This window comes from Zonotrichia leucophrys, chromosome 20 (assembly GCF_028769735.1).
Source record: "Zonotrichia leucophrys gambelii isolate GWCS_2022_RI chromosome 20, RI_Zleu_2.0, whole genome shotgun sequence".
In the NCBI taxonomy this organism is placed as follows: domain Eukaryota; kingdom Metazoa; phylum Chordata; class Aves; order Passeriformes; family Passerellidae; genus Zonotrichia; species Zonotrichia leucophrys.
This window is the reverse complement of record NC_088189.1, coordinates 2,771,619-2,837,405: the sequence shown is the minus strand read 5'-3', so window position 1 is coordinate 2,837,405 and position 65,787 is coordinate 2,771,619. Positions and strand designations below refer to the sequence as shown.

At 45.1% G+C, this 65,787-nt stretch overlaps 2 protein-coding genes and 1 long non-coding RNA gene across 6 annotated transcripts; 2 read left to right on the top strand and 1 right to left on the bottom strand.

The window, feature by feature from the left end:
- The first annotated feature begins 5,370 nt into the window (after positions 1–5,370).
- LOC135456265 (uncharacterized) lies at positions 5,371–18,925 on the top strand. Of its 4 annotated transcripts, XR_010442488.1 has the most exons (5): positions 5,371–5,681; positions 7,499–7,595; positions 7,678–7,821; positions 11,497–11,545; positions 12,229–12,544. It is a non-coding gene; the product is annotated as an uncharacterized LOC135456265 (long non-coding RNA). The 4 variants fall into 4 exon arrangements; XR_010442487.1 differs by lacking the exons at positions 7,499–7,595; positions 7,678–7,821 and adding an exon at positions 17,407–18,925 and having other exon boundaries at positions 12,229–12,334; XR_010442486.1 differs by lacking the exons at positions 7,499–7,595; positions 7,678–7,821 and adding an exon at positions 12,784–12,875 and having other exon boundaries at positions 12,229–12,334.
- A 17,216-nt stretch (positions 18,926–36,141) lies between these two features.
- On the bottom strand, positions 36,142–43,674 carry PCK1 (phosphoenolpyruvate carboxykinase 1). The gene is made up of 10 exons (XM_064730164.1): positions 43,586–43,674; positions 43,075–43,338; positions 41,519–41,700; positions 40,701–40,904; positions 40,162–40,349; positions 39,172–39,334; positions 38,828–39,052; positions 38,602–38,733; positions 37,795–37,890; positions 36,142–37,225 (listed from the first exon to the last, which is right to left on the bottom strand). Exons 2-10 carry the CDS (start codon positions 43,296–43,298, stop codon positions 36,771–36,773), a joined length of 1,869 nt encoding a protein of 622 aa, XP_064586234.1. The 5' UTR covers positions 43,299–43,338; positions 43,586–43,674; the 3' UTR covers positions 36,142–36,770.
- A 9,678-nt stretch (positions 43,675–53,352) lies between these two features.
- CTCFL (CCCTC-binding factor like) lies at positions 53,353–64,869 on the top strand. Its single transcript, XM_064730311.1, is given in 11 exon segments — positions 53,353–53,450; positions 56,421–56,618; positions 58,257–58,377; positions 58,380–58,409; positions 58,412–58,426; positions 59,109–59,242; positions 60,889–61,009; positions 62,251–62,400; positions 62,537–62,544; positions 63,253–63,373; positions 64,486–64,869. Coding segments are annotated over 11 exon segments (1,056 nt in total). The 5' UTR covers positions 53,353–53,420; the 3' UTR covers positions 64,614–64,869.
- The last annotated feature ends 918 nt before the right edge of the window (positions 64,870–65,787 follow it).

Below are 65,787 nucleotides of genomic sequence, written 5' to 3'. Positions count from 1 at the left end.
TTCCTTTATGTAACATGTCTATTTAGTGCCTTATTAAACAAACAGTAACCCTCCCTTATTAGAGAGGGGACACAGAATCATCGTTAGCAGTACAAGTAACCAGCGTCTGGTCTCTTGCTCCTTTGGACCTTGCATTCACTTTTCCAGTCCCTTTTTTGCGGAGCAGCTCCCTGTGCCTGGCCACACCTGCTGCTCCCTTGGCCGCTGCTCTGCTCCGACTGTTCTTAGGGAACTTGAACACGTTTTATGCACATTATCCTACCCGGGGAGGTAGGAATCTGTGGTGGATATTGTAACTGAGATACCAACCAAAAGAGAAAGCGAAATATAATATCTACTGCCCTCTTGAGCCAAAATGCGTGAATAGTGTTGTTGGGGTTGGGTGTGTTTGTTTTTTTGTTTTGTTTTTTTGGGGGAGGGAGGGGGGTGTTGTTCAGTGATCTGAACTAGTTTTGTTTGCTATTAAAAAAATACGGTTACCTCAGCAGATTTTGGGTGGAATATGCATCACATGTTTAAAACTGAGCAGTGAGTAAAGAGGTGGTGTGGGGACCAGAGGTTGTTAAGAAATGAGATTGTCTTGTCACAGGGTGTCACCTGGCCACCAAACCCCGTGGAAGAGTCAGGGAAGTGGGCAGGGGCTGGATAGGCACAGAGGGGTAGTGGGAGAGGGTCTGAAGATGCAGTGCAATTGAACCCAGCTCTCATGCTTGAAAGTCCTCAAAATTTCAACCAATTCTCTTTTCCTCCTATTTTTTTCCCCTCCCTCCCCAGTCCTCTCCCAGTGTGAGCTTTTATTTGTCTAGTGTCACCCCAAGCTCTGCGCTTGAGTGATCAGTTTGTTGAGTTCCTGGATCCAGTTTCACTTACCTCTTTCTCTAGTTTGGGGAGCTTAATGAGTGTGAAATGGGGTGGCTCATCGACACCAAATTTCTGTTGCAAATGATGCCTTTCAGCCCATGCATGCACAAACCCCAAGCTGCCACCTTTCCCTGTCTGCTGCAGCTCCAGTGGGGAGAGCCCCAGGTCCCAGGCAGTGGGTGCTGCTCCTCAGCAGGGCTCAGCTGTTATCTTTTCTTTCTTCTGTCCATCCCTCTCTTTGCAGTCCTGAGAATTGTGTATTTCAAGTGCAGATACCAGATCTGGGGCCCAGATCGACTCCAAGTTCTGAATGGGTGTTTAGAAATAATGGTCTGTTCTTTTTTTTTATTATTATTATTGTTGTTGTTATTGTTGTTATTATTATTATTACTACTATTTAATGTTACTTTTTGCCTCGGGGTCCATTTCTTCCCCATTCCCATGTCCTGAATTGCCACCAAGGCAGGGAGTTTGCTTTGCACACCCTTGCTGATGTTCCTCTGGCCTTGGTGCAGCTCAGTGGAGAGCGGTGCTAGAGTGTCCTGCAGCTGCCAGCACAGAGATTCAGGCCCCTTAAAAGTGATTTATTTTTAAAGAAATGCAGAAGAATCAAAGCATTGCTAATGCTTAGCAACCTCATGTCCTAGCCTGCCTTTTTGCTCGGAGTTTTAAGTCGCGTTAGCTTTAAAAGGGGTTGTTGATCTTACAGAGTTTCTTAGCTTACAGTACAGCAAACAGCATCCCTAAAGTGCCCCCAAACCTCACTGGCCTGGAGTGGGAACGTGGCTTTGTGGATTCTGGTGGGGTGGAAGGATGGGTTTCACTTGGGGCTGACTCTGGTCAAACACGAGTTCCCTTCACAACCCTTGGTTACACCGGTTTGAAGACTCAGCTTTACTAATCCAGCGTGTTGTTTCCATAAGTGTTACAAAATTCATTCTGTCTTAAGTGGGGTCTAAGGAAATCCAATTGCTTTCTGGAGAATCACCCTTTTATATATGTATTGAATTATAAAATTGCACTAACTGCTATATTAAAAAATAAAGAAATCAAAGCCCAATGTTTTTCCTAAGGATTGGGAAAAGACTGAATCAGATGTGTAGCATTAACAGTGCTAGGCCAGAACAGAATGAATTTTAATCTCTTCTGTCTCTGAACTGCTCAGAGATATTCTGTGTACAACACAAAGCTACAAATAAAAACAAAAAGAAGTTTTCCAGAAACTGCGCTTCAAATTTTTGCTGTACTATAGAAGCTCATGAAGGACAACATTAAAGTCCTAATTTGCCTGCCTTATAGACACATTTCATTGTATTAATATTTTCTTAAACTTCCAGTTGCATTGTGTTGGCTTTGGAGTTTGTTATAGGCAGTCCTGTATCCTGAGTTCTGTTCAATTTAAACTTATGTAAACTATTGACAGCACATGCAATGCAGTACTTATCTATATTTTGCTGTTTTAGTATGAATATGTACTCTGATGCCAATTTACAAAAATCTGTTGTAAACGCTTCTTGTGTACCAGTAACCAATAGTGGCAATTATATGTCATTCTAAAAGCTGCAATACTTATACAATAAATTTTACAATACTTTGGAAAATTTGCCTTCACCTTTTGCTTTGTTACCCAAAAAAAAAAAAAGAAAAAAAAAGAAAAAAAAATCAGGGTTTGTCAACACAATGTAATTTCAGTTTTCCTATTATCTTCTGGAATGTTGGAAAATGAATGTGCTCAGTTTTGGATATTTGTGTGGGTTCCCCTGGTTCTGAAGCACGGCCCCAGCTCTGCATTGCCACCCCTGGAGCTGGAGCTGGTTCCTGGTGCATTTGCATGCTCCCTGTGTGTGTGTGTGCACGTACAGCTCTTCCCTTTGGAGCAGAGCAGGTGCATGGAAAGCTGTTTCCCTTGGAGCAGGGCAGGTGGCACAGCTCCAAGCCCAGAAGAAGCATTCCTGCTTTGCACACTCTGTCCAACCCTCCTGGTCCTGCCTTCCAGCCGAGAGCGTCACTGATGGTCAGAAGGTCTTAACTTGAATAACGTCAGTCAACGAGAGCTGCACAGATTGACTCAAATCCTAAGCACAGAGAATTTGTGTGACTTCTTTTTTTTTTTTTTTTCTTTCTGAAACTGTGGTCAGATTGCAGTGATCACATTAAAGCGATTGAAAACTTGACTGTTTGCAGGGGGTTTTCTTTTGTGTGTCTGAAGGATGGATGGATGTCCTGTAGATTCACCCAGACCTGGGGCTAAGGGATGTGTAGTCATTAATCCCCGGGGTTTGCTGCCAGCTCTGCCCAAGCCCTTGGTCTCCCCAGCTCTCCTCTCTGGCTGGTCACAAACCTTTATTTCAGCTGGCAGCAGCGTTAAAAGTGGTTAAAAAGTAAAAAGTGGCCCCTGGCTTTGACAAGCATCTCCTCCAGCTGCTTTGGATGGGCAAGTGGTGAACACTTGGCTTTGCTTTGGGCACGAGGAGCTCCTGTGGCTTTCAGCGGGATGCTGGATGCTCTGCCTGTGCAGTTATTTGCAACACAGCCCCAGGCTGATGGTCAGCTGGGAGAATGTCCCTGGTAAGGAATGAAAGCAGCTTGGTTGCAGCCCAGGGAGGAGAACCCCAAACCCACCCCTGTGGCTCCGATTCTGGAACCGAGCCGCTCACCTCCTGGCTGGGGTTGGTTTGTGGGATTCCTGTGTCCCCTGTGCATTGCTGCTGGAGGGACAGCCCGGGCTGACACAGTGCTGGAAAGCAGCTGGCCTTGGCTGCAACACTTTCCCTGTGGTAGGAAGTCAGATGATTTTAAGGCTGTGCCAATGCTGTGACCCCAGCGCTGGCTTGAGCAGCTCCAAACCCTCCTTCCCATCTCATGCCCAAAGAAACAGCAAAACACAAAATTGCTGAGAGCAGGCAATGCCCCTGCCCCAACCCCAGGATCACAAATATCCAAGTGGAATACATCCACCTTGCCCCAGGCATGGTGAGGCAGGGACAGGGCAGGGTTTGGTTTGAATTGCTGTTTCGAAATTACATTTTTGGAGTCACAGCTGAAACCAACATCTTCCCACAGAAAAAGAGAACTCAGCTGAAACCACATTTTCCAAAAGGGATTTTTTTTTAAATGACAAAAAAATCAAGTTCAACCAGTGCAGTGCGTGGGAATGGGCAGAGGTAGCTGTTACTTAGCTACCTTTCCATGTCTGCTGAGGAGATCTGGGGACACTGCAGCACCACTGATTGGCAAAAGAGTATTTTTAAATTTTTGGGTTTTGGTCGGACTTTTTTTTCAGCTCAATGGAAGAAACAATTTTGTGACTTTTGGAAACCGCAGGTGGCAAACCTTTGATTTTAAACAGATTTCTGTGCTGCAAGTGGAATGGGAGTTAAGGAATCAGGTTCAGATTTTCTCCCTGCTTCCAGCATCAAAGCCCTTCTTGCAGCTCTTGTGGGCTCCATGGTGCACTGGCTGGAAGGTGCAAATTCCAACTGCAGAGAATTTAAACCTCATAGAATCACTTTTCTTTTTTTTTTTTTTCTCTTTTGTCTCTATATTTTTCTGTTTGTCCAGATCCAGCCCTGCCTCTCTGCCATCCTCGGGAATCTGTCCATCCTGCTCCTGCTCTCCTGGCAGATGATTCATTGCTCAGGCTCTTGCCTGTGTTTAATCAGGTTTGTGCCTTCAGGGCACCAAGCAAAACCCCTCTGGGGCTTGTCCTGGTGCTCAGGGATGCTCCCACCAGTGATTCCCTCCCAGGCAGGACAGGGATGGCTTGGGGTGCTTTGGGATGGGGAAAGTGTGAAACCTGGCATCAGCCTCTTGCATTTCCCTGGGTTGATTTATTGGAGGTTTTTCCTCCATGCTGTGCAGGCAGAGCCCTGTGTCACCACGGAGGGAGGGGAAGCCTTGAGCAGGGATAGAAACCCTGGGTAAAGTGGCTGGAAAGAGATTTTCCCTGCAGTGATGCTTTCACTGAGATTTGCTAAGACAGCAACGTGCTCTCACAGGGATCCTGCTGCTGACTCTCCCAGCTGTAATGGGAATTTACTCCAAACACTTGCTGCTATCCCTTAAAAAATAAAATAAAATAAAAGTGAAGAAATTCCCACTGCTTTGGCATAAAACAGGTCTGTGTAGCAAAAGCAAAAGAGCAGACAGGAGAGAAGAGGAAATAATTCCTGCCCTACTGCCCAAGGGTCCCTTCATTTAAGGTCTGATGGCATCAAAACTGATTCCCCCTCCCTCTTTCCCCTCTCAGGAGCCCTGCAGACAGCTCTGCCCTCTCCTTGGAACATGGTGCAGGAAGACTCTGGGGCTTTGCAGGGACAGGCAGGAATGGCAGGAATGGGCAGCTGGCCCAGCTGGGGGATGTGGCCCAGGTGGGCACAGTTTTGCCAAGGCCCAGGTGGGCACAATTTTGCCATGGCCCAGGTGGGCACAGTTTTGCCAAGGTCCAGGAGCCAAATTTAAGCAGCTCCAGGGAAGGGGGGGGTTTGCTCTGGGGTTTCTCTGCTCTTCTGCTGAGTCAGAGCCACAGGAGGTTTAGCAGAGAATCTTTCCTGACCAGGTTTCTGAAGCTGCTTGGACGATGGGAAGAAAAGATAAACCCTCTGAAACAGCAGCCACTTTTTTCTGAGTTGAGATTGGGATTTCAGGCATTTTAAGGGTGCACAGAAATGGGTTTCAGGCTGTCCTGGAGCCACACACTGCCAGAGCTTGCTGTCTGCTGGAGGTTCTCCCCATGATTGTCCCCATGTACCCAGCAGCTCAGGCTGGTGGCTGCACCACTTTGGAGCTTTCTCTTCTGCCTGTGGAGAGCCTGATGCCAGGTAAGGCTGAAAGGTGCATAAATGAAATTTAGAGCTTTGGCTGAGCAGACTGATGGAGAGGGAGAGGTGCCATGAAGCTTCCATGCAGTGAGCTTGGCTGGGGTTTGCAATGCAGAAATGGGGGGGAGCATCCATTGCAGGGTTCATCAGTTGTGTGGGTTCATTCCCCCCTTGCTCATTCCTGAATCACTTCAAATGCACGTGGTTGCCTTAGGATTGATTGTTATCAGCAGCAATAAATCACAACCACAGCAGCCAGGGGTGAGTTTTGGATGCCAGTCAAAATGCAGCTCCTCAGAGCATTTATCTCTGCAAAGGCAGGGAACCTGGACACTGAACAATTGGATCAGCCTGTGTGAAGCTGCATTTGATTAAGAGAGTAACTGCAGCACAAAGTTATTGCTGGGTGTTGCTGTGCATTGCTAATGAGCAGCCTGCCTTTAGAAACAGAGGCTGGAGATGGGAGCATCAAACACCAAAACCCCTCTGTGCATCCCTGTCCAAGGGAGATCCCCCCTGTCCCTCCTGCTCAGGCACAGAGGGGACACAGGAGTGGCCTTTGCTGAGCTGGAATTGTGCCACAGGTGTCCTGCCCTGCTTCAAGGCTTCAGGATGGGAACACCTGAGCCTGAGTCTGGCTGTGTGTCCCAGGCAGCCCCTGCAGTGCCACAGTGCAAATCCCAACTGCAGAGAATTTAAACCTCATAGAAGCACTTTTTGGGGTTTTTTTTGCTTTTTTGTCTCTATATTTTCCCTGTTTGTCCTGATCCAGCTCGTCCCAGTTTCCACTGGAAACCCAGGAATTCCCAGTTTGCCACTCTGTGCTCCCAGCAAGGGATGGGCTTGGCCACAGCTGCCGCTCCAAGGCAGCACCACTGAGCTGAACCCACATCTCCAGGAGCAGAGCTGCCTTTCTGCACGAGGTCTTCACTGATTTCTGCTATCTGGCCTCATTAGGGTGGGAATTCAGCATCCAAAACACTCCAGCTCTAAGATGTTCATGCAAGCACCCAGTCCTGCTAGACCAACCCCTCCTGGGTGTTTTGGGGAGGGTCCCTGCAGGTCTGGGGTGACCAGCAGGGCTGGTGTGAGTGTGAGGAGCATCTGGGCTGGGTTTAACCTGGGGTCAGTGCACACCAGGGGCTTTCCCAGGGGAGATGATGGGCTTCACTCACAGCTTTGTTCCACACAATTTATTAATGTGCACACACTGATTTTAGTTTTTTTCCTTGAATCTCAAACCCAGGCTCTGCAAGGTTCAGATGAGCAGAACCAGGTTAACAAACAAATGTTGGGTGACCCTGGTGGGCCCCACTGCCCATCTCATCTCTGTTTTCCTCTTGGGAGCTGCAGTTTCTCTCTGCTCTGCTGAGCAGGCCTGTGGATTTTCCTTTCTGAGGAGGAAAGCCTGAGGTTCTCCAGGAGCCTGGCCCTGGTGCTCTCCCTCCCTGCTCCCAGGGCAGCCCTTCCGTGGGCATGGAGGAGCCTGAGCTAAATATAAGCTGTGGAGGGGAAAATAAGGGGGAGTTGGAGGAGGTTGAGCGAGAGGATCTGTTTATTTTCCCTCTGATCTCTGAGCCCTGTTATGTTTTATTGCTTTACAAACAGGAGGTCTGGAACGCTTCCTTCCCTCCTGTGCCAGTGCAAGGTCAGCTGGGTGCACAATTCCTGCACTTGAAGGAAAAAACACCAACTATTTACAGTAATGCTGTACGAGTGGCATGAAACTGGAACTCTGTTCACTCTCTCCAGGCCAGGTTTTACTGTAAATGCCCAAATAAGCTATTTATATAAACAATTTCTGTGTATTTGCTCAGTGCCTGGATGCACTCCCACCCTGCTGCTGAGAATTCAGATCTGATGAGCGACCTGCGTCAGAGGAGCAGCTTTGACTGCAGAAAACCCCTCTGGAAGGTGATGCAGGCAGGTGCTTTATGTGCAGTGGATCTCAGGGAAGGTGAGGCAGCTCCAGCACGTTTGTTCCTTCGCTCTGCAGGAGGATGTGGTGCCCCCAGCCTGGCAGTGCTTCAAAAGAAACCCATTTTGGGGTGCATGGTGTTTGAGCTGTGTCAGAGAGCAAAGGGGAAGGACCAAGGAATGTAACTGAGATTCCTCACGCTGTAGAAAAGGCTGGAATGAGGTAAAGCTTTAAGGAAGCAGACTAACTCAAAAAAATGTGTTCAGGTTTATTCAGCTCTCCCCATTCATCAGAACATGCCCAAGCCCTCAGTGAGGTTTCGGCTCAGATCCGAGATGTGGGACTGAGTCATGAGCAAATGTAACTTGTGAGTAATTGCTGGAACCAAATGTCAGCTTGGAAAATGGGCTTGGTGTCTTCTCTGAAGGTTCTGGTTTATGGGAAAAGGCAGTGGTTCTCCTTTTGTGCCCTGGCTTTCAGTTCCCTGTGTGGGTAAAGCACAGCCAGAGTCGCTGTTTCTGTGTGTGGGAGTTTGGCACCCAGGACTCTGCTCCTGCTGTTTCTGCCCTGGTCCTCAGCTCCTGCACTGCCTTCAGGCCTTGGGCAAGTGGGACAAATGGGACAAATGTCATCCAGCACAGGCATGTGTTGCTTTTAAAGAAATGCTGCATTATCAGCCTCACACAGAAAAATTCCTGCCTGAACCTGGGGCACTGCATCCTGCTGCTCTCCATCCCCACCTGGGTCCCTGTTAGCCCAGGATTGCCCATGGCCTGAGCTGCACAAACAGCCCAGTGCATCCCAAGGTTTCCATGGCAAACCCACTTCCACCACTATGATCCCCAACCTGCCTTTCCTGGATATTGCAATTTCTTCTCCAGATCTGGCTGAGACACAGGGTGACAGGCTACAGCTCGAGTGGAATCAAAATTGCATTTTAATTGTAAACATTTGTCCAGAAATTAATGTTTCTGAACTAATGTTTCTCTCTGACCAGTGTGTTCAGAAACAAATGACTCTCACTAATTGATTTTCCCCTCTATAACTGGAATTGTACATGTACAAATTCAACCATGCATAATTGAAAATCCCCCTCTTTCAGCAGGTATCCACATAATCACTCAACTGATGTGTTTGCTTGTCCTCTGGCAGATATCACCTAGGGCTCACATGGCTGGCTGGAGGGGGATAATTTCTCCAATTTTTGTTCCTTGTGCTGGATTAAACATTGAAAATCACTATAAACAGGCTTCCATGTCTAGTAAGTTTCCTCATAATCCCAAACATGTATGATGAGGGAATGTTACTGATTCCTTCCTGCTTTGGAAAGGTGTATTTTATACATTCACACCTCTGAGACCATGTCCCAATGTATAAAATGGTTTTGAGCACTTGCAGGAGCCTTTGAGCTGCTGATGGACCCTGCAGTGCAGGCAGGAGGGATTTGGCTCTGCTGTGCCCATCCAGGTGCCCCAAAGCCCAGGAGCCTCCCAGGGAGCTGACAGCCCGAGGGAATGGGAGCAGGGCAGGGAAATGGGTGTAAAATCAGCTGTGAAACCCAAGGCTGTGATTCACTGCCTCGTGTCGCAGGCAGGTGAGGTCCTGCCCTGCTGCCAACCAGCTCCTGGGGGTGATGCAGATTTCAGGCACTCCAGGAGGGTGAGGAGCAAGTCCTGCTGTGTCAATGGGGTGTTTTAGGGGAGCTGTGGGGTCAGTGGGGTGGCATTAATCAATTGTGCCTGCTCCAGTAACACCCACATTGGGTCCCAGCACAGCTTTACAGGAGTTTCCCTGGGGTGCTTTGACCTCTGGTACCATCAGCCCTAACAGGCAAAACTAATCAAGGTCTGCTCAAAAGTAATTTGGCATCACAGCGTCTGTTGAGGAGCAGATAATCAGGTTTTATTTATTTATTTGTTTGTTAATAAAGCTGTATAACAAAGGATTTCATCATTCCAGTGATATTGAATGTAATGTGCTTGCAATAATTAATGCCACCGCTAATGGAGGATTGGAATTTTGCCTTAATTATATCATTAAGACACATTTCATGCATTTAATTGTTTTTGTAAAATGACAGCCAACCTCTCCTGCCTCATATTTCCCATTTCCAGATTCAATTACTTCCCATGCAAGGGCAGCCTGCTAGTAATGGCCTCTCACAGTTTTTGCTTTCCAGGGGAAATCAAGTGGGTTTTTGGTTAGATATGCCAATACTTTTCAGGTTAGCAAAGCTTTTGCGTGTTGTTTGTCAATGTTAGTGATGAACAGATGCACTGAACTCTCCCTCCCTCCTTGCTGGCCTGGATTTAATGAAAAATAGGGGTGGGGGGAAGGGGGAAATGTGTCAAGACAGAACAAGAAGGTTAAAAATCAGTCACAGGCTTTATCACGTGCCCTGCTGCACCTGTGGGAGGTGAAGTTTGGGTAAAACACTCCATGTCTGATCCAAAATCAGGAGCCTTGGAATCAGCAACTGCAGCCTCACAGGGGAGGATGCTGTGATCGTTCTCATGGGACACCTCCAGCCAGGAGGCTCAGGGCTCTCTGCAAAGCTTCCTGCTGGTTCTTTGGAGCTAAATTTGTGTCTGTAAGGCAGAATCAGCAAGCCCAGGCTCCTGGGGAGGCATCTCAGAGGTGTGTGAATCAGTGAGGTCCATTGTGCTCCAAACCAGCAGCCAGAGCCCTCGGCATGGGGATGCACACGGGTTTGTTTGGGATGAGTAAATGCAGTTTTCACTGGACAGGAATTTACAGTCCTGTCTGCAGCTCCCAGCTGCTCAGGGGGGTGGGAGTGGTGTGTTCCTCCAGTCTGTGCCTTCTCTGGCTGCAGCTCTTTCCCAAATCTGTAATCACTGCTGCACAACTACCTAAAGGCAAAATTCAGGGTGAGGATGGTAGGAAATGGGAATCTCTGCTGCAATATAGAAAATATTAAGTTGCCTTGAAGGTAACCACTGCTGGATTTTGGACCACCTGAGATAAGCCAAAACCTCCCCAAATGCCATCCAGGTGGCAAAGCCAACAGCCCACAGCTGGAATGTAACAAAAAGCAGGTAAAGCAATAGGGGAATGGAGTGGATTGTGCAGACAACAGAGTGGGAACTCCCATGCCAGGAGCAGACTCAGCTACTGGTGAATGCTCTGAAAACCTTTCCAAGCAGTTCCTGCAGCACTGGCTGTGGGAAGCATTTGGGAGCAGCTTTTGTTCCCAGACTGTGACCATGCTGCCCACTCCAGGAGTCCTCAGCCTCAATGAGCTCAGTTTGTTGTTTGGAGCCCAGGGGGAATGAAGTCACCTGTGCTTCCCTTCTCTTCTTCCTTCCCATGGTGTATGAAAGAGCTGATGCCTGGCCAGGGCACAAATCCCATCCAGCCCTTGCTGGGATCTGCAGGAGAGGTGCAGGAACCCTTGGGCTGTGCAGACAGAGAGGGATCCCCCACAATAAATGTCCTGCTGGAAACCTGGAGCAAGAGGCTTCACCTTGTCTCAAAAGTGATGAGGAACATTCAGGCACCATGTCCTGGATGCATGAAGCACACTGGGGAAAATAACTGAGACACCAGATACAAAAAATCTAAATAAGATGTGTGAGAAGCACTGATTTCCACTGTACAAAGCAGTGCAATACCATCCCACATCTTTCTACAAGGAAACTGAATTACCAGGCCAATTTTGCTCCTAGATTCTGTGTCTGGAGTGTTTCATCAATAAATACCTTCCCTCTCCAGCCCTCTCCTTACTGTGATTGTTAGTAACAAATTTATGTTGTGTTTCATTTCAGGTTGTCCAACAAATTTGGGAACAAAACTGAGCACCATTAATTGTCATTCTTGGAATAAACCAACAACATAATTTATCAATGTGGCAATAACAGTAATGTTTGTATTTTCCAGTCTTGAAACACTTGGATTGGAGATGACAGCATTATAATTGAAAATAATGGTAATTATCTGTCTGCAAACCTGTTTTGTTGCTATGCTCAATATCTTCTTTGAAACCAGTCATGAACAGAAGTCACCAAAAGCAGCAATAAAGTAAAAAGTCATTTTCCTGGAGATCGGTGCACTGCATCTGTTGTGTGGGAAATAACTCTCCTCTTTCTTTTGTTTGGGATTCCAAAATGGTCTGTGGATGGAGAATTTCAAATCAATACCATCAGGAACAATCAACTGCTTCTATTTAGCTGAATTTGAAATGTTATATGATAATATGAGTGTTTTTAATATATGGATATATATGTATGCACACCTTGAGATCATTCATATGGAAACAAGACACCTGCTGTATCAAGACTAGAAGGGAACATGAACACAATTCTTCATGCTCTCCTAGTGAAAATTGCCAAATGTATGTTGTCAAATGTGGGCAGCATATTGAGCTGGGTGTGAGCTGAGCACTGCCTGAGCCCAAGGAACAGCATTTCCCCCTGGACCAGGGGCTCAGGCAGGGCTCACCCAGCCCCAGCAAATTTTGGTTGGAGCAGGTTAAACTTGAATACTGAAATACATTCAGAGTCCTTCCCTGGGAAATGCTGTACCAGGGCAGGGATGCTTTAGGTTGTGTTTTGTGCACATTCCCTTTTTTATTGCTGGTTTCAGGTAACGTTCCCCATTTTTCATTGCCAGGTAGGACACCAACCCCAGCTCAGCTGGATGGGGGAACCAGGGGCAGCATCTCTGCTGCAAGCAAGAACCAAGTGAGGATCCTGGACCCTTCCCGCCTGGATTTGGGGTAGGAGGAGGCAGACAATGCTCTGAGGGTGGCAGCTGCACTCAGGGAGGGACTCTGGGTGCCAGGGTGGGCCCAGCACCAGCTCCCCTCAGCCATTCCCCACCTTCCCCTTGGATCCTCATTTCACTGCAAGCTATTGAATCATTCCCTTATGAACCAGTTTCTGTTGTCCTTATTAACCAAGGATTAATTAATTATTAATTAAGCAACCCAGGCTACTTATTAATTCAACTTGTTAATTAAGTATAGTATACTAATGAGGCAGCTTGTTAATTGAGTTGTCAGGGGGGAGTGAGGATGGAGGGGAGGATTTTTTCCTGCTCAGTTCCTGTAGCAGAGCCAGAACTGTGGCTCCATGTGGGGACATTGGTCCTGGGAGCTTCCTGAGTGGGGCCAGGCAGTCACAGCCTGGGAAAGCTTTATTTACATTTATTTCTTTTTATTATCAGCCCAAAACAACCTTTCCAGAAGAGACTCCAGGACTTGCAGCCCAATATTTCAGTGCAGGGATAAGCATGGGGACAGGACCAGGGTACCCAGGGGACAGAGGCCTGGGGATGGCCTGGAGCTGTGGGGGATAATGGATGGCAGTGGCCTCCTGCTTTCCTCAGCCTTGATGAGATGCATACATGGGAATTTTGCTCCTTGAAATGCCTTTAGCCTAAGACAAGAAAGCTCTGCAAATTACAGACAAGAGAAAGAGATGAGAAGCTCTCTGCTTTGCCAGAGCCTTTGCAGGGAGTGAGAGCCACGTTGGGTCTGCCCCAGCTCTGCTCTTTTGTTGCAGGATCAGGTCAGGATCTCTGAGGATGGAGCTGCTGTGAGCACAAACTCCCCCAGCACTGGGGCTTTGTGGGCCAGCCCCACAGAGTATCTTGCTGTGTGTTAGTGGTCAGGCCTGGGATGGCAATTTCAGGATGTTTTCTCTGGAAAGTTTGCTGATGGGCCATTTCTTGTTGCCAGCAAGGCTCCAGCATCCATGGTTTGTTCCACTGCAAATGCCATTCCCCAGGCGAGCTGAAAATAAAACCATTTCTAATCACTTCTGAAAGTTTCTGAAAAGAACTGGGGGAGGGGGAGAGCTAATGAGGAAAACACACAGCTTTAGAAACAGGAGAGCATTCCCTGAAGTCAACAGAATAAAAAAAAATTCTTTTTGAATATTCATTTCTACTGAGATTTTCTATCGCTATAATTAATTTGTCACAAATACCCTGACAAAGCATTTCTGGTGGAGTGATGAAGGCTACAGGCAGAGGTTTACTCAGTCTCTTTTGAAGGAAAATAACTAGCTATCAAATAACTTTAAACTCCTAAAGCTTTTCTGGCTTGATCCTGCTTTCATTAAAGAATGCTGCCTGGCTTTGAAGACATTTAAAGCTTTTGAAAAATTGTTATATGGATTTATTTTTGGGTTATTTGGTCCCCTTCTGGTGTATTGGTGTATTATTCACTTTGAGAGGTGTTGGCTATTTGTTTTCCCTTCACAGAGAGGGACACAACAAAGCCTTTAAAGCACCCATGGAGACATTCAGGCTCAGTCCTGGTTTCCCCTTTCTTCCTGCACTAACTCAGGATCCTCTGCACCTTTATCCAAAATAAAAGATTTCTGACAGCAGCCCAATAGCAAATCAATGCTGAATGTCTTGGATGACTGACATGTACAGGCTCTGCCTCCCTAGATTGCATCAGGATCCCTGCTGGACCAAGGTCAGTGTGGGGAATTCAAGTTTTCAAGGTTTCCTCCTTTGTCTTTCTACCCCCAAATTCCTGCACAATGACAGGACATCCTTGCAGGCCCCAGCAACTGACTCAAAGCAGCAAAAAATATTTGTGTGAAGGGAGGAGGATGAGGGCTGATTCTGTAATCATTGCTCACCCCAAGGAGCACCTGTTCAATCAGATTGCTCATGTGAGGAACCTTCCCTGACGTGAGTAATCGTGGCAGATTCTGGCCCTGAGTTATTACATGAAACCATCTCAGGCTCAGGAGAAAGCTGCATGACTCAGACCTAGCTTTAAAAAATAAAAGTTTTAAATCCCAAGTTAGGATGTGCCATTTGGCTCCTGCTGAAGTTGGTCTAAAAAGGCAGCACTGAATAATAAAAAAGATCAAGCTTTTGATGTTAAATTGCATGTTCAAGCATAAAATCCAGCCTTGATGATGAAGCTTAGCCTGGCTTATATCACTCGGGCAAAGACACTAAACAAGAGCCTTACACTTTTTCTCACTTAAAGGAAATGTCTGTGCATTAAAAAAAAAAAAAAACAAGAAAAAAAAAGTTTTGACAGATAAGTAATTAGGAAACATCTGGCCAAACTGAAGGCAACAGAAGTGATTCCAATCAGAGGTGGTTCAGTGAAAGCTTTTCATCTCGACTCCAACAGAAACAGCAAATTTAGCACTTAAAAAATATATATATAAAATTCCAGCTTCTGATGAAGTGTTAAAAAGTGAGAGAGAGAGAAGTGCAGAGACATCCACCCAGCCAGGGCTGCGAGGAGGAGGAGGAGGAGGGAGAGACTGGGGCAAGATGAGGTGTGTGCCAAGGGGCAGGTCTGGTGCTGGGACAGTGGCAGGGTGCTCTGGATGGAATTCCCAGGTGTTTGGGATGGATTTGGGTGGAATTCCAGGTGTTTGGGTTGGATTTGGATGGAATTCCAGGTGTTTGGGATGGATTTGGATGGAATTCCCAGGTGGCTGCAGGGCTGCTGAGGTGTCCCAGGATGCTGCAGGACAGGTGAGTTTGGGGTGATCCCCAGCACACCCAGGACAGGAGAGGTTTGTGCCACGGGGTCTCTGTGGTGGCTGAGGGGTCACTGCTGTCCCTTGTCCCATCCCTCCCTCTCCAAAGCTCCATGGGAACTGTGCACAGAGTGGTGAAATCTCCTCACCGGAGATTTGGGATGCTCCCCTTCTGTTTCCACTCTGCAGGGTGTTTTGAGGTGCTTTTCCCACATTTAGTGAATGCTGGTGGATCGGAGGCTCCATTAAAATAAACCCCAGGATTCTGTGGGTGCCTCCTCACCTAGCTGGAAGGACTTTAGTGAGCTCCCTCAGAGGTGATGTGCTCTCATGGTGCTCTGGCTGCCAAGTGCCTGCTGGAAATAGTCCTCCAGGCTGCTTTCAATTCCAAACCAACTTCATTCTGAGTTTTGGGGAAAGGTTTTAGATATTTCCTTTTCACCAAGATGGCAGATTTAAACATCCTGTCCAACCTCTGTGGTGCTCACCCGTGGTATCCAGGACAGACACCTCCCCTCTTTGCAGCACTCAGAATCAAACCCTGCTGCTGCTTTCAACTGCCCATTTTTATAACTTTAACACACCAGACCAAAACCCCAGAGCAGAGCTCAGTGCTCAGGACCCAGCTGCAGCCCTGAGCTCTGCCAGGCAGGGCAGAGGGGCAGCAGGGCCAGCAGTGGGACAGCTCTGACAATGTCCCTTTGCTGTCCTGCCCAGAGGGGAAGGAGAGGATCCTTGCTCCAGCACAGCAGCCATTTCAAGATGCTGCTTGCACAGCTGGAAATGATGGCAATAGCATCAGCTGCCAAGGGGAGCTGGGAGATTTGGCAGGATTCAGAGGGAGGGAGGCAGCAGTTAAATCATTTGTGAGCAGGAAAAGCTCCACAGGCAGAGCGAGGGGCCCGGGCTCAGCGTGGCTCTGCTCTGCCCAGCCCCAGGCAGGGATGGAGGATGGAGCAGGGCCAGCCCAGCAGGGCACCCACAGCTCCTGCTCTCTGTTCCACCAGCCTGTCCCCATCACAGGCAGCTGGAACACCTTCCAACTGGGATGGAATTATTGTTGAGTAAGGGAATATGTGCTCTGTAACCTCAGCGCCAAAAACCTCTGTAAAGCACGAACAGGAAGTGCACAATATATTCCTTTCCAAATTAATTGCTATTATTCTGATTAAAACACATTATCATATAAATATTTGATTAAGAATGTGATTAAATCTTTCTTGCTCATGAACTGTGACAACTTTAAAGTCTAACCTTTTATAGCTTGGCATCACATCATTATTTTTCTCATTAGCTACATTTAATAATTCGATCTCATAATATGCTTTGCCATTTGGAACCTTCCTTTGTGTGCCAAGTTCAAATCAATGCTGTTAGTTATTTGTGCCACTGCAGATAATTAAACAAAAATTAACAGCAATTTCACCCTGCAGTCTGGCTGTGGGTAGAGGAGTGTTTGAGAAGGGCAGCAGATCACAGAGCACAAATCAAAGGGGCTCTTCTGCCATTGAGGTGGTGCAAAGCTGGCCAGGAGCAGTGTGGGAAAGTGGAGGTGTCTCCTGGGGGCTCCAGTAATTCAGAAAGACCCTTTCCACCAGGAAAAGCCTCTGGGCATCCCAAACAGAGTGAGCAAACTTGCTGTGGGCTCTAATGAATGATGTGACCAGGTAAAGTGGGGAGCAGCTGTGTTTGGGTGTGTGGGGAGGAGAGCAGAGGAGCTCTGCCTGAGGCTGTCAGGGGTCACTCTGAGCAGAGCAGTGTCCCCCTCTCCAGGACACACCTGCTGGGATTCAGGTGCTGCCCTGGCTCCTTCCCTGGCTCCGGGCTGTTCCTGTGGGGAGCTCAGTGTGCTGCAGCCTCCCCTGTCCCTCAGCAGGATCAGGCCCTGCAGGCTGTCTGGATGCCTCTGTCTCTCACCGCAAACAGCCAGAGCCCACTTTCCTAATTTAAACCTCACACAAAAGCTTGCCTTACATGGTCACCCAGGCTATTTTTAGGCCCGCCAATTAATCCAGCTCCGTTTGAGCTGGATTAGAGATCACATACCCCCTTAATTATAGGTGTATAAACTCCAGACTGGCAGCTGTTTTGACATTCTCAGCTGGGAAATTTGCCCTAAGCAGCCGTGCCCTCCCTGGTGTGGCAGGATTGAGCCCAGGGCTGTGCTGGATGCCCATCTGCTGCCGTGGCACCGCGCCTGCTTTGGACGCCTGCCCTGGGACACAGGTGCCAGGCAGAGGGAGCTGCCATGGGCTGCCTCCCTCTTTCTTCTTTTTCTGTTTTTTTTTCTTTATCTTTTTTATTTATTTTTCCCCCCTCTCTGCAGGAAATTCTCCCGGCTCCCCAGGGTTTTTCTTCCCGCTGAGGACATCTGCCAGGAATGAGGAGGAGCCCGTGCCAATGTCCTCCAAAGTGGGGTCTGCATGGGGGGCTGCTGGATGTGCGTGCCCCACACCATGGGCACTGGGGGCAGCTCCTGGCACTGCCAGAATGGAGCCTCTGTGCAGGGATGCTGGCCTGGCATGGCTTGAGCTCCCACAGCCAGCAGTGCCAGCCATGAGAGGCTGCCCCTGGCACTGCTGTGTGCCCTTGGCATTGCTGCGTGTCCCTGGCATTGCTCTGTGCCTGTGGCTCTGCTCTGTGCCCACAGCATTGCTCTGTGCCATTGGCATTGCTCTGTGCCCATGGCACTGCTCTGTGCCCGTGGCTGAGTGGTGGCTTTCTGGCAGGAACCCACTGACACCTAAAGCAAAGAGGAAACTTCAGAGAAAGTTCTGTGGGAACCCTCCCTGGGATGAGGCTGTGTCCAGGGGCTGTCACTGGGCAGTGTCACCCTGTGGCACCTCCAAAGGTCCCCTGTGTGGGGCAGGGCAGGACTGGAGGCTCAGACCCTGCTGTCACGTCCTGATCCCAGTGCAGCTGCCGTGGCTGTGGCCAGGGGAAGGTCCAGGCTGAGCCACACCTGAGCAGTGACACAGTGCCCCAGCAGTGCTGTGACAGTGCCACCCCTGTGCCAGGGTCCCCCTGAGTCCTGCTCCAGCTCTGCATGCCCAGTGGGCATCTTAGCTCTTTTCTTTCCTGGGAGCTGGAGGCTGGACAAGAGCTGGCACAAAGGCTGTTTGGTCCCAACAAAAACTTTTTTGTTTCAGTGTGATATCAGATGTTTTGAGCTGAGTGAACAAAGCACCCTCTTGCTGGAGCTCCCCCTCCTCGTTGGCAGTGTCAGCAGCATCAGCACAGGACAATCCTCTGTCCCTTTCCTGGGAATCTCACTGCACCTCTTGGATCACACTGAATTTTGTGTTTCTGTTGAAGTCTGGCACAGTGCATCTTGTGGGACAGCTCAACGACCAGGCACAGGAGTTTTCCATTGAAGCTGCAGCCATCCACATTTACTCCTGTTTTCCAGTGCCCACTGGGGAAAAAGCCATGTTAGAGCTGCCAGTGCTGCCCATGGACAGGGAGCGCTCAGTGCTGTGTGGGGTGCCTGGTGTTGCCTTCAAGCAAAGCTCTTCCCTGGCACAAGGGTTCAGTGAGCAGGGCTCAGTGAGGAGCCCCCCTGCTGCAGGGCTTCTTGAGGGGTGATTTGTGAACCACAGGCCAGGGTGAGTGGGGAGGGTGGGATGAGCTCATTTCCCAAGTCAGCTCTGCAGCTGCCCAGGACGGAGCAGCTCTCCCAGCTGGCAGAGACATCCCAGGGAGCCAGAGGAGCCCTGGGACACTCTGGGGCCCAGGCAGGAGCTACAGGGACAGGCACACACTGCAGCCAGCTCCTGCTCCTCAGCAGAGAGCTGCAAAGGAAACAGGAGCATTTCCTGAGCTGGTCTGACCATCAATGCCCTGGCAGAGCATCAGTCCCACCTGTGTCTTTACAGAGCTCTTCAGAAAGAAACGTGTCTGGCAGGGGTCAGGAAGGGGAAAGGGGGGGTACTTGCTTTTGTGGGCTTTGGGAACTCATAAACGCTTTGGTGGAGTTCTTGGGGGGAGGCTTTTAGGCTGTTCTGATCCAACCCCTGGCTCTGAGATGCAGAGCCTGCTTCTCGAGGCTTTTGTTGCCAGGAGCAGTCGAGCAAGATTGCAGAAAGGCTGGAGCAGGAGGGTTGGAGCAGGAGGGTTGGAGCAGGGAGGTTGGAGCAGAAAGGCTGGAGCAGGAGGGTTGGAGCAGGAAGAAGGTTTCTGTCTGACAGAGGTTTCCCAGAGTGACTCACAGGGCAGCAATTCTGCCCATCCTCATCCCCCTTCCAGGACATACCTGTGGTGGATTCCTGAGGCACCAAAACCATCCCCCAGAGAGAGCACTGTGAGATATCACTGTGAATCACCCCAGGGTGTGAGGGGTTGTCTGAGTGTCTCTATCCCCACCTGTAGAACAGCTCTGCCAGCTGAGAATTGAGCAATGGGGCATCAAACCAGAGGCTCAAACCCTCCTGCCCCTGTGCCATCCATCCTTTAGCACAGCCCATGGCTGCTCTGTGCTAATAATGAGGAAACCAAGAGGAGGAAGTGGATTTACAAATCTCTGTACAAAGACCTAAAACTTCATCTCACCACAGTGACCAGCACCAGCCAGCCCTGATCAGATTCAGCCCCTGGAGGACTTGGATGCTGCTCACAGCACTCAGAGCCATCCAAATTCCTCTTGTCCACTGCCAACACAGTGGAAAAACCCCCTGTGAGGTGAGAGAGGCCCTGCCAGCCCACTCTGATACCTTCAAGCTCTCTCAATAGCCAGCAGGAGCCACAATTAATGTCTGCTGCAATTTCTTCATTATCATAATGACAGTGCTCAGCAAAATCTCTGGGAGGCACGGAGGGTGACGCCCAGATGCTGGAACCATCCGATGCCACATGGAAAATCATGGCCTGGTATAAAAACCCAGCTTTTATATGGCACAGCTGCCTCTACATAATGCCCTGGTAATTTATCAGTGGATGGCATCTGGCTCTTTCCTGTCATTCTTCCACTTCCAGACAACCATAATCTCAAGTGTCTTAATAATAACACAGACCTGCCAGACAGGGGAGGAGGGAGGATGGAAGGGGGGTAGGGAGCAAAATTGCTCCTTTTGTGCTGTTCTACCCAAATTAGAGGGGGAAACCAGAAAAAGGGAAGCCTGGTGAGGGACTGGGGGGGGCTGGGGTGGCATTGCAGGTCCTGCAGGAATCTGCATGAGGGCACCTTGCAGAAGCCATTGATTTTGTACCCAGGTCTGGAAGGACTTCCAGGCATCTGCTCTTGCTGGGGCAAATTTCCCTGGGTTGGTTTAAAGAAAACCATTTGGCTGAGGGTGAAATTGAGCGTGTGCAGGGCGACACCATGGCAGAGCTCAGCCTGCAGCCTGGGGCTGCACAGGGTGGAGGGACAATTCTGGGTCCTGCATTGGCTCCACAGCAAAAAGTGTTAAAAAGGGTTGGAGATGGGACCTTTGCCTTGGAGCTCCTCAGCCATGCTGCTGGATCCTGCAAAGCTGTGCCAGCGCCAAGCTGCCCTGGTGTCCCTGTCACTGAGAGCCCTCCTGGCACTCCCTTCCCACTCCCTGGAGCTCACAGAGTGCCTGGGCTGTGACACCTGCAGCAATTCTGGGGTGCCCGAGGGTGGGCAGCCCAGTCCTGGTGTGCTGGGGGTGCGAGGAGCCAAACCTTTACAGCCACAAGTCCGGGAACATGAAATACCTGCATGTCCAACCCATCATCACCCCATGTGTGCTAACTCCTGGTGCACTCACATGGGAATTGGGGGAAATTCCCAGGGTAGGATTGAGCCCTGTGAGTGAATGAGTGACTCTGCAGGGCCAAAGTTACACCTGGGTTACACGTGTGTAACTCACAGTGTAACTCACAATGTAACTCACTGACACCACGGGGCTGGGTCCAGTCTGGGGGATGGAGCAGTGCAGATGGTGACACGGTGGTGACATGGTGGTGGCCCAGCCCCTACCTACCCCCAGCGCACTCTACGGCCCTGCAGGGGATGTGGGATGAGGGATGCAGGCAGGTGGGATATGGGATGGAGGATGTGGGATGCAGGATATGGGATGCAAGATGTAGGATTTGGGATGTGGAATGCAGGATGGAGGATGTAGGATATGGGATGGGGAATGCGGGATGGGGGGTGTAGGATGCGGGATGTGGGATACGAGATATGGGATCCGGGATGTAGGATGCGGCCGCGGGCCGTGGCAGGCTGCCTGCTGCCACCACGAGATGGCGAGCGAAGGAGCCTCTTGGCAGGGCTGTCCCGGGAAAGGGGCTCGCCTCCCGGGATGGCTCAGCCGCGTTTCCCGTAGCCGGGGATGAGAGCAGGGTGGGGAGCACGTACGGGCACATCCACAGCCAGGCTGTGGGAACAAGGATGCTCGGAGTTTCCCAAGCAGGATTCGGGAGAGCGTGGCAGCACATCCTGCCCTGTCCATAGCCCTGCCTATCCCCATCCTCTGAATGTCCAGGGAAGGGTGGCTCCAGGGAAGGGTGGCTGCCTGCTCCCCTCTCCATCCCCTCTGCTGCCAGCATAACCCGCTGCAGCTGGGGCAGAGGGGCAGAGCCGGGCAGGAGGGGTGAACGAGAGGCACCTGGAGGGTGGGCAGGCCCTGAGATGAGGGGCAGGGCAGGAGCCCTGGCTGGTATTTGCATGGAGAGCAGGAGGAAGGGATTTTCCTGGCTCTGATGGAGAGGGTTGCTGTGTGGAGGTGAGTGTTGGGGATGGGGAGGCTCTGAGTGAGCCCCGTTTCAGGGAGGTGGGGATGATGGGCAGGATGATGGAGAGCAGCAGGGCTGAACCCTTGCTCATCTGATTATTTTCTGTGACTCCTTCCTGCCCTGCTCCTGTGCACGCACACAGGTCCCAGCCTTTGGGCTCTGGGGTTTTGTTCCTGCCTGGGTTTGAGCTGGCAGGAGGATTTGGGCCATCCCTGAGAGTGGTTCCCACCTGCCCCAGTCTGCAAAAGGCTCAGCAAAGCTGCTTCCCCCTAGATATTTCTGCTGGGAAACTTTCCTGTGGAAGCCAGCTCAGAGCTCCACGGGGAGAGATGTCTGGAACAGGGACTAAAAGAGCTTCTTGCTAAATATGTGCACACAGGAATGGTGTGTGAGCCCTGGGAGCAGCTCCCCAGTGCTGGGCATGGGTGGCACTGGCACAGCTGCCATGCAGCAGGGTCTGGCTGCTCTGTGCCCAGCAGAGCCCCCTCACCTGCAGCAGCACAGCAGGTACTTTGCTGCTCTGGTGAGACAAATGAGAATGGTTATAAGAGCCACTTTGTGGAGTGAATGAGCGCCCCAACACACAGAGCCAGTGCTCCTCCCAGGGCACCCTGACCTGCAGACCTGTTTTCACAATTTGTGTCAGTGCATAACTTTTTATTTTTTTGTGTCCAGAATTTCTGGTTGGTTTGTTCTTCTAAGATAGGAGGGGAGTAGAGAGACGTGTTATTTTGCCCTGCTTTCTCTGTTTGTACAGTCAGAGATAAGCCCCATATTATGTAAACAATCAGACAATTTGTGCTGAATTGGAGCTGTTGGTGCTAACTGGGACAGCTTTACCTTGGGAGGGTGCCTGGGTGGGAGGAGATCCCTGGCTGGAATGAGTGCAGATGATGCCAACTTCACCTCAGAGATGAAGTCTTTTGAGGCTTGCATCAAGCTCTTGGGCAGGGATCCAGAGGTGAGGCACCTCTGTGCCGTGTCCCGTGAGGTTCCTGGGTTAGACATCGATCCCAGAAGGGCTCAGTGCATTGCAGCTCAGGGCACGTGGCAGCTGAGCCACAGACCCAGCTCTGCTGCTGTGCTGGGGGAGCTCAGCCTCATGTGAGGGACGTTCAGGCTTGTGCAGACCATGCCAAGAGCAGGTTTGTGGCTGGGACACTGAAACCCCAGCAGTGTGAGCCCTCCTGAGCAGCTGCAGGCTCCTGTGCTCACAGGGGGACTTCTGGCACCACATTGAACCCGTCTTCAGTGGTTAGCTGAAACACTCTGAAAATGTACCTGTAAAACAAACAAACAAAGCAGCCAGACACAGAGTCCCCACATCCTGCTTGCTGTCATGCAGAGTTGAGAGCAAGGGACCCAAACCAGCCAATGCAGGGTCTGTCCTGGCTGACAGGGTGGGCACAGCTCCTGTGGAGGGACTTTGTGCTGCTCTGTGCTGGCCTGGCCTGGCCTGGAGGGCGTTCTGTTCTCTGCTGGAGGCACAGGGCTCCTGGCAGCCTTTTGAAATCCTGCACAGTCCTAGGCACCACCAAACTCACCCGGGCAGTGTGTGCAGTGTCTGGGTCAGGTCTCCTTTGGGTCTGTGCCACCCCTCAGCACACGGGCAGCAATCCTGGGAAGTATCTGATGTGTTGGGAAGCATTTCCCAATGTGTCTTCAGTGCATGGACTAACGAGTGCTTGCATTTCTTTCCTCTCAAGAAGCTTTCAATCCCTGCTCACCACAGCCTGAGCCAGCCCTGCCCTTCCCTCCTCCAAACCCAGACCTCCACTAAAATCAGCTGGTTTTGCTCTTGGGGCAGTGGCAGCCCATGAGCCTGGGGTGCTGCTGGGTGCTTTGTCCCTCCACCCTTGTCGGGATTGCTCTGCAGCCCCTGCTCACACAGCGCAGCCCCCAGGCCAGCACAGCCCCTCTGATTCCTGCCAAGCTGGCACAGCCTGCCCTGGCAGGAAAGGCTGAGCACAAACAAAGTCTGTGTCCGTGGGTTTGCTGAGCAAATGGCGTGTGCTGCCCTCTGGGAGCAGTGTTTGCCCTGCTGCAGGGCTGCCCTGTGCACACAGGTGAAATGTTCCTGGAGCAAAGTGCAGCCCGAGTCCAGCACTGGGACAACAAACACGTAACAGCAGCAGTGAGCTGGAGCTGCATTCCTCAGTGTTTGTGCTCGGTGTGGGGGTCCTGGGATGGAGGGGGAGCTGCCAAGGGGCCCCTTCTCTTCATTAAAACAAAAGTGTAGTTAGGCTTTATCAGGTTCAGTGTTAATTAACCCACAGGGATAAAGTCACTTGTTTAACCCACTGGGATAAAGTCACTTGCCTCTTTTCTGGAGCTGCTGGCTGAATTTCTGTGGTCAGTCTTGTATTCACCTCTTTTTGCACTGATTTGCCATCCTGATGGAAGTGTTGGGTGAGAGGGACCTTGGGAGGGCTCTGGACTGGTCTCTGAGCTGCTGCCAGGGCTGGTTTGGGTCAGCTGTGCCTTGTCCTGGGCATGTCCAAGGACAGAGCCTCCTCAGCCTCTCAGGCAGCCTCACTGCATTGCCCCAACCCTCCCCAAAGGAGAAACTTTCCTGGTGTTCAACCCGGGCCCACCCCAGGCCCATCCAGGGCCCATCCCTGGCACACCCCAGGCCCATCCAGGGCCCATCCCTGGCACACCCCGGGCCCATACAGGGCCCATCCCCAGCCTATCCCTGGCACACCCCGGGCCCATCCCCAGCACACCCCTGGCACACCCCAGGCCCATCCAGGGCCCATCCCTGGTACCCAGGCCGTGGGCTCTGCTCTCCCATCCCTGCCAGCCCCCCCTGGCAGCAGCTGCACTGAGGCAGCCTGGTGGCTCTGGGGCTTGCAGTGAGACACATGTTTTTCCAAAGAAATCCATATTTCCATAAAAAACAAACACTGCTGTCTTAGGTCAGCCCTGAGGTTCTGCCCAGCCCCTTCCTCACAGGTAGGAGGCTGCAGATGTCCCACAGCTCAGAAATGAGACCTGCCCTGAGAGGAAATGCCTTCCTGGTGCCCAGCTGGGAAGCCTGAACTCTGCTGTCCTTTTTTGAAGCATTTTTTGTTTAAAACGTGGCTCATCCACCATTTTGACTGGAGCTGGACTGGTGAATGCTGCTGGGAAATGGAGTTTGGATCTGAGCAATTCCTCTGTGAGCTTTGGAGGGGTGGTGGATCTTTATCTCTCTTCAGTCTCCCTTGGCAACATCTATTTACATGGCTGCACAAGCTGCTGAAATAGTTACTTCACCCCAGTCTTTTGTTTTGTTTCATTGGAAACCAATATTTTGGCCATGTCAAGGCTTGAATTCTTTTGTGGCATGTTTAATCCAGGTTTGATGGCTTGCTCTGCTCCCAGAGGTAGAAAACCAAATAGAAATGAATACAGGGAAGGAACTGATGAGATGTAAAAGAAACTGGGGTGGGAGGAAAAAAGCCCCAAAAAGTGAAGTGTCAGCAATTTGGCAGAAAGCTCTTTCTTTTTTTAAAATATGACTTATGAGACTTCATGAATCTCTGTTTGAAAAGGAGGGAGATGGTGTCAAAGCCTTTGGTGGCACAGCCAGATCATGAAGGAAGTTCTCACTGACTGAAGGATTTGGGGGTTTCTGTGCACAGCTGATGGGGATTAGTCCATCCTGCAGGCTGGGGATGCTCCTGACTCCTGTGCTTTTCCTCCTGGCTGGTGGCAGCAGCAGGGACAGCTTTGATGGGAGTTGTCACCTTCACCGTGCAGCGATGGGGACCTCAGTGGTGGGACTGGCTTGTGATGCCTCTTGCCTCTGTGTTTTGTGCCCTGACACCATCCTCACCCTAACACAGAGCTTCCCTGGGGTGGTGGTGCTGGATGGGGTCTCCCACTTGTCCCCAGCCTCCAAGCAGGGCTCTGGGTGCCTCTCTTTCTTCCCAGCTGCTCTCTCTCACCTCTTTTGAGCATAAGTTCTCTGGACAAGGAGCTTTTGATGGAGGAGGGAGGTTATGGCTCTGTTTGTGCCTGGGGGTGCTGCTATTTCAAACAGCCAGAGCAGAATTTTTGCTGCAGCTGAGCAGCCTCTGCCCAAGTAGGTATTTGTTTGTTTGGGAGCCTGCAGGGGAATTTCACTTGCTGCCTTATCAGCCTTATCTGCTTCTGCCCTGAAGCCAAAGTGGTGAGGAGTGTTTTCTTCTCATTTATCTGTGTACCTGCCTTAGTGATTGGCCAGAAGGGATGGAGGATACTGTAGATCTCCAAACAAATCACTTTCTTCCAATATGCATAATTTACTAGGTCATACAAGGAATCAATGCCACCAGATTGCTTATCAGCCTGGATAGGGCACTGCTGCTCCCCACGCAAATCTAAGCAGGATCTCCTGGAAAGCTTTTATCTGGGATTGATTTTCAGCTCAGATAGGCATTATCTGCACCAAATAAATGGGTTTTGCCCTGTAACCCATGGTGATGCTCCAGCCAGGGCAGCCAAAATAAGGCCAGGCACAGGGCCAGTGTGCATTTGCCCCTGGAGCTGGGCTGTGCAGGCTGCAGGGCTGGGGCTGTGAGCAGCAGGGTCTGCTGGGCTGCTCAGACCTTCCTCCCACTGCCCCATAGCCTGACACTGCCCTGCCACCTCCCTCCAGCCCCCAGCCCACATGGAAAGGGGGTTTCTTCCTCTTCTCCTTGCCCCAAGCCCATATGGGTGCAGCCCCCAGAGGCACCATGAGCTACCAGAGCTAAGGACAGTTCCTCCTCCAGTTCCTCCTCGTCCTCCTCTTCCTCCTCCCTTCCCCCAGTGCCAAGGGGCTGGAGGAGTCTGACACCCCTCCCAAGGGACCCCCATCCAAGGGACCCCATCCCACCTGCACCACCTTGCCTTGTATGGCAGCACACCCCTGGCCCTGACCCGGGATAACCTGGCCTCAATAATGGATTACAGGAGCTGATCTCACTGTGCAGATCATTTTGCTGGCTTTGTCAAGTTAATCAGTTTACATGTTGCTGTTAGGTCAGGAAAGCTCCGTTTACCTTAAATAATTAATCAAGATCAATTAAACACGGGGTAATTGTGAAGAACAGCAAAAGGCAGGATGACCCTCATTTCTTCCCCTTCTTTATCATGTTTAGACAATCCAGTGAGCAGCACATCTTGCAGAGCTTGGGCAGTGAGAGAGTAACTTACATTGATGTCTGTGATGACAGCTCTATCCCCAAGGTTTGACCTAATTACTGCGTCTTGTCTCGACTTCTGTCTGGGAGTTATTGTTGCTGTCATTGTGGCAAATGCAGCTAATGAAAACATCCAGTGCTTCCATTAAAATATCAGCCTGGTGAGTTGGCTCTGCTGTGCAAATGGATGTTTCTGAATTTCTGAATTATTTTTGGTGACTTATCGCATCATTTTGAAATTTTCCTCCAAGAGTTCTAATGAGTATTTTGTTTGGGTGATATATGCTAAGACCAAAGAAGAAACTTCTTGAAAATAATTCTATCTTGTACTTGATAATTATTAAAACTCAGTACCCCCTAAGAGGAAACTGAAACATCTCTCACGTAGGAGAACAGAGGCTGAGAGTTTTGGCCCTTTAAGTTGATCTTGGAGCTGCTTGGACATAACTTACAGTATTTTATACAGATATTTCTTGAGCTGTTTATTGCATAAATAAGTTGGTTGAACATGGTAGCAGCCAGTACAGAAACTGGTAGAAAGGGGCATGGTATGTCCCAGTCTCAGAGCTTCCAAGAAGCCCTTTGGAGGAGCTTGGGGCTGCAGGGCCACTGCAGGATGTTCCTGGAAAGAGCTCGTTTCCTTCACTTCCACTGAGTTACAAAACTTGTTTTTCTATTCTGAGAATCATCAGCACAAAGGGACCATAAAGAGTTTTAAAGGACTTCCCTTGGCTCAATTGGAAGGAAGTGTTTTGTGGTGAACGGGCAAATACCTGCTGGAGGCTGGCTGGGCTCCTCCCAGGGCTGCAGCAGGATCAGGTGAGGGTTTCCAGGCCTCTCAGCTGGTGTGAGCAGTGCTTCAGGATGGTAATCTCTGACTTCAGGAAGAACAAGTCCTTGGGGACTCAGTGATCTTAAAGATCTTTTCCAGCCTGAATGATTCTATGGCAGGCTTTGAGAGCAACACAGACTTACAAGATACTGTAAATTAGGGGCTTCTTTTCTAAATGGGAGACTCTTACCCCAAAGAAATTAAACTAATAGTTACTTGCTCAAAAAGGTGTACTCAGAGTTGAACAGGCTAGACATGAATTACTGCTCTAAAGCAATCTTTCCTGCTGCCCTTCACTCTCATGGAGCCTGGCTGTGGTCTGTTGTGACAGTTTTGCTTATTCTCTGTCCTCAAAAATGGCATTTTTATATGGACACACCTACAGATGATACATTATGAAAAGAATTTTGCAGTGATAGCTCAGTGTTCTTTCTGCTCCTGATGGGGACATTGCAGAGGGTGTTTTTGGCTGTAATTCCTGGAGATCAACACGTTAATGAAGCAGCCAATGAACTTTGGGTTGGATGTTGCAATGTCCTCGGGCTGTAGCACTTATCTGGATTGCTCTTCAGAGGACCCCTGTCCTGTCTGCTCCACAGGGAGGTTCACAGAACAGACCATAAATCCTCTGCAATGCACACAAAGGATTTTGTTTTAATTTATAATCCACCCCATAGGACATTGCTAACTCGCTGTTGCTGTGGTGCCTGCTGCACTGACATAACCTGGGTGTAAATGGGATCTCCCCAGGCAATTGTGGCTCCCCTTCAGCCTGAGCCCCTTCCCAGCAGCACAGCACAAAGTCTAACATGCCCAAGGACTGGAAATATTTATGCTACAAGCACTCCTGGGCTGAGTGTGGCTGGTGTTTGTCCCTGTTTGTTTTGCACACTGTGCAACAGCAACGATTTCCTGAGTTTCAGGAGTGTCAATACTAGGAGGAATCTGATTTTGCACACAGGCAGGCTGCAAACCTTGTGTTAACAACAAAAGCTCCACAAGCACTGGCCCACTTTGTTCAGAGGGTTGCACTCCTTCTCTGAGGTGCTTTGGAGGTTCAGGAGTGAGGGAGTTCTTAGCACTACACCAGAAGCCTGGAGGAGGAGAACAGGCAGTGCTGGGAGCCCTGGGTGACAGCAAAGAGTTAACTTGCACCACTGGTTGCATGACAGCCCCCAGCTGTCTGTGCCTTCCCCTCCAGCACTTTTCTCCATTATTTCATCAAAGCAACAGGCATGGTTTTAATTTTCCATGACTTGCTTATGAAATATGATCCTCGCTGTAATAAAGAAATGATTTGGTTTGTAATGGATACATAAGAAATCAATTTCCTATTTTTAAATTAGGTGGGATTAACAATGAAGCAAACAATAAGCAGAGCAATGGGGGGAGAAGGATGGGAGAAAGACCCAGCAGCCTGGAGTGAGGGCTGGCTGCACTTGGACGTGTTAAACTGCATTTGTTAATGGCTTCACCAAGGCAGCCACAGCTGTAGGGGTTCTTGCACTGTATATCCATTTTATGCTTTAAAATCATGATGTTGAGAATATTGCTGGAGATTCATTACTTCCCTTCTGCCCGGCAGTGACATTTAGGGTGCAACTCTGCTCAAATTCATAGTTAAAAAATCCTGGCACCATCATAAATGCCTTGGGAGCAGGGCCCTCCTGCTGTGCCTGCAGCAGGGACAGCATCCAGCAAACACTCTCACCTGGGCCAGGACACTGGGAGATTGATGCTCTCCAGCAAGTGGAACAGAAGAGCTCCCAGCTCCCACTGTCTAAGGGTGTAGCTGCATGTGAGAGCTGCTTGTTTGGAGATGGAGCAGCGATGTGACACAGCCTGCAGGGAGGTTTGTAGCTGTCATTGCTAGAAACCATCTGGTCCCCCTCCTTTACCTTCCTCCTACTGAGCAGTGCAGCCTGGGGACCCCCAGACCGGGCAGTTGCCAGCAGCCCACAGCCCTGCACAAGAATGATCAGCCCAGTCACCTTCCTGGCAGCTCTCTGCACTGTCCCTGAAAAGAAAGCACTTTTTCCTTGCTGTAGAGAATATTCCCAGTGCCTGGTAATGCTGTGCTGGTGTGCTCCACCTCTGCTGGCAGAGCAGCCCATCTGGTGAGGTCCATTGGAGGGTGTGAGGGGCACAGGGATTCACCTTCAGCCTCTCGGGATGCTCTCTGTGTTGTTTCACCCCCTGGGTTCCCTGGAAATTCACCTCCTGTGTAGCTCAAAGTGGGCACGGTGCTTGCAGGGCATGTGCAGGGACCTTTGGGCTGCCCAGCCACAGATATTTACCCCAGGACTCAGGTCCTTGGAGCTGCAGGAGCCTTGGAAGGCAGATTGCCCTTTAGACCTTGGACTGCAGACGGCTGCTCCAGCTCCTGCCAAGCCGCAGCGAGCGCTGCCGGGTGTTTGTGCTGCTGACAGATGTGCTGTTCCTCTGCTGTCCCACGTGTGCAGGGAGCTCAGGGATCACAGTGTCCCTGGCGCTGTCAGCTGGGGGGTTTTGGGGCTGGGGAGTGGTCCTGAGGGTACCGAGCCTGTCTGAGTCTGTCCCCATCAGTGAAACTGCAGCGGGGGCTTGCCAGAGCTGCTCTCCTGTGCCAGCGACTCCTCCTGGCCCAGCTCCACACTTGTGCTAAGTGGCTTTGGAGCTGCCCCAGGGGTCTGTCACGGGTTGGAATTAAGAGTTGCATTTGGCTGGCTGGTCTGTCTTTCCTTCCTGGATGCAATTGCTTTTTTTAGCTTATCTTGGTTCTGCATGGGTTTGTGAGTTCCTGCTGAAGTCTCTAACAAGATTTGTATGGTGGCTTCTTTTTCCTCCAAGCAATCATAATTTGGCCAGAAATAAATGTCTGCAGAAATCTTTTTAAAGTCTCTCCCTCATGTAGGTTTCTGCAGCCTTCTTGAGAGACAAGCCGTAAAAACTGATGGGACTTTTGGAAATGCTTGGTGGGACTTCTAGGACTGGGCAGAAGTCCAAACAATTTCTTGTAATCTTCTCCACATAGATCTGTTATTGCTGGGGCAGGTACCAGATGCATTATCACTACTAATCTCCTTCAAGGGTGGAAGGGTGTCTGAGTGTAGATAACTATGATGAAATAGAGCCAGATTTCTGTCTTTATAGAATAAAGACCAAGAAAACGCCACAGAATCCAAGGCTTGCTTCTACTTATTAGTGTCAGAAGCCTATTGTTTTTATACTCTAAGACCACCACTCAACCCACAGCTCTCAAACAGCCTCCCCCTCCCTTTCCCAACTCTTGTCCTAGTTTAAATTTATAGCTAATTTATAGCTTTTTTTTTTCCCTATTGGTTGCTTCTGGAGCTTGACATAACTGTTAATAGTATCACTTTGATAGGCAAAACCAGGCTGAATGTGAGGTTTTTGCTGGGGTTTGTTTTTCTGCAGATTCTTTTGGACACCACCCAAGTTCTGCTGTCCAGTTCCACTATCCTGGCCATGTGGCTCTCCATTAAATTGTTATATAAGGCAATCCAGGACTGAGGTGGAACAAAACAACAAAAGTCCAGGCACGCTTAGCCTGGGCAGACCTGAATGAACTACAGGAAAAGGAACAGGGGAGTTCAGGGTGCTCAGTGAGGGTCAAGGCAGAAGTTCCCTGTGGGTCTCATCCCCTTCCTGGCTCCTGCCAGCAGGAATAACTCCTGGGAGAGCTGCACCTCTCATGATCCCACATCACTCAAAGTCACCCCACTTCCACAGCATTACTGGACATGGATGGTGATGTTGTTCACCCTATGGGTGGGAATTTGTCTCCGTGCCCCTTGCAAGGCTCTGCTGGTTTCCCAGCCAGCTGAACTGCCATCATCTTGTAGCTTTGGGTTTCGGTCTCTTTCCAACCCTGGATAAATTTAAAGCAGCTATTCATAGCTGCTCTCAGGATCTGGAGCTCCAGAACACCATGGGAAGTTTCTCATCTGTTCAGGAAGACACAGATAAATATAGTGATGGTTTCCAGTGGGTAAAACGAGGTTTTGTTGTTCTATTCACGTTCAGAGCTGGCATTTGTGCTGTTGCTGTGCCAGCCTCCACCATGGTGACAGGCCCTTTCTAGGATTTCTGATGAGATGGGAAGCATGACAAGTTCAGACTATCAGTTCAGTTTAAAGCCCACAAATCTATGCACAGCAGGGGTAAGATCTATTTATTGTGAGCCTAGGAGCTATTTTCTGTGGAGGATGAGCTTAGTTTGTGCTGGAGAACAGCTGTTTATCAGGATCAAGTTTCTGGGAGGGATCGTTCCTTGGCCATCTCAACCTGGGAAATGGCCTTGTGATGCTTTACAAGAAAAGGAACACAAACTACATTCTTGGTTCAAAAAAAGAACAAAACCAACAAAAATGAAATGCAGGAGTTTATAAAGGGATTTTTTAGATGAACAAAAGGCACTGAGGCTGGATAAAAAAACAACACAAAAACTTTGATATGTTCCTTCGGGAGAATTAAACCAGATGTTTTCCCTTTTCCAATGGCCAGCATCTGACATTTCCAAAGAAGACACAAAGAACATTTCTGGGATGTGTATTAGAAAAAGTTCTGCTTGCAGCTTATCAGCTTGAAGGAAAACTGAAGGCAGAATCATCTCAGAATTACGTCTGGTCACATTTACGCTCGAGAAAAGGCATGGAAAGAAGTACCAGTGTGAGGAGGAGCAAAACAAATTTCAAGGTGATTCTCACTGATGGCATCAAAGGCAGAACAAAGCCCTCCACACTGGGTAGAGACAACTCTGAGGTCTTTTGTATGGCCTTTTATAGCTAAGGAACCATAACCATGTGTTTTGTTTGCAAGGATCAGACACAGCCTGAATTTTGCATATTATTATATGTGGATTTCTGCAATTTGCTCACAAAATCCTTCTCTGGTAAAGTTTTGCAGCCAACGTATCCATGGTGGCTGCAGAATGCAGGAAAGGAATACAATAGCAATTAGGGATTTTTTCTTTCCTATTTTCCCCACCTAGCTGTTTTGCATAAGGACACACAGATGGGGCAGGACGTGGTTTGGAATCTTGGTGAGGGGGATTTGCCAACACTCATTTGACCAATGTGCCCTTTTGTACTGCTGAGGTTAAACCTCTGCCAGAAATGTCCTCCACGATCAACACTAACAATTACTAATTTGGAGTTCAGAGTGCTCTGCTCTGCCATCCATAGCAGCATTCCCACAGTCTTCCAGCCAGGTACATCTCTAGTTACAATAATTGTCTTTCAGTTGGGGAGCTGACTGACTATACTGCCGCAAGTATGGAATAAATCATGTTACTATGGTAGCCAAGGTTTTTGGAAAACAGCATTTCCCAAAGCACAAATGCCATTTCTCTGAATTTTGCTTCTTTTCCTGAAAATATCATCCCAGAATTGTGAGAAGTTTGAAGTTGGGTTTCACTGTTTTCCAACACGAGTTCTGCAGCAAGCTGGATGCTGCTTTTCAGGTTTATTTATTTATTTGGTTTAACCTTCATGATGTTGACAGAATCCAGGTGCATGGATATCTTATATACTCAAGCTAATTACTGCTGAGACTGACATCTGAGAAGGGGATTTGAAGGAACAAGACAAAACACAGTCAAAACTTGACCTTGAAACATGAGAAATGAGTCCAAAGGATGGCATCGGGCTTGGAGGCTTCTCAACCTGTGCAAGGATTGGGCCAAGGTCTAGGTCTGAGCTCTGGATTTATCTGTGCTAACAGGAGAACTTGGCACGGAGGCCAGGCTTTTACCCAAGGGACTCTGCTAAATTTAAGGTGGTTGAGCACAGCCTTCCCTGGATATGGTGCATCCATCACAATGTTCCTGTCCAGTGAATCACGGCACAAACGAGGTACCAGAGATCACATCCTCAAAACCATTAATGGTTAAACAGTGATGTTAATTTTGTCTCTCTTTTTCTAAGCCACCGGTACATCCACAAGTGTTTTAACAAAGTATTTTGTTTCTCACTTCCCAGAATACCAAGTGCATTTCATAACACAGCTGTTGCAAATGTTATGGCTCTGTACACTTCATGTGTTAGTCTTGCCTGTGCTTCCCTTCTCTGAATTGCATTTAATAGGCCAAGTTTTATATTTCTCTACTAATTTGTTGAAATTTATTGCATTTGTTGCCTTCCCTTCTTTCTTTTGAAAATCAGGGGAACTTCCAAATTTCAATTTAAAAGCATTTTGTTTTTATGGAGCATAGTATTTGTTGGAGGGAGAAGAGTTGAGATCATAATCTGGCGCAGTCGACTAAGTTTCTAAATTTTAAACCACCGCCTTCTCCCTTTTTAAACATTTTCTCTGCCAATACTAAACATTTTGATCATTCAAAATGTAAATTGTACTCCCCATAGATGCTGATGGGTTGAGGATATATTTACATACAAAGGAGCTGTTGAATGACTCACGCAAAAACTCATTTTCTTGTTCTCATTCTTTACAGTACAGCAGGTTTTTTCCCCCATTTTCTGGTTTCCGGAACGATCTGTGTCTCTGGGCAGTGTTTGAAAAGGTGCATGTGGTTAAAATGTGTGCAGTGGAGAACCACAAATGGTTTAAATATTTTTTTCCAGAGGAGCTCGTGATAGACACTGTCCATGGGTTGTGTTGTGTTACAAGGGAAAAAACACCCAGATCAGAGCCTGAGGGCAGTGGTGGTCAAAGGAAAGAAAATTCCCTGATTTCTTGGGGTGAGGAGGAGCAAGCAGGGGTTTAGCCAGAATATGAGAGCCAGTGTTTTGGGCTGGGTAAGATGTTCTCAAGGCAGTTAGCACTTTATAACAGCAGTGATGCTAGAGCTGGGTGTGTGCTGTAGGACCCCAGTGATGGTATCTGCATCTCCTCATGGAGCAGCACTTTGTGGGAGAAGTGTCACTTGGCTTTCCCATGCCCATATGCCTGCTGGGCTTGGGCCCTGGCACAGATTCCCCTGGCAGGAGGAAGGAGCCATTCCTTTGGAACACTCGTTTGAGCCTGGTTGTGTTTGGGAAGGCAGAGCAGGAGCTCTGGAAAGCCCCAAGCTTCTGTACATGTCCTGGGCAGCATTTCAAGCTGTGCCTGGAACACGTTTGCACTGCTCAGGGCCGGGATCCTCTCCTGAGGCCCATAAGAAACCCTGGGGCTGTAACTGGCCATAACTGAGATCACCATGACAGATTGTCTCAGCTCTCCTTGCTCTCCTCAGACCCATCCAAATACCAGCCCAGCACTGTCACACCACTTGTGGATGGCCCAGGCTGTTCATCAGCTATTTATAGAATTACTCTATTAACAACTTTGTTTTATCCACTTGATAGTAATGCTTGAATCTGAGGAGTGTATATTCCAGTCTTCCTTGGCTTACTTCCTCTGTCTTATTTACTGACTTCCACCTTGATTTTTTTTCTGTTAATCTGGAGCCCACTCAAGAGGACACTATAAGAGATACAGATGTGATTTTGATCATCTCCACAGGGGCTGCACCACTCTCCTCCACCTCCCTCACAGCTTTCCATTGCCTGTTCTTTGTGTGACCTATGCATTGACTTGGGCTCTATTATTCACTCAGAACTGATGATGTTTGTGTTAAGTCTTAAACATGGGGTCAGGGGGTAGTTTAGAGCCTTTTCAGATTGTGTGACCTCTCCTAGCAAACTTTGAAGGGCAGTTGTTGACCAGCCCTGGCACTGTTTGCTCTGCAAGGAAGCAAGTCTGTAAAAAGGCTTATTACACAATGTAAGTGATTTTCTTTTTGCTAAGCAAATATTTGCAATATGTTTTGGGAGATCAAGCATTCAAAGTGAAAAAGCAGGATACCTGCCAGGGATGTGGGAAGCACATAAATGACACCTCTAATTGGGAGAACATGGGCTGGTTTTAGTGTCTTGGCTTTACAAGGAAGCCAACACAGGTTCCTGCCCTGATTTTCATTGAGCTCTAAGGCTTTAGGCATCCCAAAAAATCTGGAAAACTTTTTCCCAAATTGTCTTTACTTCAACAGCTTCACTCATTACTCTTGCAAAAGCCAAGGTGCTGTGGAACAGGGACAAATCCTATGAATTTAACAAATGATCAAGGTCCTAATATGGGGCTTTCCTAGAGGGTAGTTTATTTTATAAATGCCTGCAGTAACTAACAATGCCCAGTTATGGAGAGTGTGTCACCATCTGGATGACTGCTCACAGCTGGTATCATAATTTTTGGATCATTCCTTTGGCTTGAATTGAAGTTGTAAAGACAGTATGTGGCTTAAACTGGCTGGCTCAGGAGCAGCAGATCAACTCCAGTCAACATCTAACTTCCACATGTGCATCTCTGCCTGTGCTGTGCTATTGACAGGAGCCTCGATTTATGTGCATGCAGTTTATAAACAGCAAGAATACTGGAAATGAGGTAATATTTTGTATAAACATTTATTTTATAGTTTAAGAACAAGCCATTCAAAACATCTGGAAATCACAAGAACATGAGTCATATATAATAGCAATATCTTAAATATGCATTAGTAATATAAAGTCATCTTTCACTCTGATAGTTACAACTTCATTTTTCTAAAAAGTATTTAAGACATGAAATATGTTTAGGTAATACATATATACAGCATCTAATTTTCTCTCCTCCTTCGACTGGAGTCTGAGACTCCAGAGGTTTCTGTGATGGAAACAATGTGCTACAACTTGAAGGCTGGATTGGTTTGGATTGTACATGCAGAACTAGGCAAATAATTTACACCCATCATGGCTCTGTGTGCATGTAAGTGACAGAACAGGGGTTTCAGACCCCGTGCACGTGCACTCCCACAGCTGCTCACCTATTCACAACAACCGATGTAGTTATAAATCATTAGGTCTGGAGTTATTTCTAGAATGTCTCTGTATCTATATCCTAACTAAGCTATGACCTACTTTCATTATAACCCCCTGCCCATCAGTGTGCTGTTATGCTTCCAGTGGTGATTTGGTAAAATGTGTTTGCCTTGTCTTAGTGTGTGCGAATTGATAAATAATTGTGGGTTTGACCAGCTTAGAGCTGTTTTATCCTCATCTCTAAGGCAAGCAATTCCCTTTCTATTTCATAGGGCAGGTCAGCATTAACTTGCACTTCAAAGTACTGCTTGATTTCTTCTACCTCCTTTTCCCAGAAATCTTTTGAGATATCAAACAGTTCAGTCAGGTTGATGTCCTCTAAACCTTTCAAGTTCAAAGCAGCATCAGTGGGGATGTAACCTATGGCCGTGGGTTTGGCAGAGGCTTTCCCTTCAATCCTGTTGAACATCCACTCCAGCACACGGGAATTCTCCCCGAAGCCAGGCCACAGGAATTTCCCTTGGCTGTCCTTGCGGAACCAATTCACGTGGAAGATCCTGGGCAGCTTTGCAGCTGGACGATGGGCCATGCTCAGCCAGTGGGCCAAGTACTTGCCAAAGTTGTAGCCAAAGAAAGGCCTCATGGCAAATGGATCGTGCATAATGACCTTGCCTGTTTGAAACACAGATGGAGAAGGTAAGGGAATCAATAGCACATTTATTCTAAAGCACAAAGATTCAGATCCTCCCAGGGTTTACCCATGATCCCTTCACCACCCTTGTGAGCTTTAAGAAACAACACAAGCATTATCCTTGATGCACAAAAGGCACAAATGAAATTAATTTTTGTTATTAAATTTCTTAAATCTCAGGTCAAGCAGCTTAAATGAAGATTCTCAAGAGATGCCTATCATTCATACATTTATGTTGAGCTCTAGCAGAAGAGAAAATTTAAATTTGTTTATCCCAGACTGTAACAAGAACTCACTGTCAAGGCTTCTGGCAACCCTGTGCCTGCATCCTGTTCTGTATGCTTGCCACCTAAGGGATTATTTTGCTTAATTTGACTTTTACAGAGAATTTGGCCGTTAATTCCAGTACAAATATTTTCTATTGTGAAAATGCACAGGTTGCAAAATTAGCTGCCAAGACTGAAACGTGAAAGAGCAAGGGGAAGGAGAGGGCAGGCAGTCCAGAGGGGCCTGCTTTTAATACAGGTAGGCAGATTAAATTTTGATTTACCTTTGTGCTCAGCAGCTGCTGTTGCTTCAGATCTCATGGCTGCTCCTACAAATACTCCATGCTTCCAGTTAAAGGCCTCATATACAAGAGGGACACCTATAAACAACAAAATCACTTGAGTAATTAGAGGTCCACAAACATTTTTATGACAGGTTTTGCCATCTGATATAGTGCTGAACACGTTACTGGATAATGTATTATAATTTTTCCTGGGTTTTTTTTAATTAGTTCATTTCCTGCTCTCTTACAGCAAAGAAGTTTGAATTAATGTTTTCAAAACTGGCTCCTGATTACTGAACACATCCAGTGGGAGACACCTGGGACATCAGAATCTCCAGCAGATTTTAGTGGAAATAGAATCTGATCCTGTGGTCATATTAGAGTCAGATCTAGCATTACTTCTATTTACTTTCCAACTTTAGGTGACCTTTAGCAGAAAAATTTATTTTACTTCTTTTCTTTAAACTATCGAAAACTCTAACCATTTCTCTAACCATTTGCTAACTAAACTACAGGCAAATTGAGACCAATGTAGCAATTTTCTATGTGTCTGCTACCCATGTTAGTGGGTCCTGATCTCTCTCCAGCCCTTTATTATTATTACCTGGTTTGTGTTAACATCAAGCACCTCAGACACTGAAACACCAGTGGCTGGAAGCATGTGTGCCAAAGGCTAACACAGAGGAATTGGACTAACGTGGTTATTTCCTTGCTTTTGCAGCTGTGAAAGCAAAAGCTGTGGCTATGCCCAGCTGTGTGCCAGCCCTTCTGTGGCCAGCCTGGGAATGTGGCTGCTGCATCCCTTACCAGCTGGCCTGCGGCCTCCAAAGATGATCCCTTCGATGGGGACGCCCTCGGGAGACTCCCAGGCTGGATCCATGATGGGGCACTGCCTGGCTGGGGAGCAGAACCTGGAGTTGGGGTGAGCACACGGTTCTCCTGCACAGAGCAGCACAACAAAACAGAATTAACTTGAATTTATCCACTGATTCCAAAGAAAGCCAAAGAGAGGGCCGTGGGGTGGGCCAGGTACCGTTGTCTGGGGTCCAATCCTTGTTCTTCCACGAGGTCACTGTCACCCCAGCTGGCAGGGGCTCATCAATGCCTTCCCAGTAAACACCTCCATCGCTGGTTTCTGCCACGTTGGTGAAGATGGTGTTCTTGAATATGGTTTTAATAGCATTGGGGTTTGTTTTGACTGAGGTTCCAGGGGCAACACCAAAAAAGCCATTTTCAGGATTGATTGCCCTTAAGTTGCCTGGAAGTTAAATGATAAAATATCAGTGAACCATACTGGTTTAATTCTATCCAGAAGTTTGTAGCATGTCTTACTGCACCTACAGCAACCTGTAAAACATTCCAATTTTATTTCCATACCTTGTTCATCAAACTTCATCCAGGCAATATCATCACCCACACACTCAATTTTCCATCCTGGCAGGCTTGGGTTCATCATGGCCAAGTTAGTTTTTCCACATGCACTAGGGAATGCTGCAGCAAAGTACTTCTTTTTACCTTCTGGATTGGTAATTCCCAGGATCTATTGAAAAATTAATGCAACTGTTAAACAAAGCCTTTTTTTCTTGCGCTTTTCATTTTGGAGATTGTCTCCCAGCAAGTGGAAATGATAAAATATTTAATTAGGCACATTTGTTCCTACAGAAGAAGCACCACATAATATTGTTGACAAATAACTCAAGCTGTATTTTTAAAATCAGAGTCAACTCTTCTTCCCATTAGAATATCTAAGAAATTCTTATATTTTTAAAAAATGTTAAGTCGGTATATAATAAACATTTCTTTTTATTTTGCTGATTAAAGACCTTATACATCTGTGTTTCTCTGTCAAGACAGAAGAAAACCAGGCAATATTCTTTTGGCTGCACAAGTGGAGTGAAAGGAAAGCACTTTGTGCATGGATTCTTCTGCTCTTCTCAAAGACCACAGATATTTTTTCCTAAGGCTGCTCTCTTATGCACTTTGACATTGTTTTTTTCAGTGGTATTTTATGGTGGTAGAATGTTTAAAGGACAGCAGAAATTAAAGCCAGGAAGGTTACATAGCACAACTACCTTAGAAAATCTGATATTTGCAGGTTTTTGAGTACAAGAAGTCACTCTCAGACGTTCCAAACTTTGCTTGTTTTATATCATGACAGGTCCTATTTTAAATGTTTAGTACTTGGCCTTGCAAGCAGTTTTCTATTCCCCATGAGCCTGGCACATAACAGATTCCTATCTAAAGTTACAGGACTATCCATATGAGACTAATTCCATTGATGGCCAGGCGGGTGATGGATTTATGTGGCTCTAATTTGAGGTTTAACGGCTGTTCAAACACACAAGATTTAACAGCATAGATTCTTACCAGCATGTGCTCTGCCAGCCAGCCCTCCTCCTTGGCCAGTCTGCTGGCAATCCGGAGAGCAAAGCATTTCTTCCCCAGCAAGGAGTTCCCTCCGTAGCCGCTGCCAAAGGAAATGATCTCCCTGCGATCCGGGAGATGAGCAATCAGCGTCAGCTCCGGGTTGCACGGCCAGTTGTTGATTAATGGCTCTGCAGAACAGAATGTTGTAGTCATGAATGCAGCAATTTCCATGCTTGATCACGCTGTTGTTTCATCAGCATCAAGCCTCTGACAGCAACCCAGGGCATATGCTTCAAGGAAATCCCTGGTAAGTACTAGGGATAATGATCTCCTTTCCATCAAACTCTCACTGGGCTTTGATTCCTTGAACTGAGTTTTGTACCTAGTGCTGTTACAGAACCACCCTGAACTTCTCTGGTGAGAGTGTCCCATGTGCTGAGGACATGCACTCAGCTCCAAAACACAGCCCTGGGCATTTCCAGAGGTTTTTAATGGCTCCTGGGGTTTTTTATGGCTCCTGGATTTTTAACGGCTCTTACCTTTCAGCGGCAGAGGGCATCCAACTGAGTGAAGGCATTTTACAAACTCCCCATTGCCCAGGGCTTTCAAAACATCTGTTCCTATCCGTGTCATGATCCTCATGCTGGCCACTACGTAGGGTGAATCCGTCAGCTCGATCCCAATCTTGGACAGAGGTGACCCAATGGGCCCCATGCTGAAGGGGATCACATACATCGTACGTCCTGGAAAACAGGGAGTAGCAAGATGTGGCCAAGAGCAAAACAAGGAACATTTGAAGTAACCTTTATAAACATGGAGGTTGTTTCTCAGTCCTTTAAAAGCTGTTTGTCTTGTGACAGCTTCTGATGATGTTTAAAGAGCTGCAGCTTTCTGTTTGTCTAATTGTGTAGCAAGAAGTTTTATCTTAAATGCTGAAAGCAGCAGTTCAGACAGATTGTCTAGCCAGGAGGAAGGGGAGGTGAAGGCCAAGTTCTCTGTTAGTGTAAATCCCTGGATCTGAAATTCTTGCTGTGGATGAGAGGACCTTCATTCTCATCTCATTTCCTATCTGTTCCTCAGTTGCTGCATGACTTCCTGAACCAAGTCATAAGAATTTTTGTACTTTGCCCCTCTCGAGGAAAACAAGAGTGCTGGAAAGAGACTGAGGACTGTCCTTGCCCAGGTATTTGGGTATATGGTAAAGATCTGCATGAATAAACCAGTGAAGTGACTATCGGGGGGATAAAGTTAAATCTTCAGCTAAAACCGTTCTTTAAAGATTTTCAGTAACTTGCAACAGTAGTAAGTGTCTCAGCATTGCTGAAAGTTCAGTGTCAATTATCTTTTTCTTGCCTACCTTGCATGCAGCCTGGGAACCTGGTGTTGAAGGCTTTCTCAAAATCTTCCTCAGACATCCAGCGCCCCAGCTGGCTGGTTCCAGTTTTAGGTATTGGAGTGGTATCTCTCTGCTCTTGAGTGATGATGACAGTTTTGCTCTCAATTCTTGCCACATCTCTTGGATCAGTGAGAGCCAACCAGCTGCATTTCACCAAAAAACCAGGGAATTAGACTTTAATTATCAATATAGCATTTTTGCCCTCCTGTGGGTCCACTTTAGCCCAAAAGGCTGCTAAAACAATGCTTTGTAAGTCAAAAATTCGTGACAAAGCAGTATAACAGATAACCTCAAAAATCAGTCAGATAAAGCAATTTTATCAGAGAATATAAGGCTTTCCAATAATAATAAAAAATCATATGGCCTAGGAAATTCTTGTTACATGTTAATACTCCTTTGCCCCTTATCTCAGCCTTATTCTCTGTTGTTAACTTTCAGGGAAAAGTTAATCTTGTTTAATTCTCATTCTCATCAGTGTGAGGTTGTTTTGTATGGGGACCACAAAATGATGCCTCAAACTAAGTGGATGCCAAGGAAAGTAGTTTAAGTGTTGGTATAAGTGCCAGAGGGATCAGAACCCAGCTTAGTGGATTGGCATAGTCCCTTAAATTAGAGGCATCACAAAGGAAATACTGAGTATAAGCACGATCATTAAAAGTGAAGGAGTTCATTAAAGGGGATTCTTTTTCCCCTCTAAGGAATTTTTTTGCCATCTATTTATGATAGAGGGGATTGTTTTACATTTTCACCTCTGTGCATCGAAATTTTCCACGAGTATAAAAATGTTCTAGTTGGGCTGTCATAACCATCATCACTACAGCTAAGCATATAATTAACAATGAATAATTTATCTGGTGAATCTTGCCCTTTTCTCTCCCAAATAGTCTGCAAACAGATTGCCAAATTCCTGCACTTAGTTATTCAAAAGTCTTTGCAGATTTCTCCCATGAAGATCTCGTGGTTGGCACGTAATTCTCAAGTATGCTCTTGTTGTTAATATTCTCCTTTCACGTTCAGTTAGTTGGGAGAAATTATGAAATATTTGAAAAAAGTATTTGCAGAATACATTAGAGTCAAAGCTCATCGGCACGATATGAATAATGCCTGTACTGAATAATATTTGAACACCCACAGACCTATTTGAATGCCACAAAAAAGTATGTGATGAATAAACTAATTGGCTAAAATAGTAGAATTCTTCAAAAGAAGATTTGCTCAATAATATTTAGCGTTGCTAATGATAAGTTGCCTAAGTCTCATGACATTATTTCAGTTCCCTGATGTAACTAATCAACAGAGAAAATGTGCAGTTGATAGTCCAACTGAATAATATGTTTTATCTAATTTTTAGAGGAAAAAGTTTGCTTTTCCTGAGTATTTCACCTATGTAAGCTAAAGTTCCAAAATGTTCATGGAAAGCAAACATTGGAGAGTTATAAGAAGTTTTTAAAGTAAACAGGATAGAAAATGAATTTTCCAGTTCTGAGATGATACTTGACTTCATGTAGGCTACTCACCAGTTCTCATACTTGTTCAGCTTCTTGATCATGCCTTGTTCTACCATGATGTCCAGAAGTTTCTTGTTCTCTTCTTCCGAGCCATCGCAGATGTGGATGCACTCAGGCTGGCACAGCTTGGCATTGGTCTCGATGAAATCCCTGGCTTCAGGAGACAGACTCTCCCAATCCCCCTGCACAACCTTGGGCATGACGTTCATGTCGGCTTTCAGCTGTGGGGGCATTATTGAAGCTGCTGTGGTTCTTGTTGATGGCTGTAAAATACTGATCACAATGGAAAAGCAAATAAATTACCTGTGTTAGCTTAGCTATGTTCCAAACAGCGTCACAAAGCCTAACAACGTGTAACGCAAAGAATTTGCAATGGACTTGATTATGTACTGCTTTAAAATCAAGGTAGGGAATTTGGATCAAGGTGGGAAAAATAGAGGCCATTCTACTAATTTAAGGTGGGAAAAATAGAGGCCATTCTACTAATTTAAGATGGAAAAATAGAGGCCATTCTACTTACTGTCTATGGAAGCTGGAGCTGGATGCCAGAGAGGATTTTGCTGTACCTCTCAGTTGAGCCCGTTTCACTTGCTTTGGAGCTCTCTTGCAATTGCTGCTTTCCAAGGATGCACCTCCTTCCTTAAATATTCTTCATGGTAGTGTCCATCCCACCAGTTGAGGTGAAGGAGGCTTGGCCTTTACATCACCACTGGATGTGTCTTGGGACAGTGCCACTGACATTGTCATCATGCAGAGTTGTCAACAAAGCAGCCCTGGCCGGGTAATCATTTAACAGGCTTGATTAATGAATGCTGAAAGCGGAGGTTCTTAGCCCCTGTTTTGAAGCAGTTACAAAATTTAGCAGTTTAACCAAACTTTGATCCATTTTGGCTTTGAAATCAAAAACGTCATAACTTCTCGGCGTGTGGGAAAGGTTGAGTACAAAGAGTTTCTGGAACCAGGAACACGGAGGTCATGCACAGAGGCAAAGTGCAGTTGGCACATTTTGCAGGCAGATGGTCACTAGCTGGCTGTGAAGTGGAGGCTCGTCCAAGGGGTGTTTACTCACCTTGGGAACATTGCCTGATCTGGGTATAAAGTTCAACAGAGAGCACTGACAGGCCTGAATAACCACTACGTAAGGCCCACAGCTCTTATTTTTGTCTATGCAGTTCTAAAAACATCCCTAGCAGTATAAATCTAAGTGTTGGGGTTCCTTCAGTGCAGGCAAGGAAGTTTTTGTTTATGGCTTGTTTTAGGCTCTTGCAAATGAAAGTTATTTCCTATTGCTACAACCTCAGAAGAGGCAGAGAGGCAACTGTCTCAATAATTAACCTCCTCTTTCAAATATTATGTTTTATTTTACTGGGAGTTCTGTGGGGGCGAGGTGTCATAAAATATTAACCCATCCCTAAATTTATACTCAGAGCAAAAGCACAGAACTGCTCAGGACTGGGGTTGCACACTTGTTCTGTGAGTGAAGTGCACTGTGTGCATGTGCACATACACAGACCTGAGTCTGGATCTGTTTCAGTTGTGGCACTATCTGGTATCAACAGCCACTACTACTCTTATAATTCTGAGGGTTATCTCAGTGTGATATCAGACACTTGAGTGTCATCTCAGACACTTTGAGCTCGTCTCTGTTTCTGCATGCCTGTCTTTAGCTTCCCCTATTCCATTTTAGACAATTGTGACCATAAAGAAAGGTGGTCTTCATGTCTATTTGTCCATGCAGTCTGGGTGTGTGAAGACTGAAGTATTTCAGACAAGTAGAACTGTAGAAACAGCCCTGCTGCTATTTCTTCTCCCTCTATTTATACCCAGTCTTAGCAAAGCATCTGGAGCCTGGATAAGGTGATGCATTTGTGCTAACTTGTGACTTTTTTGTATTGATGGGGTTCTTACCATGGCTGTCATTGGTAGTTTGCAGAACAGGAAATCTGGGATTCCCAGTTAAGTTTCAGGGAGTTCTGAAAAGCAACAAAATTGACTTATCTTGTATAAAGGGTGTTCACAACCCAGCTGTTGCTCAGGTTTGTGAGGCAGTTGGATGTTCGCAGCAAGGTTCTTGCTGGGGCAGCCAGCAGTGACTTGCAAGCCCCCAAAAAGCCAGGCTGGCAGAGCAGCAGGGATCAGGACTGTAGTCTAAAATACTGCAGAGCTGACTCTCTCTCTGCAGGAACACCCTCTGGGACTGTACCCTCTATCTCCCCCGCAAAGCCTTTTATTGTGTTTTGTAAATAAGGGAAGAAAACAGTGAGGTAAGAGGGGCTGTCCTTGATGCATGGCAAGGCCAAACATTCCTGAAAAGGAAAACAAAAATCTGGTGGGATAAGAGGTGCTAAAGACTGCTCCAGATAGGGCTGTGATGTAAGCAAAGATAAAATCCCAAAGCAATTTAATAATGGCAAAGCTGGTGTTTGTCTTAAGAGTCCACATACTGTGTTGCTGGTGGAGCTGATGAGAAATATTTTCCTTTTAAAACATGTCATAAAGTACCTTCCTTAAAAATAAAATGGAGCATAATCTGTAGTAATACTAAGCAGAGCCCTTTTCCAGAGAAGTACAAAAATACTGAGTGCTTTTTGTTGGCCAGGTAAGTCAGTGTACATAGAAATAATTGAGAGTAAGGCAGCAATGCTCAGTTGTCAGGAAGAGAGTAGACCAGGAAATTATCATATTGTAGCACAAATAAAATCAGAATAAAATCTTACATAAAACAGTGTAATACAGCAGAATCAGTCCTCGTGTCTCTAGGTTTTGAGAGGAATAAAAAAATTCCCAAACCCAGAGCATTAATTTCTGCCAATTAAATTACAGTCAGGCAGGTGTTGTGCAAATTTTCTAGCACTGCAATCCTAACCTCCCACAATCTTGCTATACAAACTGTGGGCTTCTCTTGAGAAGACACTAAATATGCCAAATTGGTGGCACTGTGTTATGAACATATGTCCATTAAAAATCACATTAAGGATTCCAAATGTTTTTCATTTGTGATGGCAGCAGGGCTCGAGTACAGATGTCCACTGGGAATTCTAGACACTTCAGCATCAAATTACTTGTATTTAGGTAACACCTCCCATCAGAGGATCTCAAAGCATATCACAAACACACAGTAAGCCTCAAGCCCCTATATAAAACACACATAGTATTTGGTGCAGTGAAATAACTGGAGCATATGCAAATCAAGGCCAGGATTTTTTTCAAGAATCTTCTCATTTAGAGATTCAGCTTTTAGAAAGCCAGCAGAAGGCATTAAAGGTTTTATGTGAAGACAGTGAAATCTCATAACACCCACTGTCTCCCACACAAAAACCCAGATGTAGCACTTGCAATGGCTCAGTTTCAGTGGTCTTGAGGTGTCACCCAGTACCAGTGGGGGCTGCTGTCAGGATTCAGTTTCTGGAAGATTTCACGAGTGGCAAACATAGGAGGTGGTATGGGGAAATGTAAGGCCTTTTAAAAAATAGTTGTCTTGAATGTAAAGTTTATTTTCCATTTAAATGAGAAGCCTTTTTTAGTAGTAGCTGCATTATAATGCTCATCTAATAGCTGATACGATTTCTTCTGATTGAACTTTTTTTGGCACTTTTTCTCTGTGCTTCTTGACACTTGAATGTGATGCTTATCAGGTGCCTTCTTGGAAGCTGTCAAATCATTTAAATGTGTGTGAATCTGACATTTCAAGATGACAGTGTTCAACAAGTGCCTTGAAAGGAGGGGTTTTAGGATGTTTGCTTTGATGGACACCATTCAGGTTGCTCAAAACAGAAGTTTTTGAGCACTTCAGGTTTTACAGACTTACTGGAACTCAATAAATGTAAAGGTTTTTAGATGCTCAAAAAAAGTGTCAGAAAAAGGAAGCTTAACTCATCACTACAAACCAAGGTGCAACAAAGCACTCAGAGCGAGATCTGAAAGTTGTTAATGGCATATAATAATACTCAGAAATTCTACTTCCCTCCCATTGCTAATTCTCCTACATATTGTCACCTCCAAGGAGTTTGTCACTTGGGTATTTTGCTATAAAATTGTAGGTTTTTAAAGATTCTCTGAGCTGCTCTACCAAGGGAAGAGCACTGCTTCTGGATTGCTATTCCTGTGGTGTTTTGCTCAGCTGACACTGAGCACTCTCTGACAGCTGCTGGACTGGATGCCACAGAGTCCAGACCCAAGGGCAGCCCTTGCAAGCTCAGAGAGAGCAGGGCAGGGATCGTTCTCTCGATTTCCAAAGGAAAACGTGAACCGTGCAAATTGCCTGAGGTTGCAAAAGCGCCTGTGAGCGAGCCAAGGGCTCGTTCCAGACCCTGCACGGTGCCGGGCACGTTTGTGCCCCACAGCCCCTCTCTGGCAGCAGCTCCTCAGCACTGACCCACCTGCAGCAGGGCTGGGGGCCCTGCCACGTGTGCCACGCTCCCCTCCACGTGTGAGCCCTGGGACTGAGCCTCTGCCACCGGCCACAACAGGGAGCAGCGAGCTGGGGGCACCGCGCTTTGCCTCCTGCTCACCTCCCTTCCAGCCCTAATCCATATGGGATTGGGCAGATTGTAAAATATGCTGTTTGTGGATCCCTACAAAAGGCAATGTGATTTTTTTTGGCCTGTGTTCAAAATGAAGTGGATTGTTCTGATGGTGGAGGAGTGGAAAAAAATACCCAGATTTATCATGATTAGACTGTACTTCCATTAACCTGTCCAGCATTTTCAGCTTGACAACAGACATTTTTCAAAACAAATGGAAGCAAATTTCATCAGCCAGGAAGATGCACTGGTGCATGTTTAAAGTTTCTAAACAGTCACCAAGCTTTGATGCTTTGTTTAGTATCAGCTCAAGTGCTCAATCCTGGGCTATATTTTAGGGAAAGTCCTGACTGTGCCACACTACATGCCAAGGCTGACATTACATCATGGGCACACTGGTTTCTTTCTTGTTGTTCTGCTTTGGCAGATAAAATAGTTATTATTGTTATTATTACTACTTTATTTTTAGGCTCACTTTTGCAGGCTCAGCTCTGAAGATGGGATTGAGACATGTAATTTTAACTTTGATAAGCAGTCACTCCTTTGGAGCCATTTCTTGAGGTGTGACTCTAATCTGGGGACTCTTCCCTAAAGGAATGCTGTGATTTTTCAAAAAAAACCCTGTCAAGGATCAGTGTGAGTATGTGAGTAATAGGCTCTGTAGGCACTGGCACCTGACCAGTGGCCAGGTATGTGTAATTTTGTCAGCTTGGGAGCTCTTCTCTGCAGAAAGTCTCAGTCATGTGGAGAGTTTGGGCGCACCAAGACTTTGATTTTTACCCTAGCCACAACAGAATTATGACTTTTGCATGGTTACTGCAGGATTTTTTTGCTGGATGAACAGCAGAACCACAGCCAGAAGAGAAGGGGACAAACCATACTAACAAGAGTGAAAAACAGTCAGCAAAAGGTTTGTGTTTCCCTTTACTTTCAGCATCTGCTGTGCTCAGTCCCACAAAGCCCAAATGGCTCCAAATCCAGTTTGCAAATAAAAATGGCTACCCTTGCTGGGGTGAAATCTCTTTACCACAGAGGTGTGTGTTTGCAGCTGTCAAGGACTTCCTGCTTCCTACTTGAGTAGGGAACAGACAAATCCTTGCACATGAGTTCAAGCACCTCTTGTTCAAGAATTTCAGCTTCCTGGGGTGTTCTGCTAGCTGTGCCCTTTACAGAGACCTCACCTCCTCAGGCATGAAGAAATGACAGGGAAGCACCTTTTTATATTCTAAATTTGTTTGTTTTTTGTAGGATGGGACAACCCTGGCTCCCCTGGCTCCTTCCTCTTGCACACTGTTCATTATTTCTCTGTGATGCCTTGCCTGCTAGCAGCACTGTGCTGGCAGCTGTTCTTTCATGGTTACCCAGCTCTACCTGTGCCACAGGCTTTTTCTCTTTTCTTTAAATCCTCCCTCATACCTTTGTTCTCCCTCAACATTTCAGTCTCTTTTTACTTGCAGTCTGACCCACTGGTCACAGTTCTGTACGTCCTTCTTGAGTTGACTCCTTTGAAGAAGGATGGCTTTAGCCAGTAAGAGTGGGGGCAGATTCTGAAGGTTTAGGTTCTGTTTCTTCCTCTGCTATGGATTTCCCATTTTGACTTTGGACATGTAACTACATCCCCAAGCCTTTATCATCTCCTAGGAAGGTGGTTGGGAGGTGACAATGCCAATTTCTCCCTGTTCTTATGAATTCTCCTAGTTTGGTTGATAGTTCCCAGCTAGAGAAGCTTAAAAGCTAATTAAACATGATAATTATCTTTCTCGTTTTTGTCTGTGCCACAGACAGTCCCTGCTGGGTTCTCTCTAGGTTACTGTAATGGAAATAGTAAGTTCTTACTTTAAATGTAAAGCATTTATTAGAAACTCTTTTCTCCTTCAATAGCAACACAAAAGCAGCAACTTGGGCTAAACCTTGTCTTCTGTTTCAAGTGAGATTTGTTCTGTACTTTTTCCCCAGGAAAACAGCTTTGATTAATATTTCAAGCATTTTATAACACTAAAAGCCAAACAACAGGATAGAAAAGCTGATTATGCAGAAATGAAAGCCAAGCTACATCTAAAGGTCAGAAGCCAAAAGTGCCTATGTCAAGCACTACATACCTTTTGGTTCTTGAACCTGGCAGCTGAAGGAAAATCAACATTGCACAAAAACCAATAATCCCTGTAACGAATCCTCTGTTTACTGGAAAATTCTTATGTAAGTGTTAACAGGTCAGGTGAAATCCTACATACTGTACATTTCTGCTCAGAAACATTCAAAGAGGCATAAGGCAACATCAGTGGACAACAATGGGATCTTTTCAATGTAAAGACACTTTTGTTTGGTCAGTGTAAATGGTTCTTACCAGACAAATGCCACAATTATGATTATTTCTACAAACAACACTCAGTAGAGAGATCAGGAGTTCAACTGGACCCTGGAAATCATGGGAGTTTTTTTCTTATGCTTTTAGGAAGATATAATTCTGACTGCTATGTGTGCATCTTTGACTGACCAATGTAACTCTCTCCAAATTTACTGATTCAGGAAGATATATGTGTATATCAATACTGTTCATGTAAAGAGAAGGTTCTTACATGGGTGTTTAAACCACCATGTACAAATGAACAGCAATCATCTTGCATTCTGCAAATGAAATTAAAACCCCCATGCACTTGCTAACCTTTTAAGTTTCAGGTATTTGCTCTAAATAGCACTAAGTACCTTTTTATTTTAGATGAAGCATAGATGTTCTCTGCCCATAATATCTTAAACAAAAGATGGGTATGAATGACAGATCAAGAGACTTTCAGTTTGTAGAGGCAGCTCTGAATGGAGTAATAACTGTGATTCACAAAACGTGTCACCCAGGTATTCTCATCTGCTTTCTAGACACTGCCTCATCTTGGTGTTTAAGTTACAAAGACTATAAAATTGACTTTGTTTCTTACAGGAGCAGAAAAGATGTACAACTAAGCCTGTTTTACTGTATTTCCATTACCAGTTCCTGATGGAAAGGCCTGGGGCTAGCTGGTTGTGGACTTTAAGTGATGGCTCAACATTGTAGCAGTGCAGAAAACTAAGATTTAAGGTATTTCTGCTGATAAATATCATGGACTACATCACCTGCTGTTCAGTGAAGTGACATTAATGTACACGTTGTTAAATGCTCTCTTAAATTTTCTTGATTTCTTTAGATTTTTGAATTAAGAAGTTGATTTGGACTCCTCAGAAAGTTTAATGCCCAAGAGGATTTGTTATCTGAGCTGGAAAGAAGTGCACAGGAACCCAATGCTCTTCTGAACCCACCAACTGCCTCCTTACTGCTGATTTTGCAAGGTTTAACCTGGACTTGCTGCACATCCACGTGGAAGCAGAATTTGAACTCCTCTGGGTTTGTACGTGTCACTCACAGATTTATTAGGACAATCATTTAATAGTCTCATTCTTCAGTGATCCTATTAACTTCTAAGTTTTGGTGTCTGTTCAGCTGTGCACAAAGAGCTGTTCTCAGAACTGTTTTCCTGATTAAAGATTAACAGTGCTTTGATAAAAGAAGGAAACATGGGCATCCTTGGAGTTTGTTTCTTACATCAGCTGGGTTAAACCTTTACTATCTTTTCTCACTGTGTATCTTCTATCTGTGTTTGGCAATCAAATTCTGCACAGCTCCAGCACGTTTCCCCTAGTTTAGTCAAAACAAGAGGAAAACTTTCTGCCTTTTAAACCTTTAACTCTTCCACCCTTGCACAAACAGCAACAGAAACCTGTAATAAGTAACTAAGGCAAGTCGTATTAAAAACTTTCTTTGCTATCTGTTGGATTAAAGAGTATTCTGTAAAAACAGTGGAAGTCACTGAGGTGTAGTTAACTGCATAACCACACTAATGTCTTTTGAAATGGAATAAGTGATATGCTTCCCAATAAACATCCTTCTTCCAAACAGATCCAGGCACGCAGCTCTGCTGTTTGCCACAAGGAGCAAATTGTGTATTATTGTTTCTAAATATATCATAATGTTAGATGAAACAGTTAATAGACAAATTGCAATTATGGTTAATAATTTTTAGACCACTTCCCTGACTTGTGCCTAAGCAATCAATCATCCCTGGTACTTTCAGCTCCAATAAGCTTATGCTAAGTACTTCCCCTTTTATATAACCCACATTTGTGCTCTGTTAGGTCTTGGTTTTTTGTCATGCTATATAATTATAATCATTTACAGTATGGAGCAGGATTTTAAGACCATAGACAATACTTGAAAGCATTAAGTCTTTTAATTTAATAAGAGTTGCTTTTGTTCTGCTGCAAGAATCACTCATATTTACAGAAATGATTTGTCTCCAACAAGTCAAGATGAGCACTGGAGGGAGAGCAAAGGCTGGCTTTCCCTGTGCCTTAGGCACAACCCGAATTTAGCTGATCCTGCATGAACAGCACAGTCCAAGCACTGTGCCCTGAGACAGCTCTGCAGCTCTGCTCACCCTCCTCTTTGCATGAGAAGTGGTAATTTATAGCCTGCCTAGACACTAGTCAATCAATACCCTCCAGCATGATTTCCATCTGGCTTTGCTTTGCTCTGCTCCCATCTTCTCTCTGCTTTGGGGATTCAGCAAGGAAACAAGTAGGACTGTATGTTCTGATGTTCCTGGGTCTGAGGTCTCACTAGTTTTTCATATGACTGCAGCAATTGGAAGCAGAGAATTGTGTTCTTTGGGGCAGGCAAGAAATCCAAGTCAGATCTAAATCCTAAGTGATGTCTGCTAAAATGAACTGTAGCTTCCATCTCTGGACCAGAGGTCTGGGGGAAAAAAATAAAAAAATTAATAATATTCTTCTTTCCAAGTGATCAAACTGTTTATTTTCTCCTGAGAATATTCCAGGCCAGCACTGAAGCACTGACTTAATTCTGAATCTGCAAGATTCAGTTGCTTAGAACAGCATCAAAAAGAACATAACTTTTAATCTCACTCATTAGCTGATGTGCTTGCTTTTTTTTTTTTTAAATTAAGGTTTCTGGTGGTCTCTGAAGAAATGCTTCATATTTGTGAAAGTGGGACACCAAAGGAGCAAGGAGCACCAAAAAATACAGCAAAGAGACTTCAACCATTTAGTGACAGCTTCAAGACCTGAGCAACATTTCAAGGAGCCAGATGAATTAGAAGATTGTAAAAGCATCTCCGCTTTCTCCGAAGCAGGTGATGGCGTGAAGGAGGTTATCTGGTGCTGTCATTATGGAGAGGGGCAATATCTCACTGCAAAAGAGGTGCTGAAGGTAGTGCTTGTCCCTGGGGTGGGAGGAGAGGGGAGGCGTGCGTGTTGGCGGCGCTAAGGCGCACACACCGCTGACAGGTGCGGCGCGAACGCGACACACGCTGGGAAACAAAAGTGAGACTTTGGTGGAAAGTGAAAATGGAAAACTTTCCAGATGCCAGGTGGAAAATGATATTAAAGCTGTCAAAATAAGTCACAACAAAGACTGGGTTTTCTCCTAGACTAACAGGAGTCATGTTCTGGAGAAGAATGGAGGTTTCAGCTACAAGGCAGAGTGTTATAAATGAAACAATTATGAGCATTGGAGGTTAAATTTGAACCTATTTGTTTTGGGGTTCTATGCTTTGGTCTCTTTGTTTTTCATTTTTCTCTTTCAAGTGCACTGCAGCATTCCTGATTTACTCTACAGTTTGTGGACAGGTCAAAAATGTGTAAATAAATCCCACTGTCATTGCTTCACATAGTTATCTATTCTGGGCCTAATTCCAAGCCCTGTTAAATTGATGGCAATCCTTCCATTGGCATCGGAGGACTGCAGTTTGGAACCTGTGATGGAGGTGCAAAGCATCGCCAGGGAGGATGGATAAACAGCCTCTGCAGTCATCCAAAGTGAGTTTCTAAAACACAGTAAGGGAAGCAAACCTTGAACTACATTCAAGGTCAAATATGCTTTATGTATATGGTAATGGAGCTTTTTAAAAAATCGGCTCCACCTAACACACATTAAACATCTTAAATATTATAAAAGACATTATTCAGATTTAAGACTGACAATCTGAACAGATAACCCAGTATTTTGCTTTAAAAAATCAGTTGCACTGTTTATACTTGGGTGGAAAACCACAGATCAGGACAAAGTTTCTTAGTGCAGCCAAGGAAATTTACTCTGCTGATTGAGGATTTTACTTGTCCATGTACTCACTTTCATGCACTGGTAGATTCCTATCAGTAATTTATCTGCAATTCTGTGGCTGAATTTTGTTTCTTTATGTAATGTTACTTCAGCACAAGAAAATGTGCCTACATTAAATTCCTTTTGCTCCTTATGAAACACTCCTAACAAACAATAATTCATTTTGAACGTTTACCCCCCAAAGTATAATTATGACTTAAAATGCAAAATACATCTCTATTCTTTCGTGATAGACTTTTCATGCAGGCTGTTGATGTGTTAGAAGGAACCAGACTCCCAGAGGAGTGGGTAGAAGCTTGATTGCAGCTAGAGATAGACAATGCAGCAGCAGCAGTAACTGGAGACTGCTCACACAACACACCATAATGGCCATTATGGAGCTGTTAACCTCCAGTGTGTCAAAACCTACTCAGAAACTGGCTGAATTTGTAGATTGCTGATCCAAATGGTTCCTTTAAATTCAGCAAAAAAGGAACTGAAGGGCTATTCTGCATTTGGGCTATAAATCCTTGGAAATACCGGTTAAAAATGGAAATAATGACAGACCTTTACTGTAGCTGCATGGATGGTGCTGGTATTAATAATGCAGAAGTGCAAGGCAGGACAGCTCTTAGAAGTTGATGACTGCTGAAGTGCAGAAAACCTCATTAAAACAACCTAAAGGATAGTGTACTATTATAACAACTTTTTTCCTACAGTGCCCTTCAACTATCATAATTGCACAGTAACAGAGCAACTTGAAAAGATTTAGGAATGTGTAAGAAGTAAAATCTCTGGCCACAGTTACTGGCAGCCTAATTATGTGAATAAATTGTGTACTCTGCATCCTGTTCTTTAGTTTTGAGAGCCTGTGGATTTGTGGATGATGAATAATGTGGTGTCTAACCAAAATATCAGCACTAAATTGCTGGAATAGACATTCAGCCTTAAATAATGGCTTTGGATTTGTGTTGATTCCAAGCAGTAGAATAGTTATGACTAACCTGCAGTAGTTAAATGTAAACATGTTGTATTATTTCTCCGTATAAGATTTTACAGAACTGTGGATAGGAGTGGCTGTTGTCAAGGGTGTTTATGAGATTTTCAGTTGATATCTCTGAGGATGAGGTCTAATAACCCCACCTAATCTGAGGGTAGTTGTGTGAGCTGTTGTTTGTGCTACAGATCTTTCACAAATGCCAGTTGTACTGGGTTACTTCCACAGACAAGGAAAGCCACCACTTGGTTTGGGGCTTTGATTCGTGTTTGGTAATTCAGTTTAACAGGATCCGGACTACACTGGGCTGCAGTCCCTGTGCAGTGCACTGTATCCTGCAATGCACAGAGCTAATATTTAGAGGTAAAGCTCCAAATCTGTCGTCTGCACTGACATATAATAGCGTATTCAAAGTAAGTGGGTTTTATAGAATGTTTGATGGCTGGAAATTACTAGTCTGGAAGGGTACACAAGATTAAATGTTAAGTCACTCAAACTGTGCAAGTTTACCTCAAAGACATTTTCACAATGCCTTTGGAGAAAGAAGTATTTCAACTTGTTCTCGCTGAATAACCAATCCTGGCCTAAGGAACAGCGTAACGATGCTTGTACATCGCTCCACTGCCTCTGCAAAGCCACTTGAGCCAATTTTGTACAGCACTTGTGTGGCGGCAGCATCAGGCGGCCCTTCAGCGGCACTCCAGCGCCGGGCTCCCGGCTGGAGGCTTTCCGCCACAGAAACACGGCAAGTGCTTCAGATATTCCCCAAGTGGAGAAACCAATTGAGCTCAGCCCCGCGGTCTCCAGCCAAGTGGGAGCAGAAGGTTAAGGGCCTACAATTAAGGCTCGGAGATCTTCATTTTTGCTAGCCCAGAGGGTGAGAAAACGGCAGCTGCTCTGACAGCACTTGCCATGCATGGGGACCAAGGAGCATCGGGCACCTGGATCATTGGGAGGGAAACCTCTGCAGGTTCGGGGCTTTGTGTTTTGGAGGGAATTAACAGGTGAGAAGCAGCTGTTCCCCAAAGCTGCTACCCACGAGTGGGCTCCCACCCCAGCTGCTGCTGAGGGAGCGGCACAGGGAGGCAGAGGATGGCAGAGGCGGCCGTGCCAAGGTGCACGGCAGGTGCTGAGCCCCTTCCCTGCCTCCTCCCCTCGAGGGCCAGCCCGGGGGGACCCAACAGCCCGGGGGGACCCAACAGCCCAGGGGGACCCAACAGCCTGGGGGGACCCAACAGCCTGGGGGGACCCGCCCGCAGTGACCGAGAGGGGCAAGAGTATCACAGCCTGGTTCATTGGTGTGTGACAGAGAAGGCATTACAATTAGCCTGCAAAAGTCCTAAATTTGTTTAAAAAGCAGAGCATACTTCTCATTTCCTTTTAAAAGTGCTGAAATGAAATTCTAAATGTTTTCTTTAAAAAATAAATATACGTGTTTCTGTGTTCTCAGCGCCGCAATCTTAAAATGATGCTCTGAAATTTTATATAAAATTTTGAAGAGGCAGGACATAATTTTAGTAATTATTCTTACTTAATTGTAACTTACCTGTTAGGCTGCTCTATGCCAAATGCAAATTTTGTCCATTACATGTAAGACTGAAAATCAGAGCAAATTGGTGGCTTGCATTTTGTTGACTGCTCAGTTGATTTGCCTTTAATTGAAAAAGTTGTAAAACATTTTTTTTAATAGATTAACAGAGAAAATGATGCCATTGCCTCTGAAAATAACATCCAGCAACTGAGACCATCTGAAGAGGGGGAAGGAAAGGAAGTTTTTTCCACTGTTGGGGAAACAAAGAGTCAGAGCTGCAAAGGGGGTGATGATTTGTCAGACTCTTTCAATGAAAGTAAAGAGCAGGAATATCCAACTGCATCAGAACAAACAGTTGTAAGAAATCTCAAGAATCTAAAATTTGAGGCTGGTGCTCCACAACAGGAAAAAGGTAAAAAGTTAATAATCTTTGTAGTTAATTTTTAAATAAGACATGTAAAGTAAGATTTTGAACTGAGGTTGAAGTTTTGCATTAAATATTCACAGTGGTAATTGTTTAGATTAGGTTAAGTAAAATTCTGTGGAAATTTGGAAGAAGAAATAATACCTTCAGCCCTAAGTGCTCAAAGCTCTTGTTCAGGCTGATGTCATCTGCCTTGTGTTCAGGAGAGACATTTTGGATGGCATTTAGAAATTAATGGTCTTTTGAACAGTGTGTGGTGTTTGAAACCTCCAGGGAGATTTCAAAGTTAATATTGTATAAGTGTCTTTGAATAAACCTAGTAATTTATTTAGTGTCTTGATCCACTCATTCAGCTTCAAAATGTGCTTGTTTGAGGGTTTATGGTTGAGCTTAGAGTGGTTCCACATTGCCAGCAGAGGGTGGTGGGCACTTATCAATCAATACCTGTCAGCAAAGCCTAAATAAGAGTAATAGAAAATGGCTGATTTAAGATGTTAGAAACCTTAAAGTATGTTACAGAAGTTAGGGACTGACTCAGAAAAGAACAGATAAGCATCTGTTTCCCTAGAAACTGTGTGTGTACTGTAAAAATTGGATGACATCAATGATGTTGAGTCTGTAAATGTGTGTGTTGTATCTGGAAGTTAAGGTATCTTGGCTGGGGCTCTCTGTGGAACTGTACAAATTGTTGATGTCCCCTGGTTCAGTTACAGCCTTTATAGGAAACACGTTTGAGCAGTTTTAACAAAGCTAACAATGTTCCTTTGTGTGGGCATGAATCCACAATGAACAAATGACAATAAAGTGGTTTTGTTTGCTTTTACTGAAGTGAAGTGTTATCTGCACATCTCTGTGTGGTATAAAGCAATGTATGAAATGCATTTTGGTCTCAGCATGAAAATCATTACAGAGAGCACACTTGGGAGCTGAGACAACTGTTCTGGAAAGACTCTTCAAATATGACGTATTTGCCATTTCACAGTTTCAGATCTTCTTCATAACTAAAAGTGTTGCACATTTAATCTTAACTTGTTACTCTCAAAAGAAATTCATTACTCTTGTGCCTCGAACTTTAATCTATGACTTCTCCACAGAACTGACTTTTCCCCCTCAAATTCAACCAGTAATTTTAAAGACGCTTTCACATCATGATTTTTTTATATGCACTTTACAGATTCAGGAGCACCAGAGAGCTGGGAATAGCTTAACCTGCCATTTCCAAATCTTTGCATAAATTTAATTAGTGCTAATTACACAGTTGTTATCAAGAAGTTTGTTGCACAGGCTGTAAGTCTTAAAGATGGTACTTAGAGAGGAAATCTCATCCTGTCTTGGTGGTGAGGGCAAGGGTAGGAGTTAGGTTTCCTGGGATTAGATTCTAAACTGTATCACCAGCAATTAACACAATTTTGGGGGCAAATCACTTAAGTCTTGATGAATCCTTTGATATAGAAGTTTGAAGTAGTTTTATCCAGACTAGAGGGACTCTTTAGAAATTAGTACCATTTTTTAAAAAAGTAAAGTCATTATTTTGTGGCATGTACAGCGTAAATGTGTCTTTGTTCCAACAGGAGAAAATAAAAGTTTCAACTGTTTTTTTCTGCACGTTCACCTCAGTGAAGTTGTGGAGTCTTGGGCGTCATCTGAAAACCCATTCGGATGAGAAACATCACGCGTGTCACCTCTGCCCCAAGGCTTCCGTACAGCAGCCCTGCTGCACAGCCATGTAACACACACACAGGTACCCAGGGCCTGAAAATGCTGTGTTACATACTGCCTTCAAAACTGATGAGCAGGCAAGTGGCTCTGCCTTGGAGCTGTGTTCTGTGATCATTTTATGCTCAGAAATTCCTCTGATTTTCTGTGGCGTTCCGCACTGAGAAGACATGGTCTGTAGTTAGGAACTCTGTGTGTGTGTATTTGTTTATTTTGTTAATGCCATTATAACAATTCTTGTCAGCTGAACAGTGATTTCAGCTGTGTTTCATTCCTACATGCAGAATAGAATTTTCTGTGATGTTTTCATTTAGCTATATAAACATATGAAGCAAAGTGATAAATTGTATTTATAATAAACTTACTGTGTACATATATACGGAAGAAATTCTCTGCTGGGAAGGTGGGGAGGTACTGGCACAGGCTGCCCAGAGAAGCTGTGACTGCCCCATCCCTGGAAGTGCCCAAGGCCAGGTTGACCAGGGCTTGGAGCAACTTGGGACAGTGGAAGGTGTCCCTGCCCATGGCAGAGAGTAGAACAAAATGAGCTTTAAGGTGCCTTCCAATCCAAATCATTCTATGTTTTATAGTATGTAAAAAATCAGAATATCAGATATGGTTTTATTAAAAAATTTTGCATGTTGATGTAAGGCAGACAAATCAAATTGCTGTGGTGTTGAATAAAAGTCTCACATGCATTGTTGCAGGGAACAAACCCCATAAATGCAGTGAGTTTGACACAGCCTTTGTGACCCGAGGGGAACTTGCACGACACAGGAGGTACAAGCACACTTTGGAGAAGCCTTTCAAGTGCACAATATGTGAATACTCCAGTGTGGAAGTGAGTACAGCCTTACTGAATCTTTTGGGAGGGTGTGAAGGTTTTCACATGCTAGAATTTTAATGTACATACAATTTTTGCCCAGATTTTTAACCATGAGAAGTCCAGGCTCTGCTGATGGCCCTGGACACGCTGATGGATTGTGTTTATCTGTAATGGTGCTGCAGAGTTATTGCAAGGTGGCTGATGGTTACAGCTGTGTGGTGCCATGCATTTATTTCATTACATTTCATTTCATTACATTACATTTCATAACATTGCATTACATTTCATTTGTGTGCACATCTTTTCATCCCCGTCATCCTGAAAAAAAAGGAACAAGTAACTTGAGTTCCTGGAAGCCTTATTTGTCCAGCTAGTATTTGCAAATGTGTTGCTCCAAAATAATACTCATACAATTATTTAGGGGTTTTTTAGCTATTTGCATTATAAGAGCTTTTTCTCTTTTTTTATTCTAAAATTGGTGCTAGACAATGTGTTTGTGTGATTTTGGTCCTACAAAAGCATTTTTGGTCCTCATTTCCACTACGTTCCATGTACTGTAGGACAGTACTAGCTAATGTCTAAAAGGAAGTTCATGTATTCTGTTTATATATTTGATGATGTATGGGTTTTTTCCAGTTCTAGAATTTTCTCCATCTAGAATAAAATACCTTAGAGTCTGCTTAAGAGTGCACTTGGAAATTGCAATTGAATTGGGTGCACAGGCTTTTAGAAATGCACCTGTGATTGAATCACTGTCACAGTTTAGTGGATGTTCAATATCTGAATTTGTGCTGTGTCCAACTGTAAGCAATCCTGAACTTTATTCCATGCACCTTATCTTAATAATTAGATTTTTGATAGCTTGCATCTTTAAAAAGCCTGACAGCTGATACTAAATTACCCTATTCTTTCCTTGTTTCAGCAAGGAGCTATTCAGCATTCATTGCTGTTACAGAACTCACATTCTTGTAAGATTTACCTGAATGAAGAAAGCTGAAAGAGCTCTCCAGCACTGCCATGCAGATTATTTGACTTTTGTGTATCAAAGGTTGGCAGTCATGTTTAATTTTATTTAAGTGAATAGTAGTGTAGATTTGAAGAAATCTAGCAGTGAATTCATTAATTGTGTTCATAAATGGAGGAACTGAACAGTTGATAACTCCTAATCACATACCTACAATATTTATGTAGAACATATCAGAAAAACAGCATAAAAAAGTAGAATTGAATTAAACTTTGTAACTAAAGTGCTTCATTGGGACTTGAAGGTGAATAGACTCTGGATAATGAGTTTGGTCTTTCATTTATTTTCCTGAGTGTTTTCAAAGAATTTCATGTTTGGTATATCCAAGTAGCCTGACAGTAGTAGGTATCCTCTTTTTAAAATTTTATCTTTGTTTGTTTTTATTATAAAATTTCCCATTTTGCTAATGTGGACCCTAAATAGGAAAGTAAGATAATATGGGGAAAGAGTGCAGAAGTGTCCTAAAGCCACAACAGGCTGATTGTGCAGGGAAAAACACAAATGTGAGAGTGCTAATTCTGGGTTTAATACAATGTTTTAAATTGCAGTAGGTGCAGCATGTAAAACAGCTTATATTTTAATTAAATGCATCTCTAATGTAGATGTTGCTTTAGGAAATCTCTCCTTTCTGTCTGAGGCCAGCAAGATGAGGCGCTGCGTTCGCTCGCACACGGGAGAGCGGCCCTTCCCCTGCCACCTGTGCAGCCATGCCAGCAAAGATGCCTGCAAGCTGGAGAGGCACGTGTTAACTCACACAGGTGGGATTCTGGGCTAGGGATCAAGCCCAGGGCCTCAGCTCCTTAATATTCATAGAGCAATTTTATTTCAGCCTCACAATTAGCCCTTTTTAAACTTGCGATTTGGAGTAAAAACATGTTCTCTTTCAGTGTTCTGGATTTGGCAGTTGGAATCCCAGTAGTTAGTCTTGCTGTTCCTCCTAAACTTCTTTTATATTAGAGAAATATTTCATGAAATATTTCATTTTCTGTGGGTCAAGTTGTCTCTTTTATTTCTCAATTAGTTGATTTTATTTGGAGAGGTATCTATGAGAGATTTTTAACTCTCTGTTCAGAACATATTGTTGTGACCCCAGATTGCCAGCAACCAATTTGGTCAACAAAGAATTAAATTGCTTTAAGATTGAAAGCAGTGTGTTCTTGTCATAGCTCTGTAACATGCAAGTCATCTCAGGGGCAGTGGGTATCAATCCTGTACTTCAGGGTTTAACTTGGCTCAATTATGATATGCAATTTGTGCTCTGATTAATGTTTTAGGTTGAATCAGAGTGTGACAGCGTGGTTTGAATCAAATTTTCCAAATATCTGCGCTTGTCATGCATTGGTTCATATCTTGAGACAGTTTGGTGCAATTAAAGTGAATTATTTTTTTATGAGAATCAACCACAAGAGTCCAACTGGAAGAGTTCAAGAGTGTTACCCACTCCTGGCAGGGACTTTTCCACAGAACCAGTCTGGAGCTGGTTCAAAGCTGTGCCAGTTGCCAGTGTTGATGTAATTTTTAATGGTACTCACACCTGATGAAGCTTTTTGGGGAGGAAAGGCAAGAAAATAATTTCCGAATTTCCCTCCTCGCCATTATCAATGGCTGATGGTGTGTCACTCTTACCATGATGTTTTACTGCTGTTTACTTTCTCTCCTTGCATATTTGAAGATAATTCTGCATTTTTGTACATGAAGTATTCAAGGAAGAATAGATGACAATTTAAAATATTTCCTTATTCCTAGTTTAGAATTATATGAAAGGCTTTATGCTTCAGCAGTTTGACTTGTGGACTCAGAAAGCCAAGATTTTGTGTTGCAATCAGTTATGTAAACTTCTGGAGACTTGTTTGGCCTTTTGTGCACTGTCAACTAATATTAACTTTTGGTTGATCTGGAGACTGTTGCTGTTAGAACATGGATGTTGAATTCTGTGGGAATTTGAATTTATATTAAATAAGTAGAGTTTCTAAGCATATCCTATTTTAATTTCTTTTTAATAAAAAATGCTATGAGTGTTATGTTTGCCAGGCCAGATTCACTCAGAGAGGCACCATGAAAATCCATGTGTTACAGAAACATGGAGAAAATGGGCCAAAACACCAATGTCCCCATTGTAGTGCTTTCCTTTCTCGAAAAAGTGATTTGGGTGAGTCTAAAGGAAAACACTAACAGCATAATATAGAGCTAAGTAGAGGTGAAATCTCTAATTTTCACAAAATTTCACCAAATGTCTTATAGCTGACTTCAATTATCACAATATTTTGAGTAAAATGTATTTGTAGGTTTACAGGTAAATTTCTCCTGCAAGGAGATGTGGTGACATCTTGTGGTTGATGTTTTAATTTGTTTAAAATGCAAAGTAGCAAATATTTAGCTTTTTCTGTTTTATGATTTGCTTGATGCCTGTGGCACTGTGACCTCTGGTTTTTCAGAAGAAGTGTTGGTGAAAATAGAGCTGACCAGTAAGAAAAAAACCTATATATGATTTTAAGTTTCCAGAAGTACCTGAAAATGTAGCATTTGAGCCTGAAATGTGACTGAATTCTGACTAAATTCAGTCAGAACTGAAAAATTTATTTTGAAGAGTACTTTTAGGATAGCTAGAACATATTCAGCAAGGAAAGTAAGAAATTATTATTCACTTCAAAACCATATGCAATGAGAACATATTCTCATTTTGGCTTAACTGTGCACACTTTAAAGTAAATGTGACCCTTTTTCCACATACAGATTTTACATGTGAAACTTTATTGCTTCTCCAGGAAGCAGAAAATGATAAATTTTATTTTATACCCACCAAATGGCAATGTTCTTTTAAAGCAGAATTTTAATATATTCTGGAAAATCTTCAGGAGTTTTATGGAAGTTGTTAACTAAGTCAGTCTTCCACTTAGCGTTCCAGAATTTGTCTGTCAGAACTATATTTGCTTTGTGTCTGTTAAATTGCTTACATAGATTAAGATTTGATTGATATATTTGTTCTTCATTATGCTAACAGAGTAATATATGTAAGCATGCTGAAAATCGTGGATTGGTGAGGGCAAAAACTGCTACACCCAGAAAAGGAAGGAAAGGCAAAAATAAAATCCATGAGAACCCGAAGCGTGCTAAGGCAGAAGGTAATCAGTGACTAAGTTAGGATTTAATCATGTAAATTAGAATCAAGACTAAAAGGCTAAGGCATTGAATCTTCCCTGCTGCTTAATTGCTGTTTCACAGTGGAGCTAATAATGGAAGAATACTTGAGAATAGGCTTTATTGTGTGTCAGAAACTCTTGTTGTGTGAGTGGGGTCTCTGCACAGGTACCATCCCTGCCCCTAACCTCCCTTTTCAGCAATGCTTTCAGATGATCTTTGTGGAGTAAGAGACAAGAATGGAGATGCACCTTAGGCCTGGGTGTCCCTAAATCTCACCCTTTGTATCAGATTGTATCTGCACTGAGAGAAAATTTGATGTGGTAAGAAGAAAAAATGTTGGAGCTTTTCTGAATCTAATGAATATATATCAGCAGCTGAGTTTACATTAGCATTGACACTTCTGTTTTCACTGGTGAGGCTGTAATGGTATGGTTAGAGAGAAGTGTTACAGCTGCAGTGTTTATGTTTTTGCAGTAATTAGATTTTGCTGCTTATTAATGTTTTCCTACATGCAAACAATTTCTTTTTGATATCTTGTAAATACCTTCATCTGAAAGCTTGATTTTCTAGGGCTGTGATAATGTGTCTTCAGATGTTGTTCATGCAAATATTCAGTTCATTAATTGACTCACACAAAACCTAGAAATTTCTGTGCTGTTCCAGAAGGTTTTTCCCCAAAACTGACATTTGCAAGTATTTAAACATATCACTGTCCACTTGCACAACTTGAAGGGGCCTGTGGGATCCTCAGTGTGGCTTTGCAGATGATGACTTGTGAGACTGGGGCTGTCAGTGATTTGCTGTTGCTAATACTTAAAAAAGAAAAAGCACGCCTATGATAATTAAATTTCCAGTTAAAAAATGCTTAGTTTTCCTCTGATGAGAATACCAAACTCAGTAACATGGCTTGTAATGTAATATTCAACAGAAGATAAATTCATTCCCCAAGTAAAGTGCAAGATAAAAGATGTGCTTTAGTTACATATTGGCAGCATTTTCTCCACTAAATTAAATTGCATACTTGTTAAATTTATTGAAATATTTACTTGTCTTTCTGATTAATCATCCCAATATTTAATTTTTTTTTTCAAAGTTGCCCTGAAATTATTCCCAGATGACTCTACTGTGAAAAATGAACATTGTGCCAGTGAGATTGTTCCTGTTTCAGATGGGACAGAAACAGCAACTCCAAGGGAACACAGAGCAGAAGCAGCTCAGTAAATGGATCCTCAGCATGATGGACAAACAATGCACAAACAGACTGGTCTTCCTTGTTCTCAGTAGTTGTAACTCAAAGTGTGGCACTACCTCCAGTTAGAAAGGTGGAAAAGATGCTGGTTGGAAGCTGTTGAAGCCCTTCTCATGTGCTCATGTTTCTTCTGGCTGCAGTTTCTACTGTGTGACCTAAATACCATTGCAAATTATGAAAATTAGAGGCAACTTTCACCTGGTTTATTACATACAGGTAATAACAGAATGGCAAAAATCAGCTAATTTCAGAGTTGTTTATTAAAGAATAGATTGGTTGTTTCCCCTTTCATTGGTTTTTTGCCAGCTTTACTCACAGAAGTGCAGACTGATCTGAGGCAAGTTTATCCCTCAGTATCACTGAGAGCTGCCTGAATTTCACTGCTTATACTTTGCTGAGGTAAGCACATGAAAGGCAATGATTTTTTAGTACAAGGTACATTTACTAAATCTCCTTTCTGCAAACACTTTAGTTTCTAATCGAATTCATGATGCAATAGAATGCATGACACAATTTAGTGGAAAAGCACCATTTTTTATGCCTCATACTGCTGGTAATTAGAAACTAATCTTTTGTCTGAGTTTTTCTCAGCTCACTTAGCTGGGGAAACAGAACTGCATGGCAAAAATGAAGCAGGAGCAGGGTGGCAGAGAAGTGTGGAAGAATCCACATTCTGGGAATGTGAAACCTTGTGTGACCTTAAGCTGATTCTTTTTTGGATGCAGGTGGGATCTGTTCTCTTTAACCAGCCTTGCAAGTGTTCCTATGTAAGTTTGTGATCCTCCATTTAGCTCCAGATCCACACCACACCCAATTAATTAGATCTTCAATAAAGCACAACTGTGTTACTTAGGAAAGTTCATGTTTATAGTACACTTAAAAATCAGAAAATAATTTAACTGTCAAATACAATTCTCTAACTTTCCTTAGGTTATAAGAACTACTGGGTTTAACTCTTAATGATTACTAAAGTCATTACAGTAAGTACTATTAATTTTTCTGATTCACTACAATGATCAAAATTGCCATTTATGCTCTGTTCACCCTGGGTTTTTTGTCATTTATAATTAATACTTGGAAGCCTCATGAAATCTTAAATACTTTTTAAATATTCATCTTTAATGCTGCTATTCTTCTGTTACATTT

What these genes read in the sequence shown, in the direction of transcription:
- PCK1 (XM_064730164.1), bottom strand. Translation starts at nt 43,298, where the DNA reads ATGCCCCCACAGCTGAAAGCCGACATGAACGTCATGCCCAAGGTTGTG. An exon ending in GTTCCCAGGCTGCATGCAAG is followed by an intron (nt 40,905 to 41,518) that starts GTAGGCAAGAAA and finishes CCTGTTTTCCAG; the next exon opens with GACGTACGATGTATGTGATC. An exon ending in GGCTGGCAGAGCACATGCTG is followed by an intron (nt 39,335 to 40,161) that starts GTAAGAATCTAT and finishes ATTTTTCAATAG; the next exon opens with ATCCTGGGAATTACCAATCC.